Below are 72,089 nucleotides of genomic sequence, written 5' to 3'. Positions count from 1 at the left end.
TATTTGTTGATAAATAATGGTTCATAGTAGTATTTTAAGATCCTGTGTATTCCTGTAGTATCAGTTGTAATGTCTTCTCTTTCATTTCTCATTCTATTAGAGTCTTGTCTCATTTTTACTTAGTCTAACTAAAGGTTTGTCAATTTTGACTCTATTTTTGAAGAATCAGCTCTTAGTTTCTTTTTTTTTCTAAAGTGTTTTCCTGATGTCTGTTTCTTTTTTAGTTCCTTGAGGTAAAAAGGTTGTTTATTTGAAATCTTTTTAATTCTGAATATATACATTTATCACTATAACCTTTCTTGTCAGAACTGCTTTTACAGCATCTCATAGAATTTGATATTTTATGTTTACATTTTCATTTATTTCTACATAATTTTATTTCTCTTTGATCTATCGGTTATTCAGAAATATGTTTATTTTCCATATATTTGTAGATTTTCTAGCTTTCCTCTTTTTGCTGATTTCTAGCTTCTTACCATTGTGTTAAAAAAAAAAAGTTGGTATGATTTCAAATTTGCTAAGACTTGTTTCATGTCTTATATGAACTATTCTGGTGAATGTTCTCTGTGCACTTAAAAATGTGTATTCTGCTGTTGGATGCAATATTTTAAATATGTCTGTTAATTCATTTGTTCTAAAGTATGGTTTAAATCCAATGTTTCATTAATTTGTGTCTGGAAGATCTATCTGTTGCTGATAGGGAAAATTAAAGTCTCCTACTATCATTGTACTGTCCGTTTCTCCTTTCAGATCTGTTCGTATTTGCTTAATATATTTAGGTGTTGGCTACATATATATCTCCTGATGTTAGATGCATATATATTTTCTATTATGTCTTGGTGCATATAATGACTTTGTCTTGTATTACCATTTTTTGGCTTTCTTTTGCATCGAATGTCTTCATCTTACATTATATTTTGAGACTGTGTGTCTTTAAATATGAAATGAGTCTACTATTGGCAGCATAGTGTTGGGCCTTGTTTTTTAATCCATCCAGCCACTCTGTGCCTTTTGGTTAAATTTAACCTATTTACATTTAGAGTGATTATTGATATGTAAGGACTTACTACGGCCATCTTATTAATTACTTTCTATTTGTTTAGCATCTCCAGTGTTTTTTTTTTTCCCCCCCTTCTGTTTCTTCCTACCTTTGTGAATGTCCATAGTGGTATGCTCTATATCTCATTTTTATATATTGGGAATTTACTCTAGATTCTTGTTTTGTTGCTACCATGAGGCTTACATTAAACATTTTGTAGATAAAACAGTCCACTTTATGCTGTAGCTTTATCTTCTTTTGCCTATAAAGGCTCCTCTCTTTTACTCCTCCTCTGTCCTATTTTTTTGTCACAATTTACTTCTTTTTCTGCTGTAATTCATTAAAAATTGTAGTTGTTATAGTTTTTACTTATTTCCTTTAACCTTTATACAATAGTTAAGTGGCTATTGTACCATTCTAATATAGAGTTACAGTTTTCTAACACTATTTTTCCACCATTAGCAGAATGTTGTGTATTTTCACATGTTTACATGTTATATCTTTACAGCTTGAACTTTCTGCATTTCTCGCAAGGCAGGTCTTTTGGTGAACTCCCTTTTTTGAATGGGAAAGCCTTTATATTTCCATCACTTTTAATGGATAACTTTTCCAGATAAATTATTCTTGGCTGGTGATTCTTATCCTTCAATACTTTGAATATGTCATTCTACTCTCTTCTGACCTGTAGAGTTTTCACTGAGAAATCCGTTGATAGCCTAATATCATTCCATTGCAGGTTATTTTCCCTACTCCCTCATCCCCCTCCCCAACCTGGATGTTTTTATGATTCCTTTATCATTCATTCTCGATAGTTTCATTATAATTTGCCTTAGAGAAGGTACTTTTGCATCGAGATATTAAGGTGTTCTGTTAGCTTTGTGGACTTGCATGTCCAATTCCTTCCACAGGTTTGGAAAGTTGTCAGCTCTTTTAAAAAAAAAAAATCTCTGCCACCTTCTCCCTCTTTTTTGCTTTTGGTACACCAGTTCTATATTTTCCTTTCTGATCAAATCCATAACTCTCATAGAGTTTCTGAACTTTTAAAAAATCTTAGTTCTCACTCCTCTTATAAATGAATTATTATATTTCTATCCTCCAAAACCCTTATTATTTCTTCCATCTAGTCTGTCCTGTTTCTGATAACTCTGTATTGCATTCTTCATCTCTGCATTACATTTTTCAGCTCCAGAATTTTTTTTATAATTTCAATCTCTTCAGTAAAAAACTGTTTCTGTTCATCGATGTTATTTCTGTTTGAACTGCCTTTCTGCGTTTTCATGTAGCTCGTTGAATTTCCTTATAAGAGTAAGTTTGAATATTTTGAAAATTAGATCGTAGTATTTCTTTCATTTGTGTTCAGTTGCTGAAGAATTTTCATTTTTGTGAAAGCATATTTCCTTGATTTTTTCATAGTGTTTCAAGGTATGTGCTTCTACTTTTGCATTTGAAGTAGTGGACACGCTCCTTTGTTAAGGTTTTATGTCCAATTTTGTTCTTAAAATTCAACAGGCAGATTATTAGAAACCTTTCCTTTGTATTCCAGAAAGTAGCGCTATAGCTCAAGTATGTGGTTTCTCCTACCAGAGGTTGCTCTCATAGATGTACTAGAAAGCAAACATAAGCAGCCAGCAGCAGAATGGGGGGAGGTGTGGCTTAGCACCTGGGGCTTTGTGGGCAGCCACAGTCCCAAAGGGGATCCTCGAGTGGGGCAATCCGAGAGGTCCATACGTAGACAGCAAGAAATGCATTCTTTCAATACCCTGTTATATTTCTATCTGCCCCCTTCTCTCTCCTCTCCCCTCCCCCTAGTCATGGAGGTTCTGCCTCAGAAATATGGATGCTGGTGGAGAGAAAGTGATCTCTCCCACTGTAACACATACAACTGGGGTAGCCAGGCAGTCACCACTTTTGCTTTCTATCTTTTCCGTGGGAGAGGTCACTGGTGCCACCACCAAAAGGCAAGCCCCTATCACTGTCCCTGGGGAACTAGGTCTCTTTGCTAAGTTCCTTCCTTTTCTTTGCATTCAGACTCATTTCTTTCCTGCTATGTGTGTCAGATTCATCCATCAAACAGGCTGGACTTCCAAAAGTTCTCTCTTCCCTATTGGTATTCATACAGTTTTTTCCTGACTGTGGCAGGTGTGAAGTAGGCTCACTGACTCCCTTGGACCCATGGCCCCCATCAAGGTCCTATCCATCCATTTTTGGATGCACAGGTGGTTAGAAGCATCTTGTGCACACTGCTGTGATTTGCAGAGGCACTTTGTTCAGTTATAAATCTCTAAATCATTGTTAATCAAAAGGGAGAGTTAAAAGGAATGACTCATGCCACCATGATGTTGACATCACCCACCAATAAAAGCACTAGCATCTTAACTTGAATGGCATACCAAAACTCTATACTTCTACTCTCCCCTCCTACTTTGTGCTCTGTAGCAAGCATTTGGTTCTTTTCGTGTATCATTAGCAAATTTTTATCTCTTAACTTTTATTAGGATTAGAAATACTTTATGTACTACCATTATGGTGTTTCATTATTCTGTATTTGTCTATATATTTTCCTTACTAGAGTGATTTATGCTTTCAGATGCTTTTGCATTGTTACCATGTTTTATTTTCAACCTAAGAATTCCCTTAAGCATTTTTTGTAAGGCAGGTGCACTTATGACAAAATCTCTTGGTTTTTTATTGTTTCTCAAAGACTTTATCTACTCTTCATTTTCTAAGGATAATTTTGCCAAGTATAATAATATTGGTTTGCAAGTTTTTGTTGTTATTTTGAATATATAATTTGAGTCTTTCCTGGCTGTATAGTTTCTGCTAAGAAATCTGATCACAGTCTCATTGGTGGTTTTCCTTGTATGGGATGAATCATTTTTCTCATGATGGTTTCAAAATTCTCTTTGTCTTTTTGAGAATTGTATTATAATACGTTGTGGTATAGTCATCTGATGCTATTTGGAGTTCCATGAACTTCATGATTCTGGAGTTCATTTGCCTCCCAAGATTCGGTAATTTTGTAGCCATCAAATCATTAAATTAGTTTTCTGCTCCATTTTCTTTCTCTTCTCCTTCAGGGATTTCTATGATGTGAATATTGCTTCACTCGATGGGGTCCCGTTATTCATGTAGGCTTTCTTCACTCTTTTTCATTCTTTTTTTTTTTCTGTTTTTGACTGAGTAATTTCAAATGATATTTCTTAAATTTCACAGATTTTGCTGAAGCCCTAAACTGTACTTTTCATTCATTGTATTCTTTAGCTCTAAATTTTTAAATTATTTTTATTTCTTTGCTTTTTCAATTTCATTGAGTTGTATATCCATTCTCTTGTAGCTTGTCAAACTTCCTTAAAATATTTTTTTGAATTTTTTGTCAAAGAGTTTTAGATTTCCATAACTTTGATGTCAGTTATTAGAAATCTATTGTGTTCTTCTGGTGCTATCATGTTTACTTGTTTTCTATGTTACTTACATCTTTGAATTGATGTCTACTTGTTTGAGTAGCCACCTCTTCCAGACTTAATGGACTGACTTTGGGTTGGTGCAAAGGTGCTGGCTATGCGGTATACAGCAGCTTTGGCTTCAGGGGTTGCAAAATTGGCTCCATTTCCAGGGAGGCACAGTGTCATGGACTCTAGACAGTTCTGTCAGCTGAGGTCAGTGTCGACTATTTCAGGGGTCCTTGGTTACTAAGGCTAAAGGTATCTATCTGCAGTGGTGTTCTTTGTTCTGAGTTCTTTGGTAGTGAAGGATGCTCCCTGATCTCATTTTCTTACATGTGAGACACTGTAGCTGAGGAATTCCTCTTAGCAGTACGGTCTCTAGAGAAGAGATGTGCAGCAGTAGAGACTCTGAGGTTTATTAGCTGGGGTCAGAGTGGGTGAGGATGGAGGGGTCCTCCTCTCCTTTTCCCATGGTAGAGGTCACAGCTGAGGATAACCCTCTTGCCGCTGAACTGTTCCAAGATGGTGAGTGGAGTGACAGATGTAAAATGATTCCTGTGTTATCCTATGTGTCCATTCTCAGTTTTTGTGTCTTTTTGGGTTGCTGCAGCTTGTTCTTTATAATGTAGTTCTCCCAGAGTAATTTTCATCACTGGGCAGATGTTTAATCATTGTTATTTTGAGCAGATGAGAGTTAGAAATCCCTAATCTAATATCATGCTGATGTCATTCCACTGTAATTTGTTCTTTGACAGTGTTTAAGAGTGTATTTTATTTCCATATATTTGTGAATTTTCCAGTTTTCCCTGTTATTGTTTCAAATGTCATCTCATTTAGAAGATACCGTTTTGATTCAATATTTTTAAATTCATTGAGACTAACTTTATGGCCTATCACTCAAATTATTCCATGAGCTTCTGAGAATGCAATTACTAATATGATAAAAATTATTTCTACCATTTTGCTTTCTCTATACATTTTTACCTAAATTCCTCTATCCTTTGTTTTCTGATTAATTTTTCTTTGGCTTTTAGACATGAATCTCTATATTTACCATTTTTGGAGTTCACTGAGATTCTTGGGGGTATAGATTCATGCAGTAAGTCAGATTTGGGAAGTTTGAGGCCATCATTTCTCCAAATATTCTTGCAATATGTATATGTTGGTATTCTCGATAATGCCACAGAGGCTCTTAGACTCAGTTAATTTTATTCATGCTTTTTATTTCTGTTTCTCAGAGTCAAGAGTCTCAACTGAGCTATCTTAAAGTTCGATTTTTTCTTCTGCCTCCTCAGATCTGTTGGTCCACACCTCTGGTGACGTTTTTCCCCTCCTTTTAGTTATACTTTTCAGCTCCAGAATTTCTTTTTCATTCCTTTTCATAATTTCTGTATCCTTGTTAATTTTCTGTTCGGTGAGACATTATTCCTCTTGTTCCCATTAGCTCTTTGTCTATCATTTTCTTTACCAATTAGAATATATTCAACATAGTTGATTTAAAACCTTAAGTCCAATACTTGAGTTTCCTTAGGGACAGTTTCTACTCACTTCTTTTCCTTGTGTATGGGCCATATTTCTTTTTTCTTTGTCTCAATTTTCCATTGAAAACTGGACATTTGGCAGTTCTTTGTCTAGTGACTGTGGCAAATTGTTCTTGCAAAAATGACAGAGTTCTCTTAAATGTCTAGAACAAGAAAAAAAATATTTTTTAACTATAAAACTTAAGCTCTAGTTATAGACTCTTGGTTTGTACTCTTGAACCAATATACTCCATCTTTTTCAAAGCAGCTAGAATTATCATTTGAAACTGTAAATCAAATCATGCCATTTCCCAGCATAAATCTACTTTCAGATTTGTATTAGCTCTAGTACTTTATTTCCCCTATCCACCTCTGAATGGCATCATAGACCTTCACCTTTTGACAATCGACAATATTGGCCTACTTGGGTCCCTTAAATAAGCATTAATTTAAATTGAATGCTTAACTTTTCACCACATAATGAAAGTGGTATGGAATAAAGTTTGCAGACCCCAAATTTTACATGTATTCATTTGCAGGAATATGATTGATGAATGCTACATACCTTTACTGTTGAGGGCTCTAACATTGTTTCATTAACAATCTTCACTGAAACTGAATGCAACCTTATAGTCCTTCTCAACATAGCACTCTGGACATCTACTACCAATTGACAATAGCTGATATTAATCCTTAATGCATGAATAGTGGTAAGTAGTTTGATTAGAGTATAATAGTGAGCTACCATAGTAGAAATCACTTCAAAACATAGATTTATGAATATGGGAATTTGAAAACTCAAAATTTAGTTCAAAGGGTAAAAGACCATATAATACAGCTCACAGGAGTCAGTAAGATGAATATAATACTTTTAAAATGTTAAGTGTGAAATTCCATTTTATTATTTCAAAATATGTCATGTCAAATTGAATATTAGAAATCTTTATTAAAAAAATAAATGCAGGATAATGGGATAACACTGAGTATAGATACTCGATAATGACATAATTAGAAAATTAGAAAATTGTCATTCATGAACAATAGTGTGTGTGAGAGATAATTTGGAAAATTTAAATCTCAACATTTCTTTTTAATAGTGACTTATAGCAAAGTGAGCCGCAAAGAAAATTTCTATTTACATTTTACCATTAATTTCCTTAGGATCATAAAAGGAATACTATATTCGGAAAAATTTTTCTATAGTTCAAAATATCTGTGGTAAAATTATTTTCTTTTAAAATAGCAGTTAACCACATTGAGCTAGAAAATATCAAGAAAATTGAAGCTACTTTTAGCAGGTGGCTGGGGAATATGATCCTTGAATAAAAGAGAGATTATTGGCTGAGGATGAACAAAGAGTCAGGTAAACTGAGTTTGGGAGCCTGATGGTAAAAGTTACATTCTGCAGAGAAGCATAGACTGAGTTGTATATCAATACATATCATGAATGGATTGTCATACTACATAATTCTCCACCTCTTAATCTACTTGTCTTGATTCAGCAAAGCTAAAATTGCTACCCCTGAAAAATAGCTATTCGTTTTGTCCCTTGAAATTTACATCCTTTATTTCAGTTATTGCCCTTTTCAAGTATATCCTAGTAAATTATCATTGTCTACGAACAGATCATTTCTGATTTGGCCTTGACAATTCAAATTGGTTCTGCATTTACTTGCCCTATGACATTTAGTGACATAGGTAATTTATTATCAGTTTCCTCTTATGAAAATGTGTATATCAGTATCTTGCAAGCTATTTATAGGATCAAACAATTCCAGAAAGTATGTACTTCAGTGACTAAGCTATAGTAATACATAGTATTGGGAATTATCTATATTACTATAATAAATAGAAGTATAATTTCCAGTACTTTTTGTTATTTATACTTAATAGTAGTATTATACTTAAGTATTATACATTATACTTAATACTTAATGCATACTCTACAATATTACATAGTTATACAAATACTGAACTGTATATTTCCTTATACTTTAAGGTCATAACAATCATTGCATTACTAATATTATTGTGATTTTTATATCAAAACCTATCCTAAATATTATTAAAATTTCAAAGTATATAAATTTGATTTTTAGAAAACTTTTATTTCTGCTATAGTCAACCTAAGATCTTTGAAAGAATAATAGGTATATTAAAGAAAATTTGAGAACCACTGCTCTGAAGCATTCCCCATGGTTAGATATTTGAAACATTATATCTGGAACTGGAAAGCCTGAATGTAAATCCTATGTCAGCTTTGCCAGTTTTGTAGCTTTGGAAACTAGTTCAGCCTCTTTAATTCTCTCTTGTATCATTTCTAAATAGCAATGATAATTATTGTTTACCTCACAGGGTTTTGTAATCATGAACTTAATTAGGAAAATGTGTGTATTGATACAAATGCTATTTTAGAAAATCAGCTTGATGTACATGGATTAAAAATAAATAGTAAGACTGGCTCAAGGTCTAATCAAGACTAGTCACTTGCTAGTTACATCAATGTGAGTGCATATTGAACCTACTGATTTGTAAAATATAAAATTTGTAAAATTATATTTTCTTGCTGGGTTTTGAGAGGATTATATGACATGACTAGTACTTAAAGGCCTGCTTCTTTATAAAGAGATATTGTTATAGTCATTGTAATTATGGTTGCTGATAATGTTATCCTATCCACCCATAAATTTTTCTAAGCCTTTGTTTATATACCTAATTTTTGACAAGTGGCTAGGAATGTTGCTTCAGTCATGTGTTTCTAGGCAAGTTGTTAAATCCTGTGCAGTGTCCATCTAGTGCTTTGCTCCTTAAACCTGTTTCAATAATGTAAAATACAAAGCTATACACTGTTTCCATGTATATAAGGGCAAAATAATTTGGTGTTATCAGCTTAAGGACACCCAATCCTCATAGCTCCATTTTACTTATAATGATGAAAATAACCTTTATGGAATTCATAGAATGTAGCTCAGGTTCATTTATTTTTTTACTCTTTCAAAATACAGCTCTTAAAAGCTAATCTGAAATGTTCATTACTATCTCTACTAGTGTTGTTTTCTCTTGGAAATTCTTTAATTGGATTTCTGTATAGAGATAATAGTTTTCTGCTTAAGGTTAAAATGATTCCTTTTTAGGCTTTTGTATGAGCTTTCTGCTTCTTAACACAAACTACAATAATGTATTTGTGAAATCCATATCATCTTTTGAAAAGCTATAAGTGGCGAAAGCATTGCAGGTATGTCTAGAGATTGTCACCTTGTCCTGAATGACAAGTGTTAAGGATTAGAATAAACAATTATTGCTCTCTCATGGAAAGCAAAAGTGCTGAAGAGTCCTTTAGATCACAGCAGGAGTGATTTCACTTATAATAAAGGAAATTGCAGCTATTATGGATATCACATGCTTTGCTACAATTTCTTTAAAATATATAGTATGTGGAAAGGGGACTTGATTCTAAAGGAAGGTTTTAAAAACCTAGAAAACAGCACCCCTGTTATTTTTCAGAAATCAAAATGAAAATTACTCCTTTTTAATGCCTTATTGTGGTGTTTTCAGGTATGAAACATTAAATGTACTAGAATACATCAGACACAGGCACTTGGGTCCACTCTGCTGTGCCAGTATTATCTGATGATCATCATGCAGTTACAAAGACTTTACATTTATTATTTTTAATTGCTTAGTATCCTGATACAAAAATAACATTCTCTCCTGAGAGTGTCAATCCCCAATGCCTGTGGGATTAGTCCTTTTAAAGAGTAACTTCACTGTGCTTATAAAGTATTGCTAAGTTTTTAATTTAGTAGACAGATACCTGAATGTGCTGTATTATATATATAGGTTATAAATTATTTGCTTAGAAAAAAACACTTAAGTATTGGAGATCTGTAATAAAAGCACTCAGACTAATATTACACTAAACTAATGGTCATGTTAGATAGTCTGGTGAAACTTACACTGAGGAGAGACTTAATAGATTTCAGAAGTCAGTAACTTAACTTCATCTTGATTCTAAGAAAAGATGTTCCTGTTGAAATGCTATGCCATTTCTGAGGTTTGTGGCATTTATGGTGCTCATAAAACTGTACAACCATAAAATATCAAAGAAGTTTTAAAAAATCAGCCTCAAGGAACAATTTAAAATCAGCTGGTTAAATGAAACTGCCTTGGCAATTTTTTTTAAGACACATGAGAGCCAGAGAGGAGGTTAAATGGAGGTTCACTTTCTCTCCTAACTTCCCAAATGTCATGATTTCATAAGTCATTCCTACCTATTGGTCCTCAGATTTTATTTTTCCCTGCATCAGCCTTCTAAGGAAAGTAATTTATTTGAGAAATACATTGTAAAAGCTATGTTTTGCCTAAATCCTTTATAGTTCTTGCTTTGCAGTCATGTTGACTTCATTCCATTCATCTATACTGGGAAGCTTATAGTTTGAGGTGAGGCATTAGAGAAAAGTTAACACTCTCATAGTTTTGAAGGCATTTCCAGTTCACACATTTCAAGGCTGTGTTTTACTTTTGTTGTTGCTGTAATAGGATTTTATACATATATTTGTGTATAGAATGTATCCCTATTTGCATTTACATCACATAAAAAATATCTGAAAAGATATTTCACAATGCAAATGTATATCTATTTCATAAAAGATATTTCAACTTGAACATACATACCAGTACAAGGTATAAAATGGGGAAAAAATACTAAATGCTTTATAATTAGTATATTTGATATATTGAAATGACTATATAGTCATTGAAAACTTTTTATGAAAACCTTTAATTGTGGGAAACCATATAATTAAATGCAAGATAAAATAGTTTACTCAGTATGATGTCAATTTTTTGAAATAGGTTTGAGTGTGTAAATATGGTATTGCTTACTTTGGGTTTGTAGAAGTTATCAAATTAGTTTGCTTATTTGTGTTTCTAATAATTTCCCAGTAAACATTTTTTTAAATATCTAAATAGATTTTAATGAAAACTCAGAAACAACTAATAAGGATAAAGTGCTACATTAACTTTGAATTTTTCAAAATGCTACCAACCAGATCACTGGATTAGGAAAATAAGAGTTATGTGTTTCTCTGTTAATTTACTTGAAATTGTCTTTAATGTCATATCATTTTAGTGATTCTGTAAAAATAAATTTGGTTGCAATATTGTCCCTATTAGCCATTAAAGCATAGTCATGATTCTATGGTACAACTTTACTGGTCACACACATACACCCTGACCTAATTGAAAAACTCAGTAAATTTGTACACACATATTATACGCAGCTGGTATTGAGGAAATGTTGCCTGGAAGTTATGTAACTTCAAATTTAGTGTAAAACTAAAGCTTGGCTTTAAAGAAATGTCTTATTTTGTTTGTTGGCAATGGCTATTTTTCTAGTAGGTTAGATTTTAAAAGGAAATTTCAGTGCCTAGAAAATAACTTGCTCCACAAGACATTTGATTTGGAACCCACTGATGTGTAATTTAGGATTAAACAGTTACTTAAAATTTTTCTTTCAGGTGGATAGTTGTTCAAGCAAGAAAGAAAAGCCTTTGCCATCAGATTTGTCAAAAGATAAAAATATCATTGGACTGGAAATAAAAATGAATCTCTAAAGGAAGGGAATTCATGTTTATGCTAAAATACATCTATTAAATTGTTTTACAACTATTCCAAGAAGATTTATTCTAATCAAGATTCATTTCCCATTTTATGAACTTTGCCTCTTAAGCTTAATGAATGGAGGTAGGTTCTACATAGGAGCATATTTTACATAAGAGTATATTTTACTCACTTGAGGTAACTTACATCTTCTCAATTGTGATATCATAAAAGAAACTTTGTATGTTTTAATGTCTTTAATGCGTTATTACTTCCTAGAACATATTTAATTTCTAAAACATCTCTGGTGTTTCAGAGCAAGCATTATTTTTTACCAGTTTGACAATGAAGAAACCAATGAAAAAATTTAACAATTGGCCGCTGCGTACCATACTCAGGACTTTAACCTGGTCTTGTGGCTTCTTCAAAGGAGGTAACTTTTCTTTCATATGATTAAAATTCTTGATTATTCTTGCTATAATAGAGTCTATCAGTTATCCTTTTGTATTTATAAATAAGTAATATAAATGGCATGCTTATGTATGTGAGAGGTAGTCCAATTAACTACCTTACCTCCAGGAAAAACCACAAATGATATTCCTTAAGATACTCCTAGCACAGTAACTGGAACAAATTATGGAATTAATGCTTATCGAATGAATTAAATGAAATGAGTGTTATTCCATTAATTGGAATAGCAAATGGAATTATTTCATTTTCCTATATTCTTATTCAGTCAGCTAGATGTGATGAACTAAAAATAAGAGCACAGATACAGATTCAAGCTGTTTATAGAACACTGAATCAGCTACTCTGTATGACAACTACCACTATCATAAATCTCCAGAGGTTCTTCAATAATCATCAGCCTACAAGAAGCAGACTAAAGCTGAGGGATAGCTCTCCAGCTCAGAAAAAGTATCCCTCTTTTGAAGACCTATTTCTCTGTCTATAGCATACAACTGTGTTTGTGCTCTTTGAAATTGCTATGATTCTTAAGCTTCCTTTTGTTGCTTACTTTTAAAGAAAAAATATGAGTTCATCATATATTTTGGATATTTATCCCCTATCAGACATATGATTTGCAAATATTTACTCCCATTCAATAGTTTGCCTTTTCATTTTGTTGATGGTTTCCTTTGCTATGCAGAAGTTTTGTAGTTTGATGTAGCTCCATTTGTTACTTTCTGTTGCCTCTACTTTTAGTGTCAAATTCAAAAAATCATTGTCAAGGAACTTATCGCTTCAGTTTTCTTCTAGGAGTTTTACCGTTTCTGGTCTTATATTCAAGTCTTTAATCCATTTTGAGTTATTTTGTGAGTGGTGTAAGATAGGGGTTCAGTTTCTTAGTTCTGCCTGTGTATATTCAATTTTTCCAGCACTATTTGTTGAAGAGACTATCTTTTCATCATTGGGTATACTTGGCCCCCTTTTCAAATGTTAGTTGATTGTATACATGCAGGTTTTTAATTCTGTACACTCTATTCTGTTGCATTGTTCTATTTTTGTGCCAGTACCATACAGTTTTCATTATTATACTTTGGTAGTATAATTTGAATTCAGGAATTTTGTAATTGCTGGCTTTGATCTTTTTCCACAGGATTTCTTTGGCTATTCAGGGTCATTTGTGGCTTTATAAAAATATTAGGATTATTTGTTCTATTTCTGTGAAAAATATCAATTAGAATTCTTACGGAGATTACATTGAATCTATAGATTACTTTGGGTAGTTTGGACATTGTAACAATATTAATCTTTTCCAGTCCATGAGCATGGAATATCTTTTATCAGTATCTTATAGGCTTCAATGTATATATCATTCACCTTTTAAATTTATTCCTAGGTATTTTATTATTTTTGATACAATTGTAAATGGGTATGTTTTCTTAATTTCTCTTTCTGAGAGTGTTACCAGTACATAGAAACACAACTGATTTTTTGTATTGTTGATTTTGTATTCTGCAATTTTGTTAAATTTATTGTAATGGTTTTATTGTGGTCATTAGGGTTTTCTATATATATATAGATATCATCTCATCTGCAAATGATATATATAGAAAACACCAATGACCACAATAAAACTATTATAATTACAGCATGTCTATATATATACATGGATATAGACATGCTGTAGTTATTATATATATTACATATTATATATATGTGTATATATACTACATATTATATATATATGTATATATAATATGTAACTGTAACATACAAAGAGACAGTTTTTAATCAGCAACCTGCTGCCCCCCAGGCATTAGCATAAAAGAAACAGGCAAAAAACTTCCATCTCCCAGTCTCTCCCTAAAAGAAGTTTTTCTGTATACTTTAAAAGCTTCTGACTGAGAGACAGGCTTCTAACTTAGCACAAATCTAAGAGCTGGCTGCAATTCTCTCCACAAACCAAGGAAACTGGGGGACACATTCCCCATCTTCTCCTTTTATCTAGTTGCAACAATAAAACCAGGTTGCCAGTATCTCCCCTGGGGAGCCTGTACATCTAAAAAGCACCAAAGCTATTGTGGCTGTCCCCTGATCACTAGCCTTAGTAGCCGATGGTTTTGTATTCACAAATTCTACAGCACTGCAGCAAACCAAGAAGCAGGTTTAATGCATGTAGGTGCAGTACTTCCATAATATATCTGAGCTAAGTACAGAGGTAGCAAGAAAAATGCTCATCTCCCAGTTTTTTCCAGGAAGGGATTTAGCTACATACTTTCCCAGCAGCTGCTTGAGGGTCCAGCTTCTAATCAGCTTGCATCAACTGCTGACTAATTCTCCCCTGTGGGACACTGAGTCTTAGCATAACCTCAACTACTGGGAACACTATAAACAAAGATGATGCTTTGGATAATTCAAAGGTCTGAGAAGCAAGCAGGATCTTGAACCTCATTGATCGGCCTGGCTTATCACTAATACACTATCATTCTGTCAAGACATGAGTGGTGGATATCTTATGTAATGAACAGAAACCAAAACAGATAATTAAGGAAAATGAAGGAACAAAGGAATATATTCCAAACAAAAGAACAAGCTAAAACTCCAGAAACAAAAGCAATTTAACTAAGAGTTCAAATTAATGGTCATAAAGACACTTGCTGAGTTTAGGAGAGTAATTCATGAACAAAGTGAGACTGTTGATGGGGAGGGAGAGAGGATACTTAAAAGTACCAAACGGAAATCATAGAGCTGAATAATACAATAATGGGATTCCACGGCAGACTAGATCAAATGGAAGAATCAGAGTAGCAAAAAGGAATGAAGTTAGCTTAAGGGACTTATGGAACAACATCAAATGGCCCAATATATGTATTAAAGGGGTCTCAGAAGAAGAGAGAGAGAAAGAAGTGAGCAGAAAGCTTTTTCAAAGAAATAATTTCCATAAACTTCATTAACCTGTGGAAAGAGATATCTAGATCCAAGAAAACCAAAGAGTACCACCAAAAAAGATAAATCTAAAGAGATACAAAGCAAAACACATTATGATTAAATTGTCTAAAGACAAGGAGATTTTTAAAAGCAGCAAGAGAAAAGCAACTTGGGAACCTTCTTAAACTATCACAGAATTTATCAGCAGAAACATTGCAAGACTGAAGAGAGTGAGCTATATTTACAGTGCTGAAAAAAATTACCAAGAAAAATACCCAGCAATGCTGCCCTCCAGAATTGAAAGAGAAAGCTTTGCAGACAAACAAAAGTGAAGTTTATCTCTGAAACCTGCCTTACAGGAATGATAAACTTCTTCAAGCAGATATAAAAAGACTAATTAGTAACATGAACATATGAATATATGGTCAATACAAAGTGTCTCTTCTAACCACAATGGTATGACGCTATCAATTTCATGAAGAAAACAAAATAATTCACAATATGTAGAGAATAAATGTCATGTTCCTGAACAACTGGTGAGTAAAAAAAATCAAAAGAGAAATCATAAAAATATCTTAAGACAGATGAACATGGAAACAACATACTAAATCTTATGGGACGCAGCAAAAGTAGGTCTCAGAGGGAAGTTTATGGCGATAAACACTGACTTTAAGAAAAAATAAAAATCTCAATTTAACTTTACACCTCAGGGAACTAGGAAAACAAGAATAAATGAAGCTCAAAGTTAGTAGAAGGAAATAACAAAGATCAGAGCAAAAATAAATGAAATAGAAACTAAACAGGCAGCAGAAAATGTCAATACAAAAGGAGCTTGTTTTTTGTAAAAATAAAATAGACAAACTTTAGCTAGACTTACCAATAAAAAAGTGAGAGGATTCTAAATAAATAAAATTATAAATGAAGATGTTACAACTGATAACATGGAAATACAAATAATAATAATTCTGATATCACTCAAAATATACTATACCAAAATTGACTAAGAACTTATTTACATACCAAAATATATTTGTACAATAAGAAGAAAAAACGTGGTATCAACTCATGTACAGTCTTTAAAGACTTTCTACTATTTTGGATAGACTAGGACTTACAACCTTTGGCTAAGACAAAACTTAAATGATTAACTAGATATGGAAACCTTTCCAAATAGACTTTATAAGATTTCCAAATCATACAATTACAAAAATTCTAATCTATGACTATTAGAACCTAGTTGTTATTACATTAATACTGAACAAGTGTAATCTTTTAAGCAAATATCAGCAAATTAGAATAAAATTATGAGCTTTTTTTCCATAATGTCATTTGCTTTAAGTAATTTCTACCTGTGAATAGGCAATTAAAAAGAAAATAGAAGGCTGATTTCAATGGCAAGAACAATTTCTAGCTTATACAAAAGGGAAAGATTTTATCTAACTGAAAAGGACAGGAATGTGATCTAAATTTAGTTTTTTGGACATATGGGGCATGTATTTCTAAATTAGATGACCTTTCATCTTATATTCCTACCACTACAACTATTAATGTACACTAATTATTAAATACTTTTTCTTAGGGGGTGAGATATTAATAGTTGTCTTCTAATACTTGAGCTTCTTGAGGGATAGAACAATGGATTTTCAATCTATCTCAAATAAAAGAATGAATAAAGTGTTGATTTTGTGAAATGAGAGCTACATGTTTTTATTATGATGTTTCAGGACCCTATTTTTAAAAATGAGGCATAAAATTTATTTCAGTTTCTGTGAGACACAGTTTAATTGTCTGTAAAATGATGGTGTAAAGAGAAATTATGTGAAAGGTCGCCCCCCACCCCCCCACCGCTTATCTTCCAGAACTATGTATGTGAGCAGAGCAGCAATATTCACCCCAGAGTAAAATGACTCTTCCTAACAAAACTTTTTACTGGTAACTTACAATTGTTAAAGCACATTCATATTCATTGCCTCATTAAATCCCTTCATCAAACCTAACAAATCCTTGCAACAAACATATCAGATTTTGTTACTCATTCTTAGTTTGTAAATGACCAGGACTGAAAGACGCTTGGCTTGACCGAAGTCATCCATCAAGAAAGTAGAAGATAAACTTGAACTTAAAACAGTATTCAGTTTAAGTTCAATACTGGTTCTCTTGCTACTATACTAATTGTTTGTTTTTATTTTCTAGCTTTGAATTACATTTGTGTATAACAGTTTCTACTGTCTTATATTTGCTTATATTCTCTGGCTATTTAATGTACAATTTATTTGCTTCAGTCAACATTAAGTACCTTGTAAATAGGGACAACTTCTCTTCCTTGTGTGTTTGTACATATGTGTATATTTCCTAGTTTACTTTCTATCACTCCGGACACAGAGAGGCTTGCTGAATTAATGTCTAATGAAGGTGCTACTCTTACTTGATCAGTTTTATGTACGGTAATGGTTTTGCTTGGAAAGTTTTCATGAATTGAAGTTAACACATTTAAATATATTAAAAAATCCTCTTAAAAAATAGGTGTCCTATAGTTCTTTACTAGGTTATTAATCTTGATTTGGCTCTGGTAAGGAGGGCATGCATTTTTCAACAGTTGGACTATTTCATTTGCTCTCACTACCTGGAATTCAATAGAACCTTTTAGTCTTCTCAGGGCTTTAATGTATTCATGAAAAAGCAGGCTGAATTTTTTAAAGCTAATGAGGTGTCAGTTTCTTTAGTGACTCATTTTCTCTTTTGTCCTTCACGATTTTCCATTCTCTGCCTCTGAGACAACATAGTGTAACTAAAGCATAAGAGACTAGTATCAAGAAAACATTTGGGAAACTCACTAAAACACTTAGTAAAAATCAGAACCATGACTAAACATTCATTTTAACAACTACTTAATATTTATTTCAATATCTAATCTGAATCACATAATTTATATGACAGGAACACTGCATACTTATAACAATATTCATCAGATGAGCTTTCTGTTCCTTCAAACTTTTAGCTCTTCTAATGCTCAGGTGAAATAGATTTTAGGGAACAGATATGGAATATAATAATCAGGTGAAATAGATTTTAGGGAACAGATATGGAATAGGGATACTGAGCCTTTGCCCACTAAAACTAATTTGAAGTTTTCCAAAACTCTGTTTATAAGAAGTAGATCTCTTTGGCCAGTGTTGTATTTTATTCACCTTACTTTGAGTAAGCTCCTTATTAAAATGCAAATATATTGACTTGAAATTAACTTATTAATCCATTTATATATTAACACATTAACAATGAGCCAGACCCCATGGAATAAATGTTGATACACCTTACATGATTTGTCTCTACATAATGGGGAACAACTCAAAAGGCAAAGATAAAGTACAGCAACAGAATTAGGGGTACCACAGGTTATAAGCAGGCCCTCTCTTCACTCACAAACTCAGATGAAAGTATATTGACATCCATTAGATCTTTGTTACTAAAGATCTACAAGTCTTGGTGTCGACCTGTTAGAAATTGCAAGGCTCAGGACATGAAGAAATTTGTTATTCTTCTGAGGGACAAATAGCAAATTTTAGGAGTGATATGGCTAAGCAACATACCTGTTTATTAAAAGGGTCAATTGTCTGACAAGGAACTATCTCCTACCATCAAAAATACAGTTTCTTTTGTGTTACTTTGCAATTTCTATTTAATCTTCTATTTTGATTTAAATTTTAGCCCATTGTGTGTTTCTTAATTTCTTATAAGTTTAGATTTTTAGAGGGTCAATTTTTTATTATGTCTTTCTAATTTTATTTATGATTAGAAATAATGGCTTGTGGTATCTAATTTGATGCTTTATGTTCTCTTTCTATACAAACACATGCACATATATATGTATTATTCAGGTCCTCCTTGTCATTACACTTTTATCTAACTAGTCTATTTCTGTGAGAGATTACTTATATAATACCTCAAATTAAATTGTATTTTTATCAATCAAGCTCTATTTTACTCATCTATCATCTGGTTTCCCCTTAATAGCCTTTGAATATATAGATTTGAGACTCTTCATCTCAAGAATAGATTATTCTGCTACTTATTTACTCTTTGTATATCCTCAACTTGTTTTTTTCTATGATTTCTACTATCTGAGTATTAGACCCTTCAGAGATATCCTCCAATTTTTATTCCTATTCCTTGTGATTTCCAAATGTTTATAATTTTCCTCCATCGCTTTGGGATATTATACTTGACCTTTCAGTCTGTAAATGCAAGTTTGAAGAATGCTTAGCTCTTTCAGTTAATCTGTTATATATATATATATTTTTTGTGGTATGTTTTTTAACCTTATAAAGTCTTATTTGAGTTACTTACACATTATCATTATTATAATATTATCTTTATCCAATTTTGTCCTCCATCAGCTCTAATTCTTTAGGACTATACTTACGTTGTTCTAACTTTTCTCTCTCTGGTTAATGGAGAGATTTTAATGGCTATACTATGCTTTTGTTATTAGCACACCAAGCCATCTTGAAGTCTGAGATAGTTATTGAAATACACCTAGATAGAAAATAATGCAATTGTTCCCCCAGCTGACCATGGGCTAGAAAACAGGCAGCCCCTACCGAGGAACCTGAAAGAGGCCTCCTGACACTTGGGCCTTCTAATAGACTTTTAGCCTATTTGACTCAGGCTGTAATATCAGTTCTTTCATCTATATGAAGCCAGGGACATCAGACGCATTATACAAAACTGATGAAGACTTTCTCTTGCGGCAATGAAGTTCATTTCTGTATAGGATTACTCCATTTCTTATGTGCTGGTGCTGACACCAAACACGATGGCAAAAGCCAGACCTAGGGTCTCTTGCAGAGCTAAGGCTTCACTGGTAGCTAGCTGGCAGTGAGTTCAACCAGCAATTTTGCTCAAAGAGGAAGGTAAATTAGAATTAGAGGAGTTGGGAAGAGAGCTGATTGGTCAGGTCTTACTTATTTCGGTCGCTGGAGTCACAGCAGCAAATGTTGCTATAGATGCTACTCTAATGACTACTGAGTTCTAACTGGGGGAGGAAAAACAGTAAAATCACATGTGAAAAATAGTTAATCTCAGTGATGTGCTATGACGATAATAAGTGATAGAAAATTCCTGGGAAATTTCGGAACTGCATATGATTGGATAATGAGAGAAGAAATCTGAAATAGATAATAATCTGAGAACTAAATGTGGAAGTTAAAAGTGCAAAATTCTAGGGTTAAGCATTCAAGGCACAGGACCAGCAAGAGCAACAGCCCCCAACTAGGATTGAACTTGATATGTTAGAAGAATAAAAAGTCCATTGGGGCTGGAACATAGTGACTAGTACAAATTCAATAATACCTCAAAATTGGATAAAACTATTGTGTACAATAGTGTCCTCATAGTCAATTGCAAGTATTGGCATTAATAGTAAATAAAAGAAAGATTTCTTAAAGAAAATATTAGATCAAGTATAAAAGATATAAAGAAATCCACCATTTAAGTATACAAATGTTTAAAAATCTAAAAAGGTAACTTGTGAAACTATTTCAAACATGTGTCTAAATCTTTGTCAAAAAAAGTTTTTCATTGGTGGAAATATATACCCCAAATTTGATTGACATATCTGTAAATATACAAAGGTCTCTGGATATAAAGTTGTTAATCATCGGGATCTACTTGTATTTATAGTTCCAAATATGTCAGCCAGTTACATATTATTTTAATCTTATCATCATTCTATTATTTTTTGATTGGCAAACGCTATATTTTTCTTCCCCAAGAATAAATCGGGTCTAAAAACCCAGATGGAGATGTAGGAGGACCCAGTCTCTGTTCCCCAATAAAGGTTAACAAAGAGCTGTCCACAAATACTGCATGGCAGAACTCTGAAGTCCACTTAAACTTTAGCAACACAGTGGAACTAAAAACCTAGAGACAACCGTGAAAGAGAAAAGTTATAGCTTCATTTTGCCTGTAGCACCTCACCCCCAAGCCAGCACTGCTCAGTATCAAAGGGAACTTTCCAGGTAGAAAGAATTCACTGCACCAGAAAATAGAGTGAGGAAAGCTAGGCTTCTCGGATACCACATGAAGGTCTCACTTCAGTTTCATCCCACCCAGTCCAGCAAAGCTGAGATTAAGAGAGATGAATAGGAACAAGGAATAAAAGCAGTGGTTACCAATAGCAACCATGCAGCCGGAGTACTGGTGGATCACAGTGACCTGCTCTGCAGACAAACTCAGTGAATTTCACCACTAAAGAAACTAATGGCCAGCACAGACACCCATCAGACTGTGCCAGCTTTCACCCCATAGGTATTTGCATTTGCTTGTGTCAGCAGCCATTCCAGGCTTCTGTGGCTACATAAGTGTAAGAAATCAGCCTAAAACCCTGCTAATGACCTCATCATTGGGCAAGCACTTGAAATAAGCCCCTCCAGCTGTGCACGTGCACACTGCCAACCTGATGCCTATCACTGACCTCTACTGTAGTTGCACATCCAGGAGGAGAAACTTTTCATCCACAAGAGAGCATGCCAACGTCTAAGAACCTAGCAGCAGCCAGTGAGTCCACAGATGGCCCTAGTATTTACTGCATGCACTGGTCCCACCACTACATGGGCACCTTCAACTATCCCTAATAGCTGTGTGCACCCCACCAGATCCAGCCACCGTCATTGTCTGCCCTCGTCCTTAGTTGCTGAATCAGGAGGTGCCACTGAGCACCATGATAACACTTGCAGCCACTGTGGACCCACCAGCGGTGCTCACCAAGCCTACTGTGAACCACAGAGGCTTGAGCTAAGGGGACTCCACAGACCACTGGACCTAATGCCACTACAAACACCCCATACTTGAAACCCTGCATCACTAGACCAGAGTTCCAAGCACTCGTAAGGATGCCCCCATCCATAGGTGAAAGTCTTTTCTTAGCAAAATCAGTCCATAAAATCTGGAAGAGGTAATTGCTTCTTCAAATGTACAGGTACCTATGCAAGAGTACGAGGATCATGAATACGAGAAACATGACTCCACCAAAGGAATATAGTAAACCCCCAGTAACTGGCACCAAGAATTGGAGATCCAGGAGCTGCTCAACGAAGAATTCAAATAATTGTTATAAAGATGCTCAGAGAGCTACAAGAGAACACAGATAAACAATTTAATGAAATCAGAAAAATAATAAACAAAATGAAAAGACAAAAACAAAGACAACATTTTAAAAGAAAAACATTTTTTTTTCTTATACACAGAAATCCCCATAAAGCTATGACCTTTTAAGCAGAGACCTTGCAGTCCAGGAGAGAGGGAGATGATATATTTAAAGTACTGAAAGAAACTGCCAACTGAAAATACTTGACCAGTAAACTCATCTTTTATAAACGAAGGTAAGATAAAGACTTCCCCTAACAAAGCTGAAGGAATTCATCAGCACTAAACCTGCCTTTCAAGAAAAGCTGAAACAAAGGACACTAGTTAGCACCACAAAAACATGAAAATACACAACACACTAGTAAAAATGTAGTCATATTCAGAGTATTCTAATATTGTAATATGGTATCATGTTAAATGACTCTAAAAGAAAGGTTAAAAGAGAAAAGTTAAAAATATCTATAACTAGATATCAGCAACATGGTAGTAGAAGTCGTTCCTTTTTTCGGTACTCTTTGATTTACAATTAACTGTATATCCATACCTGAAGAAAAATGATTCTGCACTTTATACCAGAGTACCAAGCCGATCCACCCACCTATGTATCCAAAAGTAGGTGGATAGGGCCTTGAGCACACCCAAAGCTCCAGGTGCTAAACCTAAACTTTCATCTGCCTGATGATACCAATTGTCTTGCCTTATCCAACTCCAAAAATCTATTGTAAATATATCAATATATGAGAAAGTTGGAAATATGGAATATTAAAGTAGTCTAGAGATTAGTATCAAGTGATTCTCTCATAGACTTATAAAAAGATATTAGTCTCTTTCGTTGTACACCGCTGATTATGTTCATAAGTATTGATGAGTCCACAGAACATCACAAACAGGAAATATTTGGGTAATGAATATTTTTTTAAATTATTTTTTTGTGGCCACATTGGTTAATGAAATCCAATAAGTTTCAGCTGTACACTTTGACAGTAAGGCATATATATTTACATATATATATTTACCTCCCATAGTTAGATTTCTTTCTGTCACCTTATATTTTAATGAATATTTTTTAATCTTAATAGATGTTGTATAGGATTCACATTTTAACTAGCCTCACTCTTAACCAATGAGTAATTGGTCACCTAATTTGAATTATTCCTTGAGTTTAGATTGCTCACAGGAAATGGCTTTTGTTTAATTATTGAATCCAAAGATCATTAAAGTGAATTTCTTCTGGGTTAGACTTCAGGGAAAATCTAAATGACACCAGCACACAAGCAGCTGTTGTGTGAAGAGAGATTAAATACTTAATAGTGTTAGAACTGCAATTTTGTGTGTGTAAGTATAATTGAATTTGCAGGAAACTAATGCAGAAGACAAATAGCTCTATGAAAGACTTTTAATAAGAGATGAGATAGCTATGACTGAAATGTGGCTATGATCTTATCATGCTGTAGAATGAAAAATCCTGAAGCTAGTATATATCACTACTATAGCTAAAGGTCAGAGAATGAAGTTCTCATAAGCGCTGTACCAGGGAATTGTTAATAATGTTATGATTTTTTGTTTATTTTGCTTTAATCATAAGCCCATTTAGCATAGTACATTGAAAAAAAATATATACTTCAACATTTCATTGAGTATTAGTTGGTTTGTATACATAAAAATTCTTTTAAGTAGGAAGTCTGTATTCCAATATGGCTAAGATTTGAAATTTGAGAGCTAAAGTTTGAAATAGTATTTTAGCATTGGAAGTCAGTGCCTCTTCATCTATACACATCATATACCTTGTGTGACTTTGGGAAAGTAACTGAAAGTCCTTAAGCCTCAGTGAGCATTTGTGAAACCTGGGTTAATACTTCTCACATTGCATGGCTTCCAACAGATTAAATGGTGTCTAGTACAGAGACTGGTACACATGTATATTAAAATAATAGCTACAACAGACACTAATTTGGCTGACCAGAACATGTCCCAACTTTTCCTTTACCTGACTTTAAAAGAAAGCCCAGGAATTGTAAATGCCCTTATTTCCAGCATTATTACAGTTAGGAGTAGGAATTTGATACCTCTCTGGACAATAATATATACAATAGACTTGGTGGGGGGGGCGGATGGGCGAACAAAAGGATTCTAGAAAATGTCTGAGAGGTTTCAAAAGTAGTCGATGCCATTATCCCACCCCTCACCCCACCACACACATATACACACTTATCTCTGTTCTCCCTATGTCAAATGATGCTTTATTTGCAAAGTTGTGGCAGAATTCTGATAAAAAATAGAAGGGCTAATAGAATCACAGAGGTACCAATCCATTCAGCCCCACTCACCAGGTTACAGTTTTTAGTGCTGAATCTTCATTGCCACGGCTGCTGTCTCTGCCCTGGGTTCCAAGTCTTGCTTTGACCACCACTGTCAGGGCCTTGCAGTCACTGCCCTTTCTTTATACCCTACCCATTGGGTTTTAGGTCCTAAATATGAGTAGCCATCACCAGGGGGCTGCTATTGCTTTGAGCTCCATCTTTCAGGTTAAAACTCAACTATAATTACTGATATGAACTCTTGCTACCCTGATCCCTGTCCCTTGCATTCCAGGTTACAGCTCTGACTCACCGTTGCCAGGTCTGCTGATACTCTGAGCCCTGCCCCCATGGCAGGTTGAGGATCTGACCTACTGTTGATGAGACCAGCCCACCATTGCCCTGAGCCTCCACCCCCAAGGTTACAGCTCTGAACTGCCATTACCATGGCCATGCTGCTAATATATCTATTAGCTCTGCTCTACAAAACATTCTAAAGGGAGTTCTTGAAACTGAAACAAAGATGCTACACTATTACCATGGGTTTAACAGACTATCACCAGTCATTCTGCTGCTATTCTATGGCTGCCTCCAGTGGTCAGATTTGAGAAATTTGAGACACCATCCCCAGGCTGTGCTACTATTGCACCCTGGGTCCAAGCTGCCACAGCACCTTGTTATCCTATGACACTGCTGCATTTCCCACCCCCCTACAAGCTGGAGTCACAGTGGTAAGTCCCTGATATCTAGGTAGTCATTCCTGGGGATGTCTGCACATACCTACTATACCCTAGACACCAGAGCCACAGGTGCAACAATTGTACCTGTGACCCAGGACCCAGGAGCTGGGACAGTTCCACATGCACTGATTCTAGGATCATGGCTTAAATACTGCTCTGAGGGCTCTGAGTATCAGCGCATTAGACCAGATAACAGAAAGGATCTCCTCCTCTAGAACTTCCACCCACAGGCAAAAATATAAAACAATGGGAAAAAGGAAGACCCCAACAAACTTACTGTGCTGCCAGTTATATAAAAGTATATATAATAGCACATACATTACAGTAGTAAGCTATACCATCTAGGTTTGTGTTTAAGTACACACTACGATGTTTGTTTGCCAAATGATGAATTGCCTAATGATGCATTTCTCAGAAGATATCCCCATTGTGAAGTGGCACATGGCTGTAAATCAAGGTCTCAAAAATCAAAGACAGAGAATCTTGAAAACAGCAAGAGAAAAAGAATCTTCACATTGAAGGGAGTCCTGATAGTTTTCAACACATTTCTCAACAGAAACCGTCCAGGCCAGAAGAGAGTGGGATGATATTGTCAAAGGCTCAAAAAAAAAAAAAAAAAAAAAGTCAACCAAGAACACTCTACCTGGTAAAGCTGTCATTTGGAAATGAAGAATTTATAAACACTTTCCCAGACAAATAAAAGCTGAGGGAATTTATATCTATTAGCTCTGCTCTACAAAACATTCTAAAGGGAGTTCTTGAAACTGAAACAAAGATGCTACACTATTATAGTAATAGAAACACAACATAAAAAGATGAGAATTAAGGCATCAATATACTTTGGAGGGGAAAGCAAATGCATAAAGATTTCTAATGCAATTGAAATTGTTATCAGCTTTAAATAGTTATAAGATGTATTATGAAAGACTCATGCTAACCACCAAGCAAAATCTTATAATAGATACACAAATAATTAAAAGAATCAAAGCAAAACACTTCAAAAAAAAAAAAATCATCGACTTACAAAGACAGCTAGCCAGAAAGGAAGAAAGAAACTAAGGACTACAAAACAATCAGAAAATATTTTTTTAAAAAAAAAAATGGGAATAGTAAGCCCTTATCATTGTTACTTTAAATATAATTGATTTAAATTTTCCAATAAAGTGTCACAGAGTGGATTAATGGATAAAAATAACAACAAACCATACCGATCTATATGCTGCCTACGAGAGACTCATTTCAGTGTTAAATAAACTCCCAGGTTAAAAGTAAAGAGATGAAAAAATATGTATCAAGCAATGGAAATCAAAAGAGAGCATGGTAACTATTCATACATAGATAAGAAAGACATTAAGTCAAAAACTATCTCAAGAGACAAAGAAGGTCATTATGTAATGATAAAGGGGTCAATTCATCAGGATGATATAACAATTGTAAACATATACGCACCCATCATTGGAGTGCCTGAATATATTTATTAGCAGATCTGAAGAGAAAAATAGACAGCTAAACAATAATAGTAGGGTATTTCAATACCCTACTTTCAACAATAGATAGATCATCCAGATAGAAAATCAATAAGGAAATAATGGCTCTGCATGACATTTTAAATCAATGGACCTAGCAGACATACACAGAACATTCCATCCAACAGCAGTAAAATACACTCTTCTCAAGCATACACAAAACCGTCTCCAGGACAGATGACATGGCAGGTCAAACACCTCTTAGTGAATTAAAAAAAAAACTGAAATACCAAGTATGTTTTTTGACCAGTGGTATGAAATTAAATATCCATAACAGGAAGAAAGTTGAAAAATTCACAAATATGTGGAGATAAAAAAACAGGACTCTAAACAGCTATTTGGATAAAAGAGACAGATATGACCTCCCAGACCTGCACCCGTGGATTTGGAGGATCACCATGAGGGCGCAGGTGGCTGAAGAGGCTCTCCCGAAGGAGAGGGGGGTCCTGGTATCATCTGAGGGCTCTCTAGCCCAGGGTCCTAGCTCAGGGAAGAGGAGATTCCAATAACTGTAGTAACGAAAAACTTCATGGCGCAGAAAAGCACAGGCCCAAGTGGTATCGCTGGTGAATTCTACCAATTTTAAAGAAGAATTAATACCAATCCTTCTCAAATTGTCGGGAAAAAAAAAAAAGAAGAGGAAAGAACAACCTCGATCTCATTTTAGAGCTTAGCATTACCCTGATACCAAAGCCAGACAGAGACACTACAAGAAAAAAAAAAAAAAAATCTGTATTCATCAGGGATGAATATAGATTTTTAAATTCTCACCAAACTACTAGCAAATCCAATTCAACCACACACTAAAGGATCATTCACCATGATCAAGTAGGATTTATATTTGGGATGTGAGAATGATTCAACATCTGCAAATCAATGTCATACATCACATTAATAGAATGAAACAAAAATAATATGATCAACTCAATAGATACAGAAAAAGCATTAAACAAAATACAACATTCTTTCATGAGAAAAAAATTCTCAACAAATTTTGTATAGAAGGAATTTCCTCAGCATAATAAAGTCCATAGAGAACAAATCCCCAGATAACATTTTACTGAATGGTGAAAAGTTAAAATCTTTTCCTCTAAGATTGAGAACAAGACAAGGATGCCCACTCTCACAGTTTCTATTTAGTCTCTTTAAGAAATGGTACTGGGAGTTCAGGAAAAGAAATGCTCAAATAGAGTCCATCGGAAAGTTCAGGACGCAAAAGCTGAAGAGCTAGGATCTGAGAGGGAATTACCCACCACATCCAGGATCAGCAAGGAAACAGCTGAGCTCATGGGGCTCAACAGATCCGCATTGAAATTACAACCAAATTATAAAATAATCAACATGAAATCCAGCTGATCATAATACCTACATCTGATAATATAAAGGAGCCACATCGAAGCTGGTAGGAGGGGCAAAGCCACTATTCGGGCGAGACCTGCACCCGTGGATTTGGAGGATCACCATGAGGGCGCAAGAGGCTGAAGAGGCTCTCCCGAAGGAGAAGGGGGTCCTGGTCTCATCTGAGGGCTCTCTAGCCCAGGGTCCTAGCTCAGGGAAGAGGAGATTCCAATAACTGTAGAAACAAGAGGATATTCTGGCTGGCTGAGTGAGACAGAAGAGAACTCAACCCCTAGACATCCCTTTGAAGGATCCACGCAAAGGCTTTCTAACCCACGGAAACTCACCCAGGACACCAGTGGTGGGTCAGAGGCTCGCAGGGGATTCATTCTGAGAAAGTCCGCATTACCTGACATCAGACAAAGGGCTGGAAAGGCAGCCACCATTGTGCCTTAAACTAGCCCCCCTACAGGGTAATATGCAGACAAAGCCAGCTTGATTGTGCAGACCCCTCCCACAGAGCCATTAGGAAGCCCTGGTCAGAGGGGATCAGCCCGCCCCGCCCAACCAGCAGATTGCCTGGGGCATTTGTTGCTGGATGGCTGCCAAGCCCTGCTCTGATTCAGGGCCAAGCATTCACAACAAGGGACCAGTGCTGTGAGCCACATTTCCATTCCCAGCGAGCGACCAGCACTGGGAGCCCTATTTCAGAGGCACTCTTCAATAAAAATATAGGAGTTTGTAGAAACATGGTGGAGTGAGAGACATCTCTAAATCTCTCCCCATGAAATAACAATAACCTGAACATTTAAAGCTCAACAAAAAACACCCAAACTGCACATCAGCATGTCTGAGCTTGGGTTCTGTGCATACGAGCTACCAAAGGTCAGAACCTTGGGTGTCTGGTAGTGGACTAGGAGAAACAAAGAAGCTGCCTCTCACAACCACCAGAGCTACCTGTAGGAGGAGTGGGAGGGAAGAAGGAGCAGCGAGTTCTCTGAATAGCTCTGCCTGGGAAAGCTGTGAGCTCCACACGGTCAGTGGCAGGGCCTAGTCATCAAGGAAGAAAGCAGAGAAGCAGGATGGCAGAGAAACAACAGTTGATCTTTACCAGCCACAGTTTCAAAACCGAGGCTGAGCCATAGCCCCCATTCCCCAAAGCAGAAGGCCTCTCCCCTCATACCCTCAGAGATGAAACACCACCGAGCCTCAGAGGAATCTGAGCAAACACCACTGAAACTGTTGCGAACTCTGACAGGAACTGAGATTGAGAGTAGTGAGAGCAATTACACATCTATAAGAAAAAAAAGGCATTATTACGGCTTTATACAAGCAAGGATCCAAGAGGCTTAGACGTCACCTACTGGAAACCAAAAAGAAAAACACCTTCTTTGCAACAAGCTAAAGAAAGACCTTTATATAACAAATCTTTCTGAAAAAAAAAAAAAAAAAAAAAAAGAACACACTTCCATTAATGTCCGGGCAGAGAAAAAGTCCAATTAAACACCATGAACAACCAAGATGACACAGTATCTCAGAAAGAAAGAGAAAAGTCACCAGAAAATAAGCTTACAGACATAGAAATGTGCAACTTAAATGACAGAAAATTCAGGATGTTACATCTGAAAAAACTCAGTTCCGAAACAAGTCATAGAAACAATTTCAGGAATTGAAAATACAACTAGATGAGCAGAATGAGTTCTTTGGCAAGGAGAATTAAACACTCAAAAAGAACAGAATAGATCTTCTGGAGATAAAAAACCACACTGCAAGAGTTGAAAAATGAAATAGCAAGCTTGGGAAATTGAGTTGACCAAATGGAGGAAAGGATCAGTGATATCGAAGACAGAAATCTAGAAATAAATCAGAAGGAAGAAGAGAGAAATGGAAGAATGAAAAATAATGAAAGAGAAATTCAAGAACTAGCTGAAACCATCAGGAGAGGAAAACATAAGAATAATGGGCATTATCAAAGGCGAAGAAAAGGAGCAGAGACTAGAAAGCATTTTCAGACAAATAGTTGACGAGAATTTCCCAAATCTAAGGAATAAGTTGGAGCTTGGAATTCAAGAAGACAATGGAACACACAATTTTCTCAACCCGAAAAGGCTTTCACCAAGACATATTGTATTAATATTATCAAAAATCAACAACAAAGACAGAATTCTCAGGACAGCCAGGGAGAAGAAAATGGTAACTTATAAAGGAAGCCCCATTAGAATATCCTCGACTTCTCAGCACAGACCTTACAAGCCAGAAAGGAGTGGAATCAAATATTCAAACTATTAAGTGAAAAGAACTACCAGCCTATAATAATGGATCCAGCTAAGCTCTCCTTTAGAAATTAAGACTTTTCCAGACATACAAAAATTGAGAGAATTCTCCACTACGAGGCCTGCACTAAAGGAAACACTGAAAGGGGTCAGCTTACCTAAAACAAAATGACAAAAAAAAAAAAAAAAAAAAAAAAAAAAACAACTCAAAAACATAATTAGGAGTAAAGTGACTATCAGGCAAATAGAGGCAGAGGAGTGCAACACTTACTAAGAACAGGGCATTATAAGCTTGAATAATAAGAATTGTTATAACGAGATAATAATGAATGTTCAGCATGCATAGGGACAAATTGAGACAACAATGACTGAAAAGGGGAGGATTCAAAGATCCAAATTCGCAAAGGGGAATGGAGATAAGGCACATGCTGAAGAAAATGGACAAGTGTGTGTGTGTGTGTAGACACATACACACATATATATACACACATATATATATATCCTTTTTGTATTCATAATAGTAACCACACACCAAAGATTCAGAATTGAAGTATATAACATAAAACAAGAAGAACCAGAGGCAAAACCTACAAAAGCCAACCAAAATAAAGAAAAAAGAAACACAAGGACAAGGAAGCAATGGAAACACCGAGCTACCAGAAAGCAAAAGATAAAATGGCTATAAGAAGACCTCGTATTTCAATAATCACCCTAAATGTAAATGGACTGAACTCACCTATAAAAAGGCACACAGTTGCACATTGGATCAAAAAACAAAATCGAACCATATGCTGTCTGCGAGAGACACATCTCAGTTCCAAAGACAAATGTAGACTCAAAATGAAAGTGATATTTCAAGCAAATGGCATTCAGAGAAAAGCAGGAGTAGCGGTACTAATAGTAGACACAATTGACTTTAAAATAAAAAAATAAATAAATATACTGAGGGATGCCTTATGACAATAAAGGGAATCATGCACCAAGGAGTCCAAACATTTATTAATATCTATAACCCCAATCACAGAGCCCTGAAATATGTAAAGCAATTACTAACAGAAATAAAGGGACCAAAACAGAAATAAACAGATCAAAACACTATCATAGTAGGGGACCTAAATACTCCACTGTCAGATATGGACAGATCATCCAAAAATCAATAAGGAAATAACACCCTTAAATGATGTAATTAGACCAGTAGGACATAATTGACATTTACAGAGCCTTTCATCCCCAAACAGCTGCTTATACATCCTTCTCTAGTGCACATGGAACATTCTTAAGGATTGAACACATACTGGGACACAGAGATAGCCTCAGCAATTATAAGAGGGTTGAAATCATACCAAACATATTCTCTGATTATAATGCTTTGAAACTAGAGATCAACTGCAAAAAGAAACCAGGAAGAACCACAAATACATGGAGATTAAACAACATGCTACCATAAAAAACAAGGGCAGAGAAGAAATAAAAAGAGAGATCAAGAGACACATAGAAACAAATGATAATGATACTATAACATGTAAAAACTTTTGGGACATGGCAAAAGCGGACATAAAAGGAAAGTTCATATCATTAGAGGCCTATCTACAAAAATAAGAATGAGCCCAAATAAACAACTTAATGCTTCATCTTAAAAAATTAGAAAAGGAAGAAAAAATGAGGCCTAGAGTCAGCAGAAGGAAAGAAATCATCAAAATTAGAGCAGAAATAAATGAAATTGAAAACAAAACAGCAATAGAAAACATAAATGCAACAAAGAGCTGGTTCTTTGAGAAGGTTAATAAAATTGACAAGCCCCTGGCTAGACTCGCTAAAGAAAAAATAGAAAGGACACAAATAAACAAAATCAGGGATGAAAGGGGAAATCATGACTGATATAGCAGAAATACAAAGGATCGTATAAGACTATTATGAAAAAATATATAACACCAAATTTAATACCTAGAAGAAATGGACCAGTACTTAGAAAAATACAATCTTCCTAAACTGCATCAAAAAGAACTAGAAAATTTAAATAGACTGTTCAGCAGTGTGGAAACTGAAACAATTGTCAAAAATCTACCAAAAAGTAAAAGTCCGGGACAAGATGGCTTCACCAGTGAATTCTACCAAACATTCAAAGATTTAATACCTATTCTCCTCAAACTCTTCCAAAAAATCAAAGGGGAGACAATACTTCCCACCTCATTTTATGAGGCCAATATTACCCTGATACCAAAACTTGGTAAAGATAACACACAAAAAAGAAAACTACAGATTGATCTCTCTCATGAACATAGATGCAAAAATCCTAAATAAGATACTAGCAAACTGAATACAGCAACATAGTAAAAGGCTTATACACCACAATCAAGTGGGCTTCATCCCAGAGGCAAGGGATGGCTCAACAAACACAAATCAATTAATGTGATGCATCACATAAACAAATTAAAAAATAGGAATCATATGATCATATCAATAGATGCAGAAAAAGCCTTTGACAAGATCCAGCATCCATTTATGATCAAAACACTTAACAAAAAATTGGTATAGAAGGAAAGTACTTTAACATAATAAAGGCCATATATGACAAACCTTCAGCCAACATCATACTTAATGATGAAAAACTAAAAACCTTCCAAGATTAGGAATGAGGCAAGGCTGTCTACTATCACCATTGTTATTCAATATAACATTGAAGGTCCTATCCAGTGCAATCAGGCAAGAGAAAGATATAAAAGGCATCCAAATAGGAAACAAAGAAGTCAAACTGTCACTATTTGCGGATGACATGGTTCTTTATATAGAAAACCCTAAAGACTCCATAAGAACACTTTTAGAAACAATAAACAAATACAGTAAAGTCTCTGGATACAAAATCAACGTTCAAAATCCATAGCATTCCTATACTCTAATAATGAAGCATCAGAAAAAGAAGTGGAAAAAATAATTCCTTTTGCAATTGCAACAAAAAAATATCTAGGAATAAATTTAACAAAACATGTGAAGGACCTATATAATGACAACTATAAGGCCTTATTAAAAGAAATCAAAGAAGATACAAAGAAATGGAAAGATATTCCATAGTCTTGGATTGGAAGAATCATCATAGTTAAAATGACCATATTACCTAAAACATTATACAGATTTAATGCAATCCCCATCAAAATCCCATCAGCAATTTTTAAAGAATTAGAACAAAAAAATCATCAGATTTGTATGGAAGCACAAAAGAATCCAAATTGCCAAAGCCATCCTGAGAGAAAAGAACAAGGCTGGATGCATCACTCTGCCTGTCTTCAAATTATACTACAAAGTGACAGTAATCAAAACAGTATGGTATTGGCGGTAAAACAGACACACGGACTGGTGGAGCGGAATCGAGAGTCCAGAAGGAAACCCATATTTATATGGGCAAATAATTTTCGACAAAGAAAGCCAAAAAACATATAGTGGAGAAAGGAAATCCTCTTCAATAAATGGTGCTGAGAAAACTGGAAAGCCACCTGCAAAAGAATGAAACTAGACTGTTGTCTATTGCCATACACCAAAATTAACTCAAAATGGATTAAGGACCTGAATATAAGACCTGAAACAATAAAACATATAGAAGAAAATATATGAACTAAACTCAAGGACCTTGGACTTAAAGAGGATTTTATGAATCTGACCTCAAAAGCAAGGGAAGAGCAAAAATAAATGAATGGGAGTATATCAAACTAAAAGCTTCTGCTCAGCAGAAGAAATCATCGACGAGGTAAAGAGATAACTATCAAAATGGGAAAATATATTTGCAAGCAACGCTTCTGATAAGGGCCTAATATCCAAAATGTACAAAATACTCATACAACTCAATGACAACAACAAAAAAATGATCCAATCAAAAAATGGGCAGAGGACCTGAACAGACACTTCTCCCTAGAGGACATACAAATGGCCAACAAATCTTTGAAAGGATGCTCAACATTGCTAGCTACTAGGGATATGCAAATCAAAACCACAATGAGGTACCTTCTCACACCTGTTAGAATAGCTATTATCAACAGGACAAGTAACAACAAATGTTGGAGAGGATACGGAGAAAAAGGAACTCTCATACATTGCTGGTTGGACTGTCAATTGGTGCAGCCACTGTGCAAAACAGTATGGAGGTTCCTCAAAAAACTAAGAATTGATCTACCATATGATCCAGCAATCCCTCTACTGGGTATTTACCCCAAAGACTTGAAAACCCGTATCTGAAAAGATATTTGCATGCCATTGTACATAGTAGCATTATTCACAGTAGCCAGGACATGGAAGCAACCGAAGTATCGTATGATAGATGATTGGCTAAAGAAGCTGTGCTACATATATACAATGGAATATTACTCAGTCATAAAAGGAGATGAAATACTGTCATTTGCGACAACATGGGTGGAACTTGAAATAATCATGCTAAGTGAAATAAGCCAGATAGAGAAAGTTGAAAATCATATGATATCACTTATATGTGGGATATAAACCTAAAAGTAACAAATGAACAGGATAACCAAATACAGACATATGGACATGGACTATAGATTAGTGGTTATCAGAGGGTAGGGAGTAGGAGAAGAGGGGAGTGGATGAGGTAAAGAGGAAAAAAATATGTGATGACAGAAAGAAATCTAACTATGAGAGGTGAACACACAGTGTAAATATACATATGCCTTACTGTTAAAGTGTACAGCTGAAACTTATTGGATTTCGTTAACCAATGTCACTATAAAAAAATAAATTAAAAAAAAAATAAACAGTATAGGTAAAGTTAAAAAAAACAAAAGAAAGAAAAGAAATAGTACTGGGGAAACTGGACAGCCATATATAAAAGTGTAAAACTTATCCACTATATTATACCATACACAAAATTTAACTCAAAATGGATCAAAGACTTGAACAGAAGACCTGAAAATTTAAAACTCCTAGGAGAAAACTTAGGCAGTAAGTTCCTTGACACTGGTCTTGGTTATGATTTTTTGGATCTGACTTCAAAAACAAAGGCAACAAAAGCAATAATAACCAGTGGGGACTATATCAAACTAAAGAGCTTCTGCACAGCAAATGAAGCAATTAAACTGAAAAAGCAACTTACTGAATGGAAGAAAATATTTGCAAATCATATTTGATAAGGGGTTAATATTCAACATAGATAGATAATATCTCATATAATTAATAGCAGAAAACAATCAGGTTAAAAATAGGCAGAGGATCTGAATAGACATTTTTTTTTAGAGAAGATATACAGATGGCCAACAGATAGATGAAAATGAGCTTAACATCACTATCAGGAAAATGGAAATCAAAACCACAATGAGATATTTCCTCATTTCTATTAGGATGACTTATCAAAACAACAACAACAAATGCTGCAAGGGTCTGGAAAAAAGGAAACCCTTGTGCACTCTTCGTGGAAATGTAAATTGATACTGCCACGATGGAGTACAGTACGGAGGGTCCTCAAAAACTTAAAAATGGAACATACCAAATGATCCAGCAATCTCACTTCTGAGTATATATAAAAAATCGAAATTAGTATCTTGAAAGGATATAGGCATTCCCATGTTTATTGCAGCATTATTCACAATAGCCAAGATATGCAAAAGACCTGAGTCTGTCAATAGATGAATGGATAAAGAATATGTAGTATATATACAATGAAATAATATTGAGCCATGAGAAAAAAGGGAAATCCTGCCATTTGTGACAACATGGATAGACCTTGAGGGCATTATGCTAAGTGAGGTAAGTTGAACAGAGAAAGAAATACTGTATGATACCACTTATAGGTAGAATCCCCCAAAAAAAGAAGAAGAAGAAGAAGAAGAATTTATAAAATCAGAGATTAAAATGGTAGTTTCCAGGGACTGGGGAGCTGAGGGAACTGCAAAGATGTTGTGTGTAGATGCAAACTTACAACTAGTAAGTTCTGGAGATAAATAAGTTCTGGAGATCTCGTTTAGAGCATAGTAAGTGTCGTCGATAATACTGTATTAGAAACTAAGACACTAAACACAAAAAAGAAAAATGTGCCATGTAACACTCCTTTAGTAATCATATGGGAATATATAAATGTATGAAACCAACATGTTGTACACCTTAAACTTATATGTCATTTATATATTAATTCTAAAAAAAAGAGCCCAGGACACGTAATGAGCCCAGGACATGTAAATGCTCTCTTTCCGATGTCACTACCACAGGGCGTAGGCATTTGATACTGCTCTGGGCAACGATACATAGAAAAGTTTGGGGATGAGTAAAGGCATGGGGTTCTAGAATCTCTAATTAGAGAAAACAGAAGTGGTTGATGTCTCTTCACCATCACTCCCTGAGCACACACACACTTATTTTCATTCTTCTTAGGTTGAATGATGCCTTAATTTTTGAAGTTGTGGCAGAGAATACTGATAAAAATAGAAGGGCTAATAGAATCACAGAGATACAAATCCATTAATCATTAAGTCTATTTGAACTTATTATTCATAAACTTGTTATGTGTAAAAAATGAATAAAATTTTATACCACTTTAAATAAGGTTCTCTGCTACATACAGCTAAATCCAAGACAAATTGATAAAATTACTAATTTTAATATTACTTCCCTAGAGATTTAAAACCTCTCTCTGCAGTAATAACATCTTTGCCTTCCCAATTAAAAACATGAATTATGCTCAATACTTAGAACACTGTGCTAGATAAATGGCAGTATTGACACTTCTACTAAAGATGTAAATAATGTTATAAGATTGCACGTTAATGTTAAATATCAGAAAAAGCATAAACTAAAGATGTTACACCATATTTATCTTGTTTTCTCCATTATGTAGAAATGGAAATAAACAGAATTTCTACTTTTATATACTAATAATTTTATAAATTAAAATGAATTTTTGATTTACACTAATTATAACCATATTTTAAATATCTATATACTACTATTTTGTCAATTAACATATCACAGATCTAGAACATAGGACTCTGTTAGTTAGAATTGCCTAGGTATTACTACAAAATCAAATATTTCAGTGGCTTAACAAAATAAACATAAAATAAAACTTTATTTCTTTCATGAAAAATCCACTGTGGATCTAGGCAATTTTCTAAGTCTATTATCATGCAGATACTCAGTGATTCAGAATGCTTCTATATTTGACTCCATCATTTAAAATCAAAGATTTCTTCACAATATCCACGCTAACACATGAGAGAGCTTGGGAGTCTCATACTAAATATTAAATACTTGGAGAAAAAGTAACATATCACTTTCACTTGTTATATTATTGAGAACTAGTCAGTGGCTCATGTAAAACTGCAACTGTTCAAGTAAGTGTATTATCTGCATGTGCCCCAATGCAGCGGAGGAGCAGATATCTATGAATTAGCAACATCTATTCGAGGACCTATTAATACCTAACCCAACTGAATAAGCTAACCAGTGCTCTTATAATAACTTAACTTTTAATAAGTTTTTAAATTGGTTATTCAGGAACTAACCATTAAAGGAAGCCTAAATAGTGGATAATTGAATATCTAGTGTTTCATCAGACACTCTAAAATATTGTATGACTTACAATGAACAATGGCATTTATTCTAATAAATAACAGAGTTACAGACCACCTAGACCTCTTTGGTTTATTTCCTTAACTAGTCTCAAGCTTATCTATCAATTTGGAGAGCACAGTTTCAGCAGCATTTGTCTAATATCAAAATGTTCTCCCCACTGTACAGCAGCTTTAATTCAATCAATTCTGGATCCTGACTCAATACACTTCCTAAATCATTTCTTTTTCTATTAAAAAATGACCTGTAACCTAACACCACTAACACCCTTGCCTAATACGACCTTTGACTTTTCTCTCCTGCTTCTAAATCTATAAATTCATAAATGGCAGAAGAGATACACAGGTGAAATTCATATATATATATATATGAATTTAACTGGGTATTTTTATATATATATAATTTATATATATATATAAACTTAACTGTGTAAATTTTATAGCATGGGTGCTATTCCACTTAATAGTGAAAATTTAAACTGTTTTCTTTGTGTATATCTTTGTACATTTTAGATGTTAAAACCATTTATATGAGAATTCTGCTTTTTTCCCAAAGATGTAATACAATGACAAGATTTACTCTATGATTGAAATACTTAGACAACATATATAAAACAATAGTTTTAAAAATACCACTTCAGACAATAATAGTGGTTCATGAGAGATGTTGAACAAGACAGGGAATCCCTATGACTGTTCCAGTCTTTAATATAAGTATAGGAAACCCCAGATGGAGCCTGGTGGATACTCAGATAAGGAAAGGGAGCTGAGAATCCAGAGATCAGGATGGCTAGAGTTCACAAGCCTGTACTAAAGAAGAGAGAACTGAAAAGGAAGAGAACCCTGGAGATATGCACAGATCATGAGAGTACTAATCATTGAATATGTGTGAGGAAACTACCAAACACCAGGGGTAAAACATATGAAAATATTAGAGAACAGTGTCAGGCACTCAAACAGGGTCAGGGATAGAGCCTATTCCAGGAGGCCAGACTGAAGAAATTCACAAGGAATTGGGTAGAATGCTCAAGAAGTTCTTGCCTTATGACAGACATAACTGTCGTTGAGTGGGGCTTTGAATAGGCCTAATAAGTCACAAAATCAGGATCAATCTTTGAGTGATGAAACTACATTTCATAAAAGAGCTGAAGAATTTTTTTTTTTATAACAATACAGAAATATCCAGCACCCTAGAAGATAAAATTCACAATGTTGATCTCAATGAAGCTTATCAGGCTTTTAACAGAACAAGGATCATGGCCTGTAATAGGGAGAAAAATCAGTTAATATGAAACTAACAAAGAATTAACAGATGTTAGAAATGAAGGGTGTAAAGTTATTATAATTATATTCCATATGTCCCCAAATTAAATAGCAACATCGACAATATAAAACAAAGACCAGATTGATTTTCTAAAGATAAAAACTGCAGTGTGTGAGATGAACAATATGTTCTTTAAGATTAATAGAAAATTAGATGTGGCAGAAGAAATAATTAGTAAATTTGAAGCTATGGCAACAGAAATTATCAAAAAAGAAACACTGGGAAAAATAATTTTTTAAAAATGAGAAAGTTAAAGAATTTTAAAAATGACAGTGAATCATCAGTGAGATGTGGGAAAACATCAAGAAGTCCAAAAATACATACATACATACACACACACACACACACACACACACACACACACACACACACATCTCTGCAAGGTGAAAGCAGAAAAACTACTAATAGCCAAAAATTTCCAAGCTGATGAAAAATATAATCCTAGCAATCCAAAGTTCAACCAGTCTCAGACACAATGAATATGTGGGAAGACAACATCAAGACAAAGCAAAATCAAATTGTTCAAACAGGGAAAAGAGAAAAAACTTAAAATCAATCAGAGACGACACATTATGTACAGAACAAAAATAAAGATGACAGATTTTTTCCCCGGAAAGCATGAGAACAAGAAAATGGAGCAACATCTTTGAAGTACTATAGGAGAAACTGTCAACCTACAATAGCCACTGAAAATATCTTTCAAAAATAAAGCTGAAATAAAGACATTTTAACATATATAAACTCTAAAAGAATTCATGTCCTGCAGATTTACACTAAGATAAATGTTAAAGGACATACTTCAGGAAGAAGTAAAATGACAAAAGGTGGAAAAATAAATCTACACAAAGCAATGAAGAGTATTGGAAACAATAACCTCATGAGTAAATGCTTAAGACTTTATTTTCTTATTATTTCTCTTTACGAGGTGTAAGCAAATGTAACGAGGTAGTGTGAGATTTGTGATATAAGTAGAGGTAAAAACGATCAGCAAAAACTGATAGAACTACAAGAATGAATTTAAAAATTATATATAGTTGGAGATTATAATATCTTTCTCTCAATAACTGATAGGACAAGTAGACTTACCATCATTAAGAATACAGTAGACTTCAACAGTACTCTCCAACTTAATTTAAATTAATTGGCATTTATAGACTATTCTGCCCAAGAATAGGATAGACATTCTTCTCAAGTGCACTTGGGACATTTACTAAAATAAACAATATTCTAAGCCATAAAATAAGTCAATAAATTTAAAATAATTCAATTGATACAAAGTATTTCCTCAGTCACAGGCACTTTAAGTTACAAGTTAATAAGAGAAAGAACACTAAACAATTTCCAAAAATTTGAAAACAGTCACACATTTCTACCCATGGGTCAAAGAATAAATCAAAAGGGAAGTTAGAAGGTATTTTGAACTAAACATAAAAACAATTGTCAGGATCTCACCTGAGCTGGAGGAGAGAGGGAGCTGAGCCAGATGCTGGAGTAGCCTATTAAAGCAACAAGCTATATATAATTTAGTCTTTATCACTTACTGTGATGGTTTAAATAAGAGTCTAAAACCAGAAGATGTACTGACTCTTCCCTTTTCTATTTACTCCCATGTGACAATGCACTGATTGAGAATCAAATTAATCAATGGCAGACACGGAGGTTCATTTTTCAGGGAACCCTGAACAAAAGAGTCCAGCAGTTTAATGCACTGTTGGGTTAGAGAGGGATGAGGGAAGAGCTAGGAGTAGAAAAGTACTAGCTACTAACACATAGTGGGAGAAAAGTGTCTTTAAGGTTTCTCTACCTTATCCACATAAGAAGACTTTGGGAAGGAATCAAAGAAGACCTCAGCCCAGTGCCTCAGCTAAAGAGATCTAGGAATGAAGGTACCTGGATTAGATATGTAAATATTGCATGGCTGGCCTGAGGAGCTTGAGACCGTGAATGCAATTCCCTTCTGAGACTGTAATACACTAGCTGTGCCAAATCTGGTGTGTGGGGGGACAGCTGTCCCCTGTGAGCCTGCCAGGTAAAGCCTTTGTAATCGTCTACAATTGGGCCTAAAACAAATCACAAATAAGTGTTTTTTCCAGCTTTATTGAGGTGTAATTTACAAATAAAAATCACATATACCTAAATTGTACAACATAAGTTTTTAATGTGTATAATGTGATGATTTAATATACAGAAGCACTGTGAAATGATTAACACATCTATCTCCTCACATAGTTACTTTTCTTGTGTAGTAAGAATGCTCAAGATCTACTTTCTTAGAAAATTTGAAGTATGTCATACAGAATTATTAATTATAGTTACCATGTACATTAGATCCCCAGAACTTATTCATAACAGAAAACCTGTACTCCTACCAATATCTCATTTCACCCTCTCCCCAGTACCTGGCAACCACTGTTTTACTCTCTGGTTCTATGAGTTTGATGTGTTTCTGATTTTTGTTTGTTTTTTAACATGTAAGTGATATCAGATTTTTATACCAGGACTTGGGCTCCTCAACAACATACTAAATTATAAGGATACCATACTACTAATGCCATATTTGAGGAGACATTTATAGAATTAAAAATCTTACTGGGAAAGTAGAAAAGTCTTAAATGACCTCAGCATCTACCTTACAAAACTAAAAACAGGAACAAATTATACTCTAAACATAAAAATTATATCAAGGATTAAAAAAATCTATTTAATAGAAAACAGTAGTAAAAAATCAATAGTAAAAATCAATAATACCAAAGTTGTTTCTTTGATAAGAATAAAACAGATAAACTTCTACTCATGATTAGAAAGAAAAAAAGATTCAAATTATTGGTAGCATAAATAAGAAATGTGACGTCCCTGCAGATGCTAGAGATATTAGAAGAAAAATTAGGATATTTAGATGAAGGGAAAAAAATCAAAAGAAAAAATCTACCACAGTTTACTCAAGAATAGGTATTCTCAATAGCCATAGATATGAAGTAATTTAAATATGTAATAAAAACTTTCCCATGAAGGGGAAGGCCCTGAATGCTTTGCTGATGAATTCCAAAAACAAAACATTAATGGAAAGAAGTCCACCAATTCTACGCTAATTTTTCCAGAAAAATTGAAGCAGAAAGAATACTTCCCAGCAGATTCTTTGAGGTAAGATTTATCTTTACACCAATCTCAGAAAAAAAAATATAGTACAAGGAGAGAATACTAATATTCATAGATGCAAAATTTTAGCAAATTGAATCCAGCAATATATAGAAGGGATAATACATCAAAATCAAGTGAGGTTTAATACCAGGAATACAGGTTTGGATTTAACATAAAAAAAAAAAATCAATATAATTCACCATATTCACAAAGTTAAAATTGATATGGTCAATTCAAAAAAGTAAGAAAATACATTTAAGAAAATTCAACATTAGTTCCTAAAAGCATGTCTCTGTAAAATAAGAATGAATAGAAGGTAATTTCCTCAACCTATTAAAGGAAATCTATGAAACACCAACAGCTAACATCAGACTTGATGGCTGAAAGACTGAAAGCTATCCAGTTAAGATCAGAAATGAGAAAAATATGTCTGCAGTGATAAGTATCCAGTTAAGGGTGATGTCCACAGTGGCAGTTTACTGATGTCAAAACCAGTGATATTCTACCTATATACTACTTATTTGGCCTAACCTTGGCTATATTCTTGACTGCCTAACCTCTTTTGCTTTCTGCATATTTTACAAGATTTTTCTCCAGTCTTCTAAGGTGTTTGAGCATTAGTTAGCTATTATTTGTGAACATTGGTGGCAACCAAACATTCTTATCCAAAATTAAAATGTATTTAGAATGACACTCATAGTTATTTTCATTTTTCTAGCCCTAAATTTTTGTAAATAAGTGTATTTTTAAATTTTAAGGCAGTAGTGCATTTTCCAAAGTAAAAAAAAAAAAAAAAAATTAACGAATGGAGACCTTTTATAAACACACCAGGTTCCTATCCTGACGAGAGCCACATGTGAGACATATATAAAAATTCAATTTTCCTATCTGTAAGATAGAAAAAAAAAATGCCTGTTATTGCATAAATTATATAGTATGTAAGTAACAAGAGTTCCAAGAGTGAATAAATATATGAGTCTTTAGTTCGAATGGTCATCAAATGCTGATCAGCATGAATACAATGGCCAGATTGTCACAGGTAAATACAGGATTTTAAAAAGCAAGGACAGACAGATGAATCTCGCCAAAAAAAAAAAAAGTGAGAGTTAATTTGCAATTAGCCTTTCATCATAACCAGACTAAAAGAAATTTTAGAAGCAAGAATTCTCTACCATTTAAACTCTCATATTACTGTAACAGTAAAATACATTTTCGCAATTGCAAAAAAATTTTTAAATTCCTGTTCGCGTAGTTTTTCTAAATGAGTTTTTTTAATTTAAATTTAAAAAAATGATTAGAAATTTTGTATGTTGCTGTATCTGTGTTCTAAAAATATAATAGAAGCTAATTCCTGATGATACCTGTAAAACTTGGTACAACTAGTTTAGTCTTGAGAAGTTGGAGAGCTGTATGAAAGTGACCTTGGGAAATACAATAAAGTCCCATGCATTTTAAAGCTTGTTTAAGAATATTGGTTAACTTTTTTTGTATGTATGGAAATACACTAACTTTACTCAATAAGAATGAGAACAAGATTAGAATCTTCAGGAAAAACATAAAGTAGTAAAAGAATGACATGGTTAAAATATTAAGAAAACTAACATAGAATGGTATTGATAATAGATTGAATATAAGAGAAAAATCAATGAAATATAAGAACTCTAACTTTAAAGGGGAAATATTTATAACATACTTGGTTCCGCAGTGAAATACCTGTATATTAAAACAATGCAAAGGACAGTTTCCAATTTTCAGTTATGACAGTCATACAACAAATGAAAATTGAAGCTAAACATACAGAATAAAATGTGGTTAATTTTGAAAAAAAGGTAAAAAATATACCTTACAGGTTATTGAATGTTGCAAGTAATGAGGTATATGTTTAGCAAGGGTAGAAGTCTAACACAACCATTAAACATGAGATTTTGAGTTATGGGTTGAATTAGCCACGATTTTCATAAAACGTCACATTTTCTCAAAAAAGCAATGGAGAGGAAAACTTTGGTTAAGCAGAATTAGTGTTTGTCAGATATTCTCTCAAAAACAATGATCCAGTCACTTCAAAATTTAAAAATACTAAAAATATCCTTATCAATAATGAAATTAACACATTCAAGTAAAAATTAGAATTTCGGAAAACTTACATCCAACACCATAAGCTTGACAGTTTCCTAATACTTGAAAAATGTTAATGGCTTCTAGTCATAATGGTGCTCGCCTCTTCATACAACCACATCAAAATTAGAACTAAAATATAGAACACCCATCATTGAGAATCACCTGAACACTAGCTAAATAGAAGCCCTATAACTAAAGATATAAAGAAAATCCCATGACAAGACTGGTAGGAAGAGTAGACACATCAGATGGGCAGTTCCCAAACCCATGGTGTGGCGATTAAGAATTGAGAGGGATATCTCGGCTGTGGAGGTCTCCCTGAGGAGTAAAGGATCCAATCCCACACCTGGGTCCCCAGACCAGGCCACCAGTGCCAGGTAGAGAAGACCCCATAGCATCTGATTGTGGAAACCAATGAAGATTGCATCTAAGGAATGCAAGAATCTCAGGTGTTCCTCTTGAGGAGCCTGTACACGGATTCACTCACAAACTCATTCTGGGCTCCAGTGTGGGGGTGACAGCTCAAAGAGCACCAGTGACATATGAGGAGTAACTGAATTGACTAGCTTCATGGCAAGGGCTAGAGGGACAGGGGTTGGGGTACTCTCTCCAAGGACAAAAGCGCTGGAAGGTGCCACTGCTCCTCTTTTGAGACTTTCTCCAACTCAATTGGCAGGCTCAGGCAAGTGCCAAATCTGACCTCACATTAGCCAGGCTAACACCATTCGCCCTACACTGGTGATTTCTTAAGACTCTGCCTCACCCAACTTGTGCACCCAGCCCAAGCACCATTCAGGGGTCTTTCCACATAAGCAGTCTACCTCAGCTCATGCTGCAGACTTCTCTAAAATCTCTCAAAGTTCTACAAACCCTAAACAAGCAGTGCTAGCTTTGGCATGTGCTGTAACTCTAGCTAAGCAGCCCCAATCCCAGCACAAGTGGTCACCATTCTGAGCATATATTGTAATTCCCATCAGGTGTCCCTAAGTTGGAATATGCTGTGGACAGTGTTGGTCTAGAACGTAGCTTCAATGGAAATGCCAAAAACCCGGCACAGGTAGCAGCTGGACTCAGCTCACACTGTGAAGCCCACAAAAAGGTCCCAAGCCCCACACTAGTGGCAGCCAGCCTCAGTTCACATGATAGCCTCTTCTAAGTACCTCTAAGCCAGCATAAACAGCAACCAAATATAGATTACTTCCTTGGCTCCTAGGTGGCCCCAACCCTGGTACGAATGGCAACTGACTTTAATCTGCACTAGAGTACCACATAAGAGGCTCCAGAACCAACACGCCCAGTGGCCAGCTTTAGACTACACCAAAGCACTACCCAACCAGCTCCATAAATGGTACGCCCAAAGGATGGACTTGGCAGGCACCAGAGCCACTCTAAAGCAACTCCCACTTCATGGAATCAGCCCCACACAATAGTTTGTCCATTGAAGTCATGAGAGGCCTCGCAGCCAGTGAGCCGGAGTGACAATCCCACCCACTGATGTGCTCAACTATGATGGGCAGGCATACACAGCCCATACAAGAGATACTGCTGGAACACCCGGCTCAGGTGACTAGGGAGACTGTGCCACTGGGCCTCACAGGATACCTACTATATAAGACCACTCTGCCAAGACTGCAAAACATAGATGTACCTAATTCATAGAAACAAATAAAGCTAAGTCAGCCAAAATGAGGAGACAAACATGTCCCAAGTGAAAAGACAAAACTCTAGAAAAAGATATAAACAAAATGGAGACAATCAATCAGATATAGAGTTCAAAACATTGGTTATACAGATGCTCAATGAACTTAGGAAAATTAAAAATGAACTCAGTGAGGACTTCAACAAAGAGATAGAAACCGAAAAAAAAAAAGTCGGATATGAATACATTAGATGAAATCGGCATCAGATTAGATGAAACAAAGGGTCAAATCAGCTATCTAGAAGACAAGGTAGCAGAAAACATCCAATCAGAACAGCATCAAGTATAACAACATTCACATCACAGGGGTACCAGACAGAGAAGAGAGAGCGCAAGGAATTCAAAACCTATTTGAAAAAAATGACAGAAAATTTTCCTAACCTGGTGAAGGAAATAGACATACAAATCCAAGAAGCGCAGCAAGTCTCAAACAAGATGAACCCAAAGAGTTCCACACCAAGACACATCATAACTAATGATGCAAAGATTTAGGACACAAAAAGAATCTTAAAAGCAGCAAGAGAAAATCAGTTACCTAAAAGGGAGCCCCATAAGACCGTCAGCCGATTTCTCAACAGAAACTTTGCAAGTCAGAAGGATTGGCACAAAAATAGTTAAAGCAATGAAAAGCAAGGACCTACAACCAAGATTGTTCTATCCAATAAGGTTATCATTTAGAATTGAAGGAAAGATAAAGACTTCCCAGACAAGCAACAGCCGAAGGAGTTCAAAACCACAAAACCACTATTACAAGTACTGTTAAAGAGAATTCTTTAAGAAGAAAAAAATCAAAAATATAGATAAGAAAATATCACAAAGGAAAAGCAATTCTCACTGACAAAAGCAAATACATAGTAAAAGCAATGGTTCAACCAATGCTAAAGATAGTAAAAAGATTAAAGGCAAAAGTAGAAAGATCATGTAAAATGACAACACTAAAGTAAGGGATACACACACACACACACACACACACACACTGCAGAAAAAAGTAAAAAATAGTGACAAAAACAGAACTGTGGAGATAGTGAGTAAAAATGATAATGATTTTAGAATGTGTTCGAACTTAAGCAACCATCAACTTAAAATAGACCACTATAAACATAGCTTGGTGTATAGAAAGTACAAGGTAACCACAAATCAAAAATCTATAAGAGATGAATAATGTAGAAAAAGGAATCTCAAACACAATACTATAGAAATTTATCAACATACAAAAGCAAAATAAGAACAGAGAACTACAAAAACAATTAGTAAACAATGAATAAAAAGGCAGTACCTACATACCTATCAAAACTTACTTTAAATGTAGGTGGAATAAATGCTCCAATAAAAAGACATAGAGTGGCTGAAAGGATTAAAAGACCAGAACAAATGCTGCCTACAAGAGACCCACTTCAGATTGAAAGACCTGCACAGACTGAAAGTAAAGGGATAGGAAAAGATACATAGTTTAATAAAACAGAGTAGAAAGTCCAGAAATAAAATCATGCATATATGATCAGCTAATTTATGACAAGAAAGCCAAGAATGCACAACAGGGAAAGGACATTCTCTTCAGTAAATGTAGTTGGAAAAACTAGACAACATGCAAAAGAATAAAACTGAACTACTACTACTTTACATCATACACGAAAATTAAAATGGATTAAAGACTTGAATGTAAAACCCGAAAGTATAAAACTCTAGAAGAAAATATAGGTGGTAAGCTCCTTGACATCAGTCTTGGTGATAATATTTTTAATTTGACACATGAGCTCAGAACTCTCCCACTTTGGTACCCCAGGGATCCAGCCCCAATAGCATAGAGTGGACACACAATGTGAAACCTACTGGACATACCTGCACCAGACAGAGAGCTTCTGTAAGGCAGTAAGCATGTAATATTAATTTTTGAATCCCCAAGTGCTGTACCTGGCACATGGAAAGCTCTCAATAAATTGTTATGAAAAGAAGGAAGAGGAGGAGGAGGGAGAACAGGATGTAGAGAATAGTGTCCCTGATGAAAACAAAGAACAAGTTCGGGAGAAATAAAAAAAGGGAAAGCAAAATAAGGTCAGACTGGGGTCAAAATGGGGTGCTCAAAGCTGTTGATCTTTGAAGTGGAACTGTTTTAAATAGTAAAAAACAGTTATAGGTTTGCCTTTTGTAAAGAATAAAAAACTACAAAATAGTTGTTAAACCCAAACTCTAAATTTTCTTTGGTAAAGTGAATGGGACTAAAGTTTTGTTACCCCAAAACCATGCCTTTTGAAACATAGATTTTAAGCTGATTACTAAGAAAGAAAAGATTCAGAAATAACCTTTGACACTCCCCCTTTCCTGCTTAAGAGATTCAGATGGAAGAGCCTGCTCCAAAAAGGGAATCTTAATATAGTAACCTTAGCATTAGATAGAAAGGCTTTAGGCAGGAGCCAGGTAGCCAGATCCAACCCTGTGTCCCGTAGTTTCTGGGCTACCTAGCAAGAATTTACCTGTTACGTGTGTTCTGCTCTTCCTCAACTACCTGTAACCACAGAACCAGTTCAAAATGGTTCTATCTTGTTTAAAGAGGTACTGAGTTTCTTTTAAGAAACAGACCAAAACTGCAAGTCATGCAGTGGAAGCACATGCAGAGGAGAACTTTGAACTCCACCCAGAGCCAAAGTCTCTCCCCCATCAACATACACACATAGAGCCAACGGACAGGGACATACCAGAGCTAGAACACTGGAGCCCTTTTAGAAGCAAAGGGTCAGTGGTCCAGGAAGATCCAGTATTGACGCTCCTTATCATAAATGACCAAGTTCCAAGGTCCTCCAATTAAAACTTGCCCTGCCAATGCTTCCACATACCTGTCCCTGCTAAATCCTTAAAAACTTACCCTGAACCCTGGGTTGGGGAGTTCAGTTTTCTCCAGCAGAAGTTGCCCATTCCTTATTGTCCAGTGCTATAAAATAAATGCCACTTTCTTTCACTGCACACCAATGACAGTGCAATTGGCTACCTGCAGCGCTTGGTGGATGAACTGTTTGCTCAGTTACATACTGTAAATTACCCATTTTCTTTGAAATCTCAGCCCCCTGTCCCCTTTCTTATCTTATGACACCCCCGGCATGTACATTGGTAATAAACTTTGTACATTTTTCTCTTGTTAATCTCTGTTAATTTGATTATTAACACAGATAGAAGAACCTAGAAAGTGGCAAGGCAAATATTATTTTAGCCCCCACAGAAGCCTTCTCATTCCTTTCCTGCAAAGAATCTCCCTTATAAGGGAACTTATGGAAAGTCATATGCTATAGCTAAACTTTAACTTCGAAGAGAATAATCTTAAATGAACTTTTGTCATCTAAACATTTAAAACTCAAAAGTCCAGTAGTGTTATGTTTTGTTTAATCTAGTTTTTATGATAAAAAAATGCTTTCTGTCACACCACTATAGAACTATATAATTTTTAATTGACAAAATATGAGATTTTTGTGTTGATGTTTTCCATAAGAAAAGTAGCTAAAATCTGGCACAACATGGAATACAGGAAAGATTTTCCATGGAAAAGTAGCTAAAATCTGGTACAACATGGAATACAGGAAAAATTTCTTTTCATTCTTCTAATCCTCAGTTTAAAGAGAAAATTGAGGATACCTACTTGTCTGAATTTTTGAACCATTAAAAATTCTGTAATAAACATGGCTACAAATGTTTTTAGTGATACCTTAACATTTACCTAAAAATAAAATTGCTTTTTCTATTTAAAAAAATTAATTATCTCTCCATAGGCTTTACCTACAGATTTTTAGAATGACAAAAACTTTAATTCTTTAACATATGTAACGCTTAATTTTAAAGATATATTTAAATGATCCTCATGCCAATCACCAAACACATATTTATTTAGCATTTAAAATAGCAAACTGAATTTATTTTTCAAAGATCTCTCTCTATGACTAAACAACAGAAAATTACCACCCCATAAATGTGTGAGGAGAAATAATTCAATAACCTAAATCTAAATCAACTTATTCTCTAGTCATCTTTTTTAATTGATGATGCCTCAAATACAAATTTTAAAAGAGTTGATTTTTAACAATAAAAGAAAACTAAATTTCTCATTACAAGAAAGTGTCAGAGGACCCTTCCAATTTTAAACTATTGGCTCATACTGGCAGTTTCAGTGTTCTTCTGTGAGTTTTAAATCTGGGTTTAAATGTCTCATTAGAACTAAGCCAAGATATGGAAACAATCAAAGTGCCAATGATAGATGAAAGATAAAGAAGATGTGGTATAGATATACAATAGAATATTACTCAGCCATAAGAAAAGATGAAATATTGCCATTTCCAACAACATGGATGCATCTTGTAATTACCATGCTAAGCGAAATAAGTCAGAAAAAATTGAGAACCATATGATTTCATGCATATGTGGAATATAAAACTGGATACGAACAACAATTTGGTGGTTACCAGAGGGAAAGCTGGGGAGGGAGGAGGCAGTTAAAGGTAAAGGGGGTCAAATATATGGTGATAGAAGGAAATTTAACTTTGGGTGGTGAACACACGAAGCAATATACAGATGATGTATTATTGAATTGTATACTTGAAACCTATATAATTTTATTAACCATCAGCCCAATAAATTTAATGAATAAAAGTTCATTAAGATTAATACAGTTATGTTTAACATCTGCTCTTAAAAGATAAGCTGATCATTATCAATAAAGAAAAATATTGTAATACTTATTGCATGTAGAAAATAAAAACAGGCTTAACCTGTCACAAAATCTAATATTAAATATGACCTGGGTGCAAAAAACAAAACTAAACAAAAATCTTCAAAATGTTTCTAATACAACCCATGTGAGCAAACAATAGCTAATATTTTACTGGAGAACATTTCACACATTACATTCTAACAGTATGGGCAGGGTAAGAGGTATTGCCATGTGGTGCCTTTAAGTTGTAGGAAGATGCAAGTGAGAAAAGACAGATCCCTCAAGATTCTTTCAGTAGTAGGATCATGCCAACTAAAATTTATTTAAAATATCCCATGCTTTACATACTGTTTCTTCACCTATTCAAACACTGGCCTTTTCCATTTGTAATCATGACTGGCTTTTAATTTGCTCATCCATTTCATTTAGCACTTCCTTTAGGGCTTGTGCTAGAGGCTCTTGATAACACTCATTGAGTCCACCCTTTCTACTATTTTACATCTGAACTTTTATTCCCATTTCTCCAGAACTTACTTCAGTTTTCTCCTTGGCCTGTGGCCTAATGATACTTTGTTTTATTTCTGCAAAAAAGAGCAGCAAGACAAATGGAAAGAAATTCTCATATTTTGGACATCAGCTAACAACACTATTCAATGAGTTTATGTTTAAGTTATGCAGTTGTAAAACTAATGTCAGTCAATAAATAGGTAGGTCCACTAATTGTACATCCTAGATGCAATATTTCACTTATTTCATATTCTGGTTTCACTAATATTAACATAATTTTGAAAATATTAACATGATTAGATAAAATTATGCTTTACTGACTCATGAAGATATTCATGAGGATGTCAGCAAAATTAGATTTTAATATTTGATAAACTATGAAATATTTTTATTTTCAGTTTGGCAATAACACTTTTTCTTACAGTCTATCTCATCACTAGCAACTTGTTGACTTCGAGGAATCACCACTTGACTTTGTTAATTTTCTTTTTTATGTTTAAAATCATTAATTGCTTTCCTTACACTATTCTTCCTTCTTATTTGGGGATCACTTTGCTCTTCTTTACCTAACTTCCTTAAGAAGAACACTAGGTCATTGATTTTGGAGCTTTCCTCCTCATATTCAGCTTCCAAGCACTGTTTTAGTTGAATCCCCAAAACATTATTTTATTTCATATTATTTTCTAAATGAACTTGTTATTGCTATTTTGACCCAATGCATATTTAAACATATGTGGCCTAATTTTTAAATATTTATTTCTAATTATCTCATTGTTTCAATCACTAGTTTCAATTCATTGGGTTCAGAGAATATATGCAATGACTTTAGTCATTTTAAATGTATAAGATGCATTTTATATAATGACATTTACCTACCCACTCTGCATTATGTTTTTAGTTTAAGTTAAAATATTCACCTCTAACTTTTCATAAACAAATGAGAATCCCATATTACTTTATGTATTTAGTAATACTATATGTCCATTTACCCCTGGCTTTATGCAATAGTTCAGGCATTGACAAACTATAGTCCACAGGCCAAAAATTGCTTGTGATATGTTTCTGTACAGCTTCAAGCTAAGAACAGTTTTTGCATTTTAAAAGAGTATATAATTTAAATATGGAAGAAGGAGAAGAGGAGAGGAGAATGTAGTCAAACAGAGTATGAGTGGTCTGTCCTAAAGCTAACCATATGACTATTTATGGAAAAAAAAAATGCTTACCATCTTTTATATACATATGTGTTAATTTTTAATATGGTAATTACAATTTCTAACTATTTATGTATACTTTAAAATATTAAGATACTTTATTTTTTATTTTATTTACCATTCCTAGGAAGAAGAAAAGAAATAGTGACTGAGAGAAACAAGAAAATAAACATTAATCAGATTTATTCTGTCCTGTCATATATGATGGCCATTTAATAAAATTCTAAATACTCAAACACAGTAAACTAGTATGAAATATTTGCATTGTTCTATACTTATGGTTATGTATTCTACCATTTCCTATAAACAAACATTCCATAGACTCATTTTTTTCTACACTTTTAAGACCTACCCTTAGTCTTGTAAGTACCTTGCTAGATCAGCCATTCTGCTTTTTAAAAAAGATCTCCCACCTAAATAGCTCCCCCATCTTGAGCTATTTTCTTTGGTGCAATACTACTATATTGTCTGTATTAGTTATTATTTTTATTTTGTAGTAAGGATTATAGATGTATTATTTTTAAGTTGCTGTATTAGATTGTGCATAATAAAGAATTTGTTTGGTGTTTGTCTTGTTCCCTAGGAGGTAGCCTCTAAAACCTTGGAATTTCTCAAGTGATAGGAGTTATCTATCTATGTTATTCTTGGGCCTTAATATTTTGTTAATAAAATAATAAAATCCCAAATACATGGCAATTAAATAATATACTTGAAAGTAACACATAAGTCAAAAAAGAAAACTCAAAGGAATTTTAAAAATAATTTTAAATAAATAAAAATGAAAATACAGCTTATCAAAATTTGTGGGATATAGCAAAAGAGGTCATTAAAGGAAAATTTATAGCATTGAATGTATATATTAGAAAAGCAAAATCTAAAAACAATAACCTAAGCATCCATCTTAGGGAACTGGAAAAAAGAAGAGCACATTAAGTCCAAGGTAAGAACAACATAAGAAATAATTAAAATTAGAGTAGAAATCAATAAATTTGAATACAGAAAATCAAGAGAAAATCCACAAAAGGAAAAGCTGATTCTTTGAAAAGAACAATAATATTAATAAGCCTCTAGCCAAGCTAAGAAAAAAAGGGGAAAAGTACAAATTACAAACAGAAATGAAAGAGGGGACATTACTACAGATCCAAGTGAACTTTAAAAAGTTGTAAAGAAATACCATGTACAATTCTAACACCCCCAAACTTGATAACCTAGATGAAATGGACCAATTCTTTAAAAGACACATCTGCCAAAGAAATAAATAATCTAAATAGGCCTATATGTTTTAAAAAATGAAATAATTTTCCAAAAGTACCAGGCTGAAATGTGTTCAATGGTGAATTCCACTGAACATTTCATGAACAAATTAAACCATTATCCACAACCTCTTTCAGAAGAGAGAAGTAGAAGGAATACTTCCTAAATCATTCTATGAAGCCAGCACTACCCTAAAATGAAAACAAAATGAAGACATTACAAGAAAATAAAACTATAGGCCAGTATCTCTCATGAACAAAAAGGATTTAAAAATCCTCAATAAATTATTAGCAAACCAAATCCAATAATGTGCAAAAAGAATTTTACACTCTGACCGAGTGGGATTTATCACAGGTATACAAATTATTTTCGACATTCAAAAAACAATTACTGTAATCCACCACATCAATGGGTTAAAGAACACTCACATCGATGCAAGCAGAAAAATAACGACAAAATCTAACACTCCTTCATGGTAAAAAATCTCAGTAAACTAAGAACAAAGGAAGGACTTCCTCAAGTTGATAAAGAATATCTAAATAAAACCTACAATGCACATCATTCTTAATGGTGAGAAACTAGAAACTGTCTCATTAGATATCGCCTTTCACCACTCCTTTTTGACTTGGTGTCCTGCCTAACTCATTAAGAAAAAGAAGTAAAAAGTATAATGATTGGGAAGGAATGTGTAAAACTGTCTTTGTTAATAGCTTACAGAATTGTCTATTTAGAAAAATCTGTAAATTCGATAACTTCTGTAAAACTTTTATAATTGACAAAAGCAATTAAAAAAGGTTTTAGAATACAAGGTTGATTTATAAGTCAATTGTTTTTCTATATGCCAGCAATAAACAAGTGGGATTTGAAATTAAAAACACAAAACCATTTACATTACACAAAACCTTAAAAAATGAAATACTTAGTATAAATATAATAAAATATGTAAAATCTATAGGAGAAAAGCTCCAAACTCTAAAAAAAAGAAATATATTGAGAAATAGTTTATATTAATGGATAAGAAGTCTCAATATTGTCAAGTTGTCAGTACCTCCTAATTTGATTTGTAGATTTAAAGTAATATCAGTCAAAATCCCAGCAAGTTTTTTTTTTTTTAGGTATTGACAAACTAATTCTAAAATTTATATAGAGAGGCAAGAGACCCAGAATAGCCAACACAATATTAAAGAACTAAGTTGGAGGACTAAAACTGCCCAACTTTAAGACTTACCATAACATTACTACAGTAATCAAGACAGTCTGATATTGGCAAAATGATAGACAAATAGGTCAATGGAACATAACAGAGAGCCAAGAAATAGACCCACATAAATACAATCAACTGATCTCTGACCAAGAAGCAAAGATAAGCTTTTCAACAAATAGTGCTGGACATACACATGCATAAAAATCAATCCAGACACAGACTTTGCAAAAATTAATTCAAAGTGGATCACAGATCCAAATTTAAAATGTAAAACTATAAACATTGTAGAAGATAACAGAATAAAATATAGATGACTGTGTTTGGTATTGACTTTTTAGATACAACACCAAAGGCAAGATCTGTGAAAGAAAAATTGAGAATCTAGACTTCATTAATATTAAAAATATCTTCTCTGCAAAAGACACTATAAAGAGAATAAGAGAAAAACCACAGACTAGGAAAATATATTTACAAAAAACACATTTGATAAAGGACTATAATCCAAAATACACAAAGAACTGTTAAAACTCAGCAAGAAACAAGTCAGTTAAAAAATAGGCCAACAACCTTAACAGATATCTCCACAAAGAAGATATGCAGATGACAAATAAGCAAATAAAAAGATATTCCACACATCAATCATTAGGGAAATATAAATTAAAACAAGATAGTACTGCAGACCTATTAGAATGGAAAAATCCAAAGCACTGAAAACACCAAATGCTGGGGAGGATGTAGAGCAAAAGGAACTCTCATTCACTGCTGGTAAGAATTCAAAATGTATAACCACGTTAAGGGACGGTTTGACAGTTTCCTACAAAAGTAAATATACTTTTACTATATGATCCAGTAATAACACCCATTGACATTTACCTGAAAGTCGAAAACTTATGTTCACACGAAAATCTGCACATAGATATTTATAGCAGCTTTATTCATAACTGCCCAAACTTAAAGCAAATAAGATGTTTTTCAGTAGCTGAATGGATAAACTGTGGTATATCCAAATAATGAACTATTATTCAGTGTTAAAAAGAAATGAGCTATTAAGGCATTAAAAAAAGGAGGAACATTAATTGTATATTACTAAGTGAAAGAAGCCAAAAGGCTATCTACTATATGATTCCAAATATATAACATTCTGGAAAAGGCAAAACTATGGAAACAGCAAAAGTTCAGTGTTTACTAGGGGTAGTGGGAAGGGAGGGGTAGGCAAGATCTGTGAAAGAAAAATTGCATGGATGATTTTTAGAACTGTGAAAATACTCCTCATGATACTATAATGATGGATTCATGTCATTATATGTTTGTCCAAAACCTTTTGAATGTACAACATCATGAATAAACCTTAAATAATTGTAAACTCTTGATGTTAGGTGATCGTGATGTGTCAAAGCAGATTCATCCTTGATTTAAAAACATACCATTCTGGTGAGTGATGTTGATAATGGAAAATGAAATGCTCTGTATATGTAGGGGCAGAGGCCATGTGGGAAATCTCTGTACCTTCCTTTCAATTTTATTGTAAACCGAAAACTGCTCTAAAAAAATAACATCTTAAAAAACACCGCCACCATCAGCAAGGTCATTGGTTGCCAGAGGTGAGCAGAGACAGAGATGAATAGGCAGAAGATAATTTTTAGGGCAGTGAATCACTCTGCATGATACTGTAATGGTAGATACATGTTGCTATACATTTTTCAAAAGCCATAGAATGTACAGTACCAAGAGTGAACCCTAATGTGACAACATGGATGGATCTTGAGATTATCATGCTAAACAAAATCAGTCAGACAGAAAGAGTTGAGAACCATAAGATCTCACTCATATCTGGGATATAAACTGAAAGTAACAACTTAACAAGACAACAACAAAAACAAACAGACTATTGGACATGGACAGCAGTTTAGTGGTTACCAGAGAGAAAGGGGAGAGGGACGTAGATAAGGGTAAAGGGGGTCAAATATAAGATGACAGAAGATAATTGAACTTAAGGTGGTGAACACACAATGACATATTATTAAATTGTACACTTGAAACCTACATATTTTTATTAACCCATGCCATCCCAATAAATTTAATAAAAATAAAAATTCTTCATCCTCCCAAATAAGTAAAAAATATAGACTTTGGGTGATAATACTGCGTCAGCATAGATTCATTGATTCTAACAAACTGATACAAGAAGTTGATAGTGGGGAGGCTCTGGGTATGTGGAGACAGAGTATATGGGAAATCTCAGTGACTTCCGTTCAATTTTGCTAGGAACCTGAAAATACCCTAAAAAATGAAGTCTATTTTAAAGTCGTAATAATAAGTATAACACTTTCCTATGTCCTGTGAGTTTTTCTAGTGAAACCTGTGTAGGTAGCTGGCATCTCAAAATTTGTAGCTTGATAGATATGAGAGTGGCTTTCGGATTCCAAACTTCAAGTTTCTGAAGTGAAGTCTATCTTGTGGAGGACTGTACCCTTAACCTGTGAAGTCTGGCCTTAATCTGAGTAGTTGGCTTCAGAAGTAACTGTCAATTAAAACAAGATAAAATAGAAGGCAACAAAACTGAGCATGAACTTCAAATCACTTCCTAAAGTTTGTCCTTATTTCAGTTTCTCTGGAAATTTTATCACTAACCTTCTGTTTCAGAGGGTCGCTAGGACATTCTGAGTAAATTGATGAGGATTTATCCTCCAATTTTTAAGATACCAAACAATTATCTCTTTATTTACAGTAAAAATAATTTCTCTTTATTTACAATTAAAAAATACTAATGCAATAGCAGATTGTGGATTACTTACATTGTTTTTCAAAAATAATGTGATTTTATCTTCTGCCACAGGTCCCTTTGAGGATTAAACCAATTCCCTATGCTCTTAATCTTTTGTAAAAGGCCTGAAAGCCAGCTTTTCTTCTTCTTTAGTAGCTAATACCAACCACTTTATTTTTTAAAGTGTTTTATTCAGTAAATCTTTTATAGTACTTTAGTAGCACACTCAATTCAAAAGGAAAAGTAATTTAAATTTATTGGTATAATCATATCGTCACTTACATATGTAAAACCTAAACTAAAACAACTTTATAATTATAAATCATTGCAAGTGGTAAAACTAAAATAAATCTGTAAATTAAATGCAAACAATATAGGAAATGTAAGTTTACAAAATTAATTTTAACAGTCATTTATTTCGTTCCTTTGAGAATGTTTGTTTCAGACCTGTGATGCTCCCCTAGGGATACACAACGGGGGACACAAATGGCCATAATTGCTGACTACTCGGAGGTTATATTTTAGTGGGACCAATAATTGCAATAATTATCTAATTATAAACTTTGGTAAATACTATGAAGGAAATATACATTGTGTCACCACACTTCTCCACGGACTTGACTCTGAAGACTGCAGTCTACAAAAAGGAAATAGGTTTGTTGTAAGAGCTAAAAGATGAATCAAGTACATTGTATATACAGAATTTAGGAATTATCCTGACAGGGAAGTGTCTGTCATGTTTGAGGACCAGAAAGGTGAGAGGCTACTGAGGTTTTTTTTTCCATGGGATCATGTAAAGAGTTTTCTTTTTCATAAAAATCACTCTTTCCAGAGTGTGGAGACTAGCCTGCAGGTAAAAGAGCGAATGAATGTGGAGAAGGCCGGAGGTCACTGCATCTTACCAGCAGGAAAAGAGAGCCGCAGTACCAGCATGATGTTGATGCCAGCGATGGAAAGAACAGGTGAGTGGTACTACAGAAGTAAAATAGATAGTCCTTGTGACTGACTGTCCCTGAGGGTGCAATTTGCCCAAAACCATGAAAAAAATAAAAAATAAAATGGAACTGGTTGCTGTGTAAAGGGATAATTTGAGTTCAGCCTTCCCATTATTAATGTACTATGTTACTGACGAATTCTCTAACATTTTTCTTTGTTCAATTTAGGGGAAAAATTAGTGCATGTGATGACCAAAAATTTGACTTCCTCAGTGTAAAGGCATTATTCACCTATTGTTTTATCCCCATACTTTCTTCAGTAATATGAATATATATGTTAGCACAATTAGGCTTCACTACAGAAAAAAAGCACAAAGACATTTGAGTTATTATAATCATGTGACAATAAACTAAGAATTATAACAAAAACAAAACCCCATAGATTATGTTGAATACCTATTTGAGAAATATTGCCTTGTGGTGTTTTCTCATTTCTTTCTCGATCCAAGTCTAGCTTCTGAATGAAAGATTTCCGTCATTCCAATTGCAAAGTCAATTAGAAATATTTGACTAACATTTTTTTCTACTAAACACTGAAGAATTAACAAAAGTAGCAAACATGCATACAAAAATTGAAATATACTGTGGAAATTATCTCTGCTCTTTAGTCTCAGGATCCTCTGGATATGGAAAATAAACAGATACTTATAGACAGTTAATGGTTAACAGAGGAAAAGGAAGGGTAGAGGTAGATAAGAGTAAACGGGGTCAAATATATGGTGATGGAAGAAAATTTAACTTTGGGTTGTGAACACACAATGCAATGTACACATGATGTATTATTAAATTGTACACTTGAAATCTATATAATGTCATTAACTAATGTCATGCTGATAAATTTAATTTTAAAAAGACTATTAGGCTTCTATTCTAATTTTTATTTCTTATAATCAGGTTTCCATAAGGTCTACCATTCTTCAACCTTCTCCCTTCAAAAGAAAGGTCAATGAGTCTCATCTCCCTAACTCAAAGATGTTGGTACAAAAACTAAGTGAAAGAGATTTTTAAAAGTCACATATTAGGATAAATATGAAGTAAATTAAATTATATGTGAGTGTAAAATAACTAAATATTATTTCATAGAATAATCTATACATCTATATCACATATTTTCTTAACTGGGTTATAAAATAAAATGGGTGAAAAGAGTGATTTCAATGTTCTAAATGCTGTCTTTAATCCATATATATTTTTTCATTTCTTATTCTAAGCAATATTGTTTTTATTACCTACATTTAAGAATAACATATGGAAAATGGCATTACATCTACATATTTTTTTCATAGAATTATCTATACATGCTATTATTTCACTTTTAAACTCTGGTTTATAAAATAAAATCAGTAAAAAATTTCATTTAAAAAAAAAACTACCTTTAAGCCATATTTTTTTTTCTATTTTTAATCTACAAAATAAAATATGCAGATCCCAACCTCTATGAAAGGCAACATATTTTAGAAAGCTCTTTTAGCTATTTATACTATTTGATAAATAACAAATACAAAGCTTTATCCAAGTAGATACTCTCAAAAGTGTATGAATGAACTCAAGGTCATGAGGACATCCATTTGAGGACAAGGTTTCATTTTTAAAACAGCTGAATCTAGAATCTCCTTGAAGTATACCTGTTTCTTTTGAGAAAGAAAATCTTAAAAGATCTCAGATATCTTCGAAAAGAAAGGTCATATCTTTTATTAAATTCACTATTATTTACTTCAAAAAATATATGTAGGCTGAGTACATTTAGAGACCTGCTAGGATCCTCCAAAATCTTATTACAGAATTTTAAATCTCCCTGGAAAGCGGTACAGGAAGAGGGAAATAAAGCATTACATGCTAAATTCCCATTCAATTCTCAGACAATATACTGACTGTGTGCCTGGCAGTGCACCTGATCATGGTGTATCAAGAAATTAATACCATGGGCTCCTAACTTTGAATCAACTGAATAGTTTGACAAGTTAATGTGATTTACTCATGGTATGATTTAGAAAGGACATTTGTCCAAAATGTGTTAAGTATTGACTGCAAAAGCAATTCCATATTATGGGAGCTCTGCCAGTTTGTAGAATAGGATAAGAATCTGGCATCCACTATATTCTCTAATCTGTAATTTCTAAAGTTAAAAAAAAATTAACTTTGAAACTATTTCAAAGAGTCTATAGGAAAAAAAAAAACTATTGAAAAGGCTGATTTGACAGTGAGATTTCTTTTATGATATGCTTAGTACTAAATATGAAAATAGCATTTTTGCAACAATTAAGGACTTAGGGTATAATCTTACAGATTTCTGTATATTCTAATAATATAATAAAGGATTAGGCATTATTTGTACAGCTCAATAATTTCTACAGGAGAAATATATCAGGGTTCAGATCTTTGTAGTACAATGTCGATTACAAAGAATATCTATACCCAAGACAAGAACCTGATAGGAACGGTCCTTTAGTATTTTACAGTTAATTAGATAAATTGTTCATTTCCTTATTAAGCAGTAGGAGGTACTGCCAGTGTATCCTGCCTGTATGCTGGAGGCTGGTAAAACTAGGCTTTTAATACTATGAAAGCTTTGTGAAATAAAATGGCTGTGAGGTATAAATTTTTTCTCTTCTCAAGTATTGCTTAGGTACAGTAAAAAACAATTTTCTTTTCGTTAGTCTATTCATAATCCAATTATAGCTTCAAGGTTTATGTTATGTATGCTAGTAAGAATATTCATATAGTAGACATGTTCTTTTCAAGTTAATAACTATTAATATAGGAAGGAAGTATTCGAAAATTGACTTTTATTTCCTACAGAATTATTGATATTTTCAAATATTAAAGAGGTACAAAATATGGAGTTGCTGTTTGGTGATAGCCATTTTAGATGTATTACTCGATTACTTGTTCTGAAGATACTGCAATGTCTTGAAGAGGTAAACACTCGTTTTTACAAGTGAATGATAAAGTAAACCAGAAATCTTTAGACTGAAACCAGATCATGGTTCAAATGAATCACCATGTGGCTGTACTCTGTTTAATCATTCAGATTTTCCCATTTCCCGACATTTTATTGCTATGATATATGATAATTAATTAAAGAAAGTTATTTCTGAAAAAGCCAAACCCTGGCAGTACCTCCTACTGATCCCCATACTTTTGGAAACCTCAGCTCTATAACTAATTAGAATGCCAAAATGTGCTGCTGACCTTTGTATTGAACTATAGAGAAGTTAATAGCAATGGGCTATTTAAACTATAATCATTTTCTCATTAACTCCAGCATGTGCTATAGCAAGCAATAATGTATAGCTAGTATTCTATTATCACAAGGAGTGGGAAAAGATTCAGATAGTTAAGCAGTAAGAGTACAAATATTTGTCCACCTCTTTTTTTCAATATAGTCTAAAAGGATTACAGAATACAAAATAAAGTAAAAGAATAGAAATATATCTTTACCATGGATTCCAAGTACAGAAGAGAGTCGCACGCGCGCACACACACACACAGATGTAAATTATCTTTTTTGTTTCTCTTTCCCTTTTTTCTCACTTCCATTATTTGAATGGACGCTACCAACTCACATTTTAAAAATGTTAACTGTTTACATTTATTAACAAATTAAGCTTGTTAATAAAATGGTCTATACAAGTAGATTTTAATTTTACAATAGAGTATTTAATATTATTCCATAAAAGCAGCTGATTGTTTTTAAAGTATACATAGTAATGCTAAGGAAAAGAGGGTTAGGGAGATGTAAGGAAAGAATGGAGAAGTAAGAGTAGGTAAGAGAGAGAAAGAAGGAAAGCTCCCCAAGATGAAGAAATTGAAGGGATTTGTGCAGGCGATAACATGCTTTGGCAGAGGAAAAAGCACAGGGCACACATGGGCCGAAGAAACACTCACAAAAATGCTAACTAGAAAAGGTGTGTACATAGAGAGAGCTAACTCCAGGCAAAGTATATACAGTATATATACAGAGTATCTTCTTGGCAAGACCCCAAATTGCTCCCCTCCTCCACTCAAAATCTGCTACTTATCTGCTTTCATGCCTAACCCTATTCTATCAAGCACAATGTGAATTTGCTTCCTGCTTCTCATTGTTTTCCCTGGATCAGATCAAGCATCCAAGTTTATGCAGAAACTCCCAGATTACATCTAGTATTCTGATGATTTTATTAATAGCACTCTCTTTTACTCTCACTGGTGGTCAAATATGAACAGTAAATTGCATGGTTATTTAAATATAATGTGACAATAAATGAAGACCATTCAAATGAGAACAGGCAGAGCCTATTTATTCAGAGTTTGCTATGGCAAGGGAGTTGGCCACCACAATTTGTATTTGGGAAAAACTCAAAAACAGGCAGGGTAAAAACTTTATAGTGGACAAAGGGAAGACTTCAGTTATGCTCTGATTGCAGGTCGTTAGAGTAGGCAAGCTGGTGGCGCACTAACTGTAAGCAAACAACCTGTGACTGTGGAAGGGGAGCATATCTGACTTTCTCGGATAGGTCCTAATGTGGAAGGAAAGTGACATATTAGGGAAGCTACTAGTTATAAATTGAGCTCTGAACATTTTTAGGCTACAATTGCTACAATTGGGTGCTGGATATTGTGGTTCAGATTCTGTTTGAACATATGGTTTGCTCATTACCAGTCTGTGTAGTTGGTTTCGTAAAAGCTGCTCAGATTAGAGCTTTTCTCAAGCACAAGAGTCATTTATGCTTTGCTTTTTGGTAGAATGTTGAGATAGAACTGAGCTGTGAATGAATAGCTGTTATCATAACTGCCTGTATCTCAGATGTATGAAGTAACATACAGTTGCTTGGGGACAACAGTGACCATGTTTCTAAATTGCTTATCTAGTTTTATAGTTAAACTTGAAAGTTAAGTTGGAAATAAAACTTTTTTCTTCAGAATACTAATGCTAAAGAATGCAAGTTACTTTATTTTCTTAAACCGAGTTTCCATGTCTTATAAGACAAAGTATTTGAAATAGAGGGTGCCTGAGCTGCCAGCCAGCTCTCACACACTATTAGGTTGTGAAGTGTCTTGGTCTGAACAAAATGACAAAGTTTTAGACACTTACTTTGGAAGTCTAAGAATGCCAGTTAATTCAGGATTCTAGTACATGATAATTCCTTTATCATTCAGTTTTCTATTTGTCTCATGAGTAATGGTTCCATCTGAGTGAGGCCTGCCTCATTCAACAATACCCGAGGACTGTATTTTTTGAAAGAATTACTTAATTGTTTCTAATTAATCTTTGTCCTATCTCTCCTCTCCCCATACACAGAAGTGCTTAAAATACTTTTTTTTTCTTAAATTGGTCCTAAATTTAAATATGACACAAGGAGAGATAATTAATTATAAAATAATGAAACCTTTAAAAAGCTATTTAGGAAAAATAAAAAAGCTTACTTCAGACTGTAGCTAATCAGTTCTCCTTATTAAATATTCAAAAGTTCTACTCTGAGTGGATGGTAAGGAAACCTCAATTTAAAAATAACTGAATCCTAGGACCACTCTTAAAGTCTTTCATGAAAATTCTGACACTGTCTCGACACAGAAAAATTATAGCTAATAAGTTATTAACTATCAACAAAAATATTCAATATGAAAAATAAACATCGCTACATCTGTTAATCTCAGTTACATATTTAAGGAAAAAGAATGAAAACAGGCTTGTTGATGTAGAAAACTAACCCTAAAGAAAAACATTAAGTTAAAATAGAAATAATTAGGGGAAGAGGATTAAATTTTTGCTTTTTTTGTGTTTCTTTGTCAGAAAATAAATGTGTCCTTAGTTTTAATATATATTTTATCTATTTAGAGTGTACCTCTATAATGTGACTATACTATATAATATTGAAAAGATTTTTTATTTTATGAGACATTAATTTGAAAGATTAAATTTTAAATAGGAAAGATTAATTTATAAAATAAGTTTAAAATTTTTAATTTTCATGTAAGATGTGGTTGTTTTAACAAATTTCTAAAATAAAGAAATTTAAAAATTACAATGAACTATAATCATAATATGTAAAGAAAATCAACATTTATATTTAGAAGATTTCCTTCAGGTCAGTTCCCTTCAGTGTGTATGCACATATGTGTGTTCACAGTATGTGATGTGTTTGCTTTATCTTATTTTACAAAATAAGATTATCTACTTATATATCTTATCTTGATTTTTTTACTTGAAACTATTTTTTAGTATTAAACCCTATAAATTTTTAGCATAGCTTTTTAATAACTGCGTGATAGTCTGTTTCAAACTGAGTTTCCATTCCGTACTATTATTAAAAAGTCAGTGCATTTCCTTCAATGAAAAATTCATAAAATCACTTACTTCAATATTCCTACATTTTATATTTTAAAAATGTATTATTTCAGATAGAGTCTATGGATTTTGTGGAGGCTCTTGACTCATACTGCCACATTAATATTCACAAAATTTCAACCAATTTCCAACCAGCTTTAATAAGAAAATACTGTCACCAAAAAATTGCAAACATGGCATATGATCAGTAATGAACTACAGCAAATCTACTAAATACAGAATAAATTTGATGAGCTTTTATATTTATTCTGGTTTCAAAAGACACTGAATGAACTTGCTTAATTAGGTCATTTATCCCATCTGAATTCTGCTTCCACAATAGATGAGGTAGAATATTTATTAAAATTCTCTCAAAAAGTTTCTCTGTAGCAAACAGAGAATTTTGGAGAACTTTACAAAATTATTGTCCTCATGACTCTAAATGATTAACATTTCAATACTACTTTCTTGTATATAAAATTAATAATATTGCAGGCTCAAGGGGTAAAATGTACCAGAAAATAAATTGGACTTAAACATAGAGGATCTGGGTATATTTTCAGTTTTGCTGCTTATGCCATCACACCTTAATATGACAAGACTTCTATAAGCTTAAAAATCCTTTCTCAAAGTGAGTAAAATACCCTTAATTCCATTTACGATAGAACCAAAAAGAATATTTAGGAATTAACTTAACCAGAGTGGGAGAGACTTGTAAAATAAAAACTACAAAACAATAATGAAAGAAAATAGAGACATAAATAAAAAGCCATCTCATGCTTATTGATTAGATGGCTCAATATTGTTATGATGTTAAAACTACTCTAAGCAATCTACAGATTCAATGCAATCCCTATCAAAATTCCAAGGACACTTTTTGTAGAAAGAAAAATTCATACTAAAATTCATATGGAATCTCAAGGGACCCCAATTAGCCCAATCTTGAAAAAGAGAACATCCTTTTCAATAAATGGTTCTGAGAAAACGATATCCACATGCAAAAGAATGAAGTTGGACCCTTATCTAACACCATATGCTAAAATGAACTCAAATGGATCAAAGGCATAAACTTAAGAGCTAATGCTCTAAAACTCTTAGGAGAAAACCTAGGAGAACATTTTCATGACATTTGTCTTGGCAACGATATCTTGGCTACGACACCAGAAGCACAGGAGACAAAAGAAAAAATTGACACTAGATTTCATATAAAATTAAAAATTTTTGTACATTAAAAGATATTAACAACAGAGTAAAAAGGCAGCCCACAGAATGGGAGAAAATATTTGTAAATCACATATCATATTAGAGGTTGATATCCAAAATTAGAGAACTCTTAAAACTCGAAAACAAAAAAACTCAATTAAAAAATAATCATAGATGAATAAACATTTCTCCAAAGAAGATATATAGTGAAAAGAGCATAAAAAGATGCTCAACATCACTGATCATTAGGGAAACGCAAATCAAAACCACCAGATAATCACTTCATACTCATTAGAATGACTATTATTTTTAAAAGTAATAATAATAACAAGCATTATGGAGAATGTGGAGAAATTGAACCCCTGTGCTATGGTAGTGCGAATGAAAAGACTATTGCAGTTGCTATTAAAAGCGATAAGATGATTACTCAGAAAATTAAAAATAGAATTGCTATATGATCTAGCAATCCCACTTCTGGGTATATACCTAACAGAATTGAAACCAGGACACAAACAGCTATCTTTACACTCATGTTTGCAGCAGCATTATTCACAACTGACAAAAGGTGAAAGCAACCTAATTGCCCATTGCAGATGAATGGATAAACAAAATTTGGCATACATATAGAATGAAATATTATTCAACTTTAAAAGAGAGTGAAATTCTGATACATACTACGATATAAATGAACCTTAAAGATATAATGCTAAATGAAGTAAGCTAGTCAGAAAGAACAAATACTGTATGATTCTACTTATATGAAGTACCTAGAGTAGTCGAATTCATAGAGACAGAAAGTAAAATGGTGGAATGGGGAATGGGGATTTAGTTAAATGGGTAAATAGCTTCAGTTTTGCAAGATGAAAAAGTTCTAAGGACAAATGGTAAAGATAGTTATAAACCAGTTGTGCATGCCGGTAAACTGTCTATATTTACAAATGGTTAAAATAGTACATTTAATGTTATGTATATTTTACTGAAATTTTAAAGGTAAAAAAAATTAAACAACAAAAATCAAATGCTGCAATGAGAAGCATTCTGTAATGGCAGAGTTCAAGTTAGTATAATACAGTTGGGTCAAAGTTTTGAATCCTCTCAGGTACTTAGGTAATTAAAATAAAATTAAGGAAGAAGTACATTTCTTTCAAATAGATTCTCTAGTGGCTTTTTAGAAAACTAAGTTACTGCTAAATGGCTGAGTCATCAATGCGATTATTCATATTTACAACAGTGAAGCTTACTTATAAGGTTTTTACTTGAAGCACTCATCTGCCAAGAGCCAACAGTACTAATTTCCCATTCCAATAAAATCACTTGAGTTCTTTGTAGTTTGAAAATATGCCAACAAATTAGAACTCATAGACTAGAAAACACAAACTACTCAAATTGTCACACTGACATATTATTACTTTCTTAGTAAATATAAAAGTTATGTGTTAAAAGCATTATAAAAATGCATTTGGGAAAAGTAAAATAATCATGAAAACGAATGTATTAATATAAGAAATTATTTTAGAATGCATGTGTGTGTATTTACCTCCCTTGAGGTAATTATATGTAGAGGAAGGTATATAGATATTTTCCTTCTGAAAGAGTAAAACTTTTATTATATGTTATTGTAGAAGCAGTTGTTAAGTAAAATACTGTTGGCTTCTTAGTGTCAAGTATTGGAAACATACTCTAGCTAACTTAAGCAGGTAAGAAAATTATCAAAAGAGGTAAGCAATTCAATTATTTAGAAGAACCAAAAAAACAACTTTGGGGACATGTATCTAGAATAAATGCTAAAAAACACCAAATAAGCCTTTAGTTCACTCCTGACAGCTTATACCACCCTCTTAGACACAAGATTTTCAGCTAGTACTTCTGCTTCTATATTCACTTGCAATTAGATGTGGTTCCTGCTGTTATGCTTCTTAATATAGGTTACAGTAATCCACTATTCGTTCACCTAAATTGTGATTTAGATCATAAAATGGGCACAACTGACTTGAAGACTATTCAAAATATACTAAGTATACTAAGTCTTACAAGCACAGAAGGCTGGGAGAGGGAAGAACTGGTATTGTCAGTTCTGATGACAGGAGATGCAGAATTGTCAACACAGAAATGGAAGTCAGATGTTGGTCAGAGGAACAAAATGACTAATGTCAAAAACAAGTGTGGGCACTAAGGCTCCAGAGGGCTATGTCAGAACTAAGGTTCTATTATTAGCTTGCTGTATGATACTGAACAAATGACTAAGCTGTCCTTAATGTCCTCGGCTGGACTAAATTTTAGACAGGCTTCTATTTCCCCCACTTTTTTTTTTTTCCAAAGAAAACTTGCAAATATATATTATTTCCCTACCCCTTTGGATATAAATCTTAAGCCAGTCTCTTGCTAGTTTCATGTCCAAGAAATTCTTTCTCAAGGACCTGGGAGCCATTGCTATAAAATGTTGTCATCAAAAAGTTAAGGTCTCTATCTCCCAGTCTCTGTGAGAGGCTAGGAGCCTAACTTCAATAAGCACAAATTAGCAAACACAGATAGCCTAATTACATAAACCAAATTCCCTCTAATGTCCATTTTATAGTACTTTTACACTCACTCACCCAAAATTTAAAAAACATTCTCACCTTTTGTTTCAATGGAGCTGGGTTAGTTTCTGTTCCCTATTGCAATAGTTTTGATCCCTACTGCAACAGTCTTGAATAAAGTCTTCCTTGCCTGTTTTAACTTCATCCAATGCACTATTTCTTTGACACAAAAGATTAAGATACATATAGTTATATAAATAGCTAAATATATGACACATATATACAGATATATGTTATATGTATATATGTGCATATATATTTATATACTGTTAAAATGTAACTTTCCTAAGATGGTAAAATCATGACTCACATGCAGATATAAAAATAAATTACATTAAAGAATCTGCTTTACTAAATGACATGACAAAACTAAGCAGATATTTTAACTGGTTCAAAGGAAAAATCAAAAGAGCACAAATATATAATAAAGGAATATTGAGACAATTTGCTATAAAGACAAACTAACTTTAAGAGTGGCAAGTCAATTTAATCATTAATAAATAGGGCCAAATTTACATATCTTTCGATTACCTACAACTTACAAAAAGTTGGAAGTTACACAATAGATCAAAGATAATAAAAAAGAGCTGGAATCTTACAACATGGAAGGATATTATACTTTAGACAATGCATAGTTTTCCATTAGCACACAACCTTTTTTATTTTTTTTTGCTATGCACAAGAGTGGGTTTAGGTGTACATGTGTATGTGCACATATATATGTATATTTACATATATATATGTATTATGAATGGCATGCTGACAATTTTCACCTAAGATACTGACAAAAATCAAAAGGACAGAAATAGGCATTAGGGGAAAAAGTGTAGGAAATGGCAATCATTAAGTATCGGTGGGAACCCAAATTGTTTCAAATTTATTGGAAGAAAATTTGGCAATATATTCGGATTGTTGAAACTATATAGCTGTTGACATAGAAAGTCTACTGGAAATTTGTCTTATGCAAGTACAGGCACACGAGTGTAAATGTGTGTGTGTATACACACACACACAACACTGTTTTTAAATAATAAAAGTCTGAAACAACATATATTCTTCAGTATGGGTGAGGCTAAAATTGTAGTAGAGCTACACAATATTTTATGAATGATTAAAAATATGGCAGATCTATATGCAATCTATAAAATAATCATCAAAATATAATCTTAAGTGAGAAAAATTAAGTTCATATAGTATCTATAAATAAATAAATCTATTATTTCCTCACGCTTACACAGCAAGTTTCTTGTTTTGTTTAGCAGCTGCATCATTATGCCTTCCAAATGTTTCTTTTACATAGGTTTTTCTAAGATTGTGTTTTGCGCAACCTCCTGGCACGGCTGGGAACTTACTTGCTTTTTTTTGCTTCTAGCTTATATGTTGCTCAGATTTTATTATTGTTTTGTAGCATTGAGTAGAATGGTAGACTATCACCCATATTCCCTTGGGAAAATGAGTCCCTAAGTTGATCCACAAAATAGAATAATATCTTTTGGGTTTTGCTTTCTTAGCCTTGCAGTGAAGACTAAGAACAATCTGAAAGATTACTTCAAAGGCCATGAAAAAAAATGTACAAAATATTAAGAGAAATCATATTGTCAACAAAGGTTTAGAGAATGTGTTGCTTACTGAGTGCATGAGTGCTACAGTACTCAGTGCAGTGCTGTAATATTCATGGCCAACTCTGACTGAAGAGAATGAAGGTAGTGCATTTCAAATTAGACTTTCTTACACGGGAGAAACGAATCATAATTCTAATCTCTGATATATAGCATTTTAGTATTCTGACCTTTCAGTAAAGGTACATGCTTGATTAGAAAACATTTGAACCACCCTGGCCATTGGAAGACAGAGTTGTAAATGTTAAAAGCAATGAAATGAGCCCCCAACTCAATATAGACTCTCCAAAGGTCAAGATGAAGTATCCCATCTATTTAACTGCCCAAATACATGAGGCATTCATCCTAGTGCAAGGCAGTTTCATGATAAAGACCATAAAATAAAATAGCACTACAGTGAGTTCATAGTCAGTATTAATAAGATAAAATTTCATGTATTTATATATGTACATATACGTACTATTCCAGAAACTATAATTCTATAGGTGATTCTTCTTTGCCATCACATAATAGCAATTTTTACTCTAAAAAATTTGACAGATATCCTATTAATTTTAAAAGGTTGCCTGTGAATTAGAAAAGGTTCATCAGTAAGAAAGAAATTTCTAACAGCTTCCTAAAAGAAAAGCTTTCCTCACTAAATTTTGTTACTTTGTTTTTTCTGTGAGAATTAATGGATTGTTTTCTGCTATTGAATTATTAAGCTTCTTGATATTATATTTTCTTTATGCCATTGTCTGTAAAGGCCACCTTCAGAATTGTTGCCTCAGCACAAATGGGCTTGAAAAAGAAAACAAAACTATTAACTTGAAAAAAAGATTTGAAAGAAAGTGGAAATATAAATAATTTCATCATTAGACTTTCAGTGTTTTATACAGTATGTTCTTAAATTATATATTGGGACCCACTAAGATATCTCCAGCTACCTGAAAGAACTTTGTAAATTTATGAAATATTTTTATTCACTTCAATTTATAAAACAGAAAAAGGAATAGAGTTTATTTATTTATTTTTTTAAGTATTATGTATTGGAATGGAACAGAGATGCAAGTACCTAAAATCCTGGGAATTACTGTTGAACTATTTTAATAAGGATTTCTTTTAAAAAAAAATAGGTTCCTTTACATTAATTCAACATAAACGAATGGACAGATTTTGATTCCTATTCCCAATTTAACTATTCTACTGAATAAAATTTCTAAAAAGCCTTTTGCCATCATTCATAAACATTTTTATATGTAAATGCCTGTTACATATTCTGCGCATTCTGTGTGCTTTTTATATAGACCTAACTTTCTTCATAATTTAGTTGTACACCTTTGGCTTTTATGGAATACATTTTTCTGATCTTCTTTATACCTTTGACCTACATATAGGTCAATGGGATTTATGTGAGATATACTCTTAAGCAAGAAGCTCGTTTTCTAATAGGAGTAAGATATATTCAGAACCATTTTCAGGTCTCATTGCTTGCCAGTGATAAAAACTATCATAATCTAATATAGAAAAGAATGGAAAAACTAGCAGTAATATAAGTTATAATATCATGAGATATTGTGGGGGAAAAAATGAATTGTGTACATTTGTGGAACATAAAACATCAACATTACAGAATCTTTA

Source organism: Pteropus medius, unplaced genomic scaffold (genome assembly GCF_902729225.1).
Source record: "Pteropus medius unplaced genomic scaffold, Ma_sr-lr_union100, whole genome shotgun sequence".
NCBI classification, from domain to species: Eukaryota; Metazoa; Chordata; class Mammalia; order Chiroptera; family Pteropodidae; genus Pteropus; species Pteropus medius.
The sequence above is the reverse complement of the archived record's forward strand: the minus strand, read 5'-3'. Positions refer to the sequence as shown.